Raw genomic sequence first — 72,089 nt, forward strand, 5'->3', positions numbered from 1 at the left:
GTCTATTTAAGGGCCAATTTAGTATGCAAATAAATGTAAAAACAAAACGTCTGTCGGTACTACACAATGAATAGGCCTATTTAATATATTATGTTAGCCAAGGGAAATGTTCAGAGTTTTTATATATATATATATTCCATTTAACCTTATCCCTCAACCAATATTGAAGAATGCACAGTTCTAAAATCATGAAATTAATGGCAATTGTGTAATGTATTTTATATCAACACTTCTAGTTAATCCTCCTCAACAGTTTGCTTCACTTTTTTCATTGTAAGCGGATGAGTAAAAACACAAAGATGTGGCTTTGTTGGTTATTTTTATTGATGCCTATCAAACTGATTACGTAGACCATCCTGTATCCATTTTAATTCCCTCTCTCTCTCCCACACACACACACATACACACACACACATATGCACAATAGCATAATGCATTCCAACTGCACGTCCATACACACACATTTACTTTCAAAGCAGATATACAAAGAACATTGTGGTCTGACATGCAGAGCACTCACCCATAACCATATGGTTAACCTGTGTGCATTGTGAACAAACACTGCACAAACTTCCAGATGCAACACTATAATTCATTCACTCATAGTCAATGAGATGTCAACATATATTCACTGATATATTTAAAATCCTGTTGAGGGGTTGGAAAGACATTGCACGCATACATACATAACCACAGAAATTAGTTAATGAAACCTGGCAAGATTTAACATGGTAAAAAAAATCAATATTGTGTTGGCAATGCTGTTCCTAAGTCATTTTTTCTTGTTGTTATTCCTAGAATTGTCACCACCTTTCGACCTGCTAGCGACGGCCCTAACTATATGCATATTATAAATATGATATGATGGTACATCTGTCACATGATAGATATAATGAACAGTTTAGTTCCAACTGATGCCCATATAATAAATAAATAATTATGCAAGTAAAAAATGGAACATATTAGTGAACTGACACAGACAGACACACAAAACTCTGCAGGATCACATTTACAGGATTCATGACAATTGTTGAGCAGAAAAGCCATTTATACAGAGAGAGAGTGTCATAGAGGTCCCTCTTTCAGATATATTATGCTGGATCAGTTGCATAACCGCTGCACGGAAGCCCGATGACAAAGCAGTGCTGTACAAAGAGATCAATTTCATATTTTATACTGTATCATAATCATAATTAGAGACAAATTGATGTGAATGTACATATCTCGTGAGATGGTGCGAGCAAGGTCCGTGGCCTAGACAATGGCTTATTTTGTTTCGGATACCATTCGTTATTCAATTTTCTCTTTAGGTATGTAAGGTACAGCATATCTCCCACATCAGATAATGTCCAGAGGAAGTCTTTCGTTTGCTGTCATTACGGTAATACTGTGCAAAGGGATTCAAATTCAGGTCCTTTCTGCAATTCTGCTTTCTTCTTAAAGGTGAAGTGTGTATTTTTAGAGGGAAATTTAAAATACTTCTATCCCGGCTTAATATGTATGGGAATTTTGCATGATAAAACAAATTTGAGTCAAACATTGATGTGAATTTGGGGTGGGCCTATCTGTTTGAATGACAGATGAGGGGGAGGGTTCAGGAAATCTGTTCGAAAATATTTCTTGCGAAAAAAGAGCTGGCGACAGAACCAATAATTAATAGTTTTAAATCCAAAATGTGTTTAGGATATGAGTCAAAAGCATGTTTCCTTTTTCCTTCACAAAGTGACCTTTGCCATACACTCTTAAAAATAAATAGTTCCATGAAGAACCTTTAACAGCCATGGAAACTTAAAAGGTACTTTACATTGGGGGAAAAAATCAGATTATTAAAATGTGCTTCACACTAATTGTTATTTTAAAGTGCCCCTATTATGCCCTTTTAAAGGTTGGAGGTCTCTTATAACAGTTTTACATGCATTCAAGGTCAAAAAACACTAGTAAATATTTCATAATATACATTGCACATCACCTTATTTCTCAAAGAGTCTGAAAACAGTTTGTTAGCCTCTTTAAACACCTCCTACTCTTCTCTAATTGGTCAGACGGCCCAGTCTGTTGTGATTGGTCTACCGTTTACAGTGCGTGTCAGAACCTAAACGCCCATTACCATATCTCCGGAGGCTTCTTCAGCGTTTGATACACAGTGATACGAACAGTAGCAATGGCGTCAGTTTTTCCGTATAAATTCCACCGTGAGTCCTCATCCTTTTGAAATGCGGCAAAGTGGATTAGCAGCGCTGAAAACAGCATCTTCTCAACATGTTGACAACACAAAACAAACTCTTCCAGTCTCAGCTACAACTACAATGTTTGAGGGTCGGTCAAGGTAGATGTTGTTTGTGAGCAGCCAATGAAAACAATAGGCTGACATTAAGCAAATTTGTTACATTGTTATGTTGATTTGTAACAGTGAGACTGGAATTGCAGACTCATTTCAGGAATTCAGAATCGATTCTTTCTTTTAGGATACAATAACTTTATTTGTCGTGCACTTTTATCCTTAAAGGGATGGTTGATTATGATTTCACTTTTTTAACTTTAGTTAGTGTAATGTTTCAGTTAGAGCATAAACAACATCTGCAAAGTTACAACGCTCAAAGTTCGTTGCAAAGATAGATATTTTCTTTTAAAGAATTCGCTGTTAAAGGACTACAACAAACGGCTGGTGGGGACTACAACGAGCTTCTTCCTGGGTTAGTGATATCACCAACCCTAAAATTTACATAAACCCTGCCCCCAAGAACACGCAACAAAGGGGGTGAGGCCATGTTGGGCTGCTTTAGAGAAGAGGAAGAGTTGTTGTAGTAGAGTGTTGTTGCCGTGCCGTCATTTTACGCCGGACTGCTTTAGAAACGAGGGTCAATTTAACGCTGGATTTGCTCAAAAGATTAACATGACGACACATGCTAGTCGATGAGTTGAATCCACTCCACAGCAGCTACATTAATTTATCCAATATCCATTCAGAAATGTCCAGTTGCATTCTAAAAGTTGTAACTTCTTCCTGAGTCTCAGTGTCCGACTCCGGTTTGAACAATGTAAGGCTGAACACCGTTACTGACAATCCTCATTTTGGCTGCGTGAAATTCTCCTGTTTTGTTGTTGTTGAGCATCTGAAGTGCGAGCTGTTAAAGCTCCGCCCTCTTTTGGAAAGTGGGCTGGGAGCAGCAGCTCATTTGCATTTAAAGAGACACACACCCAAACAGGGGCAAATTTGACAAGCTATAATAAATGATCTGTGGGGTATTTTGAGCTGAAACTTCACAGACACATTCTGGGGAAACCAGAGACTTATATTACATCTTGTGAAAAGGGGCATTATAGGTCCCCGAATTTGCAGACCTTTTACATTTACAACCAGCTATATTTCACAACTCATAAAAGGTGATATTCGAAAAAGCATAATAGGGGCACTTCATTGAAAGTTTTTTTTTATGGTATCACTGTCTTTTGGAATCTTTATTTTTAAGAGTGCAGATAATTATTGTATTCTCCCAAAATATGTATTTTTAATACCCCAAACATTCCATTCTTTCATAAACACAGATATGTACACCTAATGGCCACTCTTTTTCAATCCCTAGAATAATATACAAACGAATTATTTTTGATAAATCAAAATTCATTAGTAAAATAGTCAACGACATTCACTTGGTTGGCTTCAACCAAAAGTCTTGCAGCAACAGAGAATTGGAATGAACGTCCTTTTCGCATTTTGGAGAGTTTCCCGTTCCCTTTAAAAGGGAAACTTTATAGTTGAACTCTTGTTGGAGACAACAGTCACGGGAATCCTCCATTAGTCAGACGCTCTCTCGTATGTTTGAGCTGCCAAAAGGGTGAATCGAGGCCAGATTTAGATGTGTAAATGCACGCAGAATTGTTTTACAATCACATTTAGTCATTAGGGGTGAAGCTTGCTGTGAGGGTTGATGTTATTTAGCATGCAGCATTTCTGTGGAGAGTGAAAATGAAGTTGTCTATAGATAATGACAAAGGGCTGGTGAGCAACGGTACTATTTACGGTCATAGAATCATCATGAGTCTGTCCGCTCAAGGAGGTAATCATGTTTTAAAAGATTCAGCGTGTGCAGCTTTGTTAAACTGAATCTTTTGTAGCTTATTGATTTTTATTGCATATGACTGAGCAGACTCTTGGTGCTGATAGCTTTTGGATCTGGATCTCTAAATATTCTTTTTAAAAAAACATGATTTGGAGGATAAAAATTCAGACTAATTGGACTAAGATCTCTGTTGCTCTAATTACTCGATTGCTGAAACAGATAGCAGGACTGTAAGGAACAGATGGTGTGCTACCCACAACCGGAACCTTTTATGAATGTCATTATAAACTCTAAAGACTCAAGCTTGCACATTACATCCAAATCACATGAGAGAAAATACAGCATAAATCAAAGCATTGTCCAGGATGACAAATTAATCCAATTTCAGAGGTGTTCCTCGGATCCCAGAACTGTATGTTGAGTTATTGTTCAGTGGAGATGATTCTTGCTTCATTGCATCCCATGTTCTTGCACTGTTCGTGTATCAGTATTTGGTTTCATTAGGCTTTCAAAAAGCTCCTTTAAAAACACATTTTACCATCATGCTGTTCTGAGGTGAGAAGGGGAAAAGAAAAAGTAGTTTTGTCTCATATCATGGCTCATCATATCTTGATGGATAGCTGATTATTCACAATATTTCTCGTTCAGGGCTGTGATTGTGTTCCACTGGAGGAAAGCAGGCGGGTTCTTTCTTTTCCCGACCCCCTGCGCTGGAGTAAAACCCCGGCCTCGCCGCGCTCCACCCATTCACAGCGATCGCCTCCGCCCTCTGAGCGCCGGGAGTTTTGTCTGGTTGGTGTTCTTGGAGGGCGACCGTTCTTCTCATCTGGCATAGGGCAAAAAAATGCTACGGAGGAGTGGAAACAGGCTGGAATAATTCATGATATGCTTCCGTTCTTACCTGAAAGAGTTTGCGCCATGGGCTGATCATGAGCACCGAGCAACTGGGCTTGAATCGTTTCAACAACTCTTCTAAATCTGCGACTTGGACCTAAAAATGCAAATTCACACACATATACTCATATAACGTCACCGGTGTGTAGTAGACCTCTGAAATCTCCTCTATGGGTTTGAGTGTTGTTTAGTCTAATGTAAATGTTGTAAATTGATGTTATTATCTAAAACTGAGTGATTTAAACACTATTTGATCTCATGTTTTGTTTCTGTACTACAAATTAAATGTTCTGATACACTTTAATGGAAGTAAGAAAATAAATCATGACAATGAATCATTTATGAAAAAGCAGTTCTTACCTGATATGAGGCTAAAAGTTACACTGTAAATTCCAAAATCCTTCTGTCCATCCCTCTCTCTCTCCCGCTCCCGCTCTCTTTCCCCCTCAGAGAAGGAGATGTCTACCTGGAATTTGACAGGCTTCTGGAAGACAGACGGACCTCCAGAAGTCTTATACTCTGCTCGGAAACTTGTCTGAGAGATCACGCTGTGACTGAGGGAGGGAATCTGAAGACAAAAGCAAGAGAGAAAGAAAAAACTGTTCCTTACAGCCAGGTGCAATTTCTGTGTGTATATCATCACTGTTCTCATTTGAAGATTGTCATGTTCACCTATTATGCGTGATTTTGGGATTGTTTTTTAAAACAAGTTGCATTTTTGGGGGGCTTAATTACAAAATACACTTGCATTTTTGGTCTGCTGTTGCTTTGTCTACATAGCACAACAAAGTGTGACAAACTGAAAAATATTTGTTATTTTTGTAAAAGAAAATAATATTTTATAGATGGTATTTTTTATTTTTTTGGGTACTGTTCAATGCTTTTGTTTGTCACAATAATGTAACCAAACAATTGATGGTCCCCATTGACTTCCATTGTATAAAAAAAATACTATTGAAGTCAACGGGGTCCATCAACTGTTTGGTTACCAACATTCTTCAAAATATCTTCTTTTGTGTTCAGCAGAAGAAAGAAAATCATGCTGTTTTCAAGACTGATAATAAGAAATGTTTCTTGAGCAGCAAATCAGCATATTAGAATGATTTCTAAAGGATCGTGTGACTGAAAATTGGAGTGATGATGCTGAAAATTCAACTTTGATCACAGGCATAAATTATAAAAGAGTTATTTTAAATTGTAATATTTCACAGCTTTATTGTTTGTACTTTATTTTTTATCAAATAAATGCATCCTTGGTTAGCATAAGAGACGTCTTTCAAAAAATTACAGACCCTCAAACTTTTGAATGCTAGTGTGTATGTGATTGATTTAGATTAATCTGATTAATCATCATATCATGTAATACATTTTATTAAATGTTTAATCCGTCGACAAAAAAGCACAAATCAGGTGGTAGACTCACAGAGAGGAAGGCATGAACGATATCAGCTTTAATGGAACTAAGAGGTTTGTCTCTGATGACCACAAAAATCTGCTCTTCTTTTTCCAAACTGATGAAATTCCCAAACCAGGACCTTTTAGCCAGCCTGTTGGAACACAAACACAGACAGACAGACACTTGGAAAAGCTAAAAGACTCATTGCATTGATGCAGCACACTGAAGAATTATAAACTATAGATCACTATTGTCAATATATTTCTCTCAATAACACAAGTTGCCTTGATATCTATTCAAAATGTGAGTGCTGACATCTGGAACATTTCATTTTTAGGACCTGCAGGATGTCACTAAAACGTTCCCTGTCAAATGTTAGATTGTTAGAAATTGATTTTTTGCAATATTTCTTATTTAGAATGTATGGGAATTGAATTTTATAAAGAAAAAACAGCCAAAACCTAAATTATTGCTGTTTTTTGGAGCAAAAATAACTTTTCCTAACATTATAAGTGGACCTCTGGGAATAAATTAATGTAACATAAAATTGTACAATATACAGTAAACCCTTTAAAATGGAATGCAGTGCTTTCCAGATGATTCTTTGACAGACCTCTTGGCATCATACATGGCAAATGTTTCTTACTCTGGGCTGGATTCTGGTGTCAAACTGGACATGTCCTCTGAGGTTGGCACTATTGGGAAGGGCAAGAGTAAGAATGAAACACAACCTGAATACAACCTGACACTGACTAAATCTCATTATTTGACAGTTTTATATTTCAGGAGTTTTCAAACTGAGATCCAGGCACCCCCAGAGGGCCGCAAGCAGTGTTATTTTATTATCATTGATATACTATTTTAGTTTTTGTTAATATTTTGAATTAGATTATTAGAAATGAATTGAATTTGATTATTTGAATTATATTATTATATTTTCTGTTTAATTTTTTTTATTTGTGTTTTTGTCATTTTTATTAGTATTATTATTAATTTTATTTATTAGTTTTAGTTATTTCAGTACTTCAACTTAAACTAAAAAAAAAAAGAGAAATGTTGCCCTGGCAACTAGCTGACATAAAATAAATGAATGTTTGCAGTCAAATCGATTAAACACGGTTAATCTATTTAATTGCATATAAAATATATGTGTGTTTGTATGTGTGTGTGTGTATATATATATATACACACACACACACACCGATCAGGCATAATATTATGACCACCTTCCTAATATTGTGTTAGTCCCCCTTTTGCTGCCAAAACAGCCCTGACCCGTCGAGGCATGGACTCCACTAGACCTCTGAAGGTGTGCTGTGGTATCTGGCACTAAGATGTTAGCAGCAGATCCTTTAAGTCCTGTAAGTTAAGAGGTGGGGCATCCATGGATCAGACTTGTTTGTTCAGCACATCCCACAGATGCTCGATTGGATTGAGATCTGGGGAATTTGGAGGCCAAGTCAACACTTCAAACTCGTTGTCCTGCTCCTCAAACTATTCCTGAACCATTTTTGCTTTGTGACAGGACGCATTATTCTGCTGAAAGAGGCCACAGCCACCAGGGAATACCGTTTCCATCAAAGGGTGTACATGGTCTGCAACAATGCTTAGGTAGGTGGTACGTGTCAAAGTAACATCCACATGGATGGCAGGACCCAAGGTTTCCCAGCAGAATATTGCCCAAAGAATCACACTGCCTCTGCCGGCTTGCCTTCTTCCCATAGTGCATCCTGGTGCCATGTGTTCCCCAGGTAAGCGACGCACAGGCACCCGGCCATCCACATGATGTGAAAGAAAACGTGATTCATCAGACCAGGCCACCTTCTTCCATTGCTCCGTGGTACAGTTCTGATGCTCACATGCCCACTGTTGGCGCTTTCAGCGGTGGACAGGGGTCAGCATGGGCACCCTGATTGGTCTGCGGCTATGCAGCCCCATACGCAACAAACTGATGCACTGTGTATTCTGACACCTTTCTATCAGAACCAGCATTAACTTCTTGAGCAATTTGACCACCCATGACCCTGTCGCCGGTTCACCACTGCTCCTTCCTTGGACACTTCTGATAGATACTGACCACTGCAGACCGGGAACACCCCACAAGAGCTGCAGTTTTGGAAATGCTCTGACCCAGTCGTCTAGCCATCACAATTTGGCTCGTGTCAAACTCGCTCAAATCTTTACGCTTGCCCATTTTTCCTGCTTCTAACACATTAACTTTGAGGACAAAATGTTCATTTGCTGCCTAATATATCCACCCACTAACAGGTGCCGTGATGAAGAGATAATCAGTGTCAGTGGTCATATGTTATGCCTAATCGGTGTATATATATATACACACACATATATATTATATATTTATAAACTTCTATGTGAGATACGATTAATCGATCTGACAGCACTCGTTTTTTAAAATTGTATTTTATTGAAGTTAATGTTTATTTTATTTAAAGAAATGAAAATGATATTAGTTAATGATATTAAAACTGGCTGCAAGGGGGTCTGCAGAAAAGTTCAATACAAGTTCAAAGAAAATTAATTTCATTTGGGTAAGTAAGTAAGTAGGTAAATAAATAAAACTATTATTTGACTTTTACTGATTCATTCTGGTTTCTAAGCTCAGAAATAATGAGATTAATCACGATTAATCAAATATTTTATTCTTCATATACTTTTATGTTTTTCTTTAAAGGGTTAGTTCACCCAAAAATGAAAATTCTGTCATTAATTAATTACTCACCCTCATGTCGTTCCACATCCGTAAGGCCTTCGTTCATCTTCGGAACACAAATGAAATCTGAGAGGTTTCTGTCCATCCATATATCCAATGCAACTACCACTTTCAAACCCCAGAAAGGTAGGAAAGACATCATTAAAATAATCCATGTGGTTTAACCTCAATTTTATGAAATCAATTTTATTATTACAAAATAATAATATCCAAAGCGTGTTCACGCAACAGTGTCAGCTCTCGCGTGAACACAAACGCAGTCACATGGAGTACTTCAATGATGTCTTTCCTACCTTTCTCGACCTTGAAAGTGGTAGTTCCATTGGATCTCTAAGGAAGGACTGAAAGCTCTCAGATTTCATTAAAAACATCTTCATTTGTGTTCCGAGGATGAACGAAGGTCTTACGGATGTGGAACGACACGAGGGTGAGTAATAAATGACAAAATTTTTAGGTGAACTAACCTTTTAAGTGTATACATCTAAAAGTACTCTAAAAATAGGTGGAAAAAAGATACAGTGTCAACTTAATAGAAGGTAAATATATTTCAGATAGTATTTATATTTATCACCAGAAATGGATCTTTAGGGGTCCATGGCACCAAAAAGTTTGAAAACCCCAACTCTACTTGATTAAATACTAAAAAAGAAGCGATAGCAGCACCCACCCTGCAGCTTGCGGCGGTGGAACCGCGGCGACCCCAACAGGTTGTTCTTCAATGAGTTGAGGCGTGTCCTCCAGTGGGCGGAGCTACTGGCCGCCATGCCACCGCCTCCCCCTGGACTAGAGGGTGGGGTCAAGGAGAGTGAGCCCACGCCCACATTTCCTCCCTCGGCTCGGGAGGAAGAAGAGGAAGAGGAGGAGGAGGGTGGGGTAGCGGTGGGGGGGTGGGGGTGATGCACAGGGGTACCCAGGGGGGTTGGCAGGGGAGAGCCCTGAGGGGTGACCTGAGACATGGGATACAAGCTTTTAGTCACCGACTTCAGCACTGCAGATGGAGAAGGAAAGAAGAGGAAACGGGGAATGGGTGACAAGAGGGGAGAAGGGGAGGGAGAGCGGGAAGTGGAGGCGGGCAGGGGGAGGGACTTCATGGACTGGAGGTGGGGGCGTTCAGGTGCATTTTTAGATGGAAGCGTCTGCGTTTTGGGTTCATGCGATCGATTGGGACGAGCGGCGGTGCTGCCGCTTCCCGCTTTGGTGGCGGCAACTACCTCTGGCTCGCTGAAGGTAAAGACAGGGCTCTGATGGGATGAGTAGTAGAAGAAGCGGGGTGGAGGAGTGAAGGTCGTGGCAGATGGAGAGAGAAATAGAGTGAAAATGAGCAATGGCAGGTGATACGGTTTAGTGCACAGTGATGGTGTATAGGGACGTGTGTGTGTGTGTGTGTGTGTGTGTGTGTGTCTAAGGCTGACTGATGTGCATGTTCAGATTAACTCAGTCCAGAAAATGTGAATGATAAAATGGCTAAATATTCAACTTGTGTCATAAAGATATAAGTAACCCTTTTGGAAAAATCTAACTCAATGCATAGTTCATCCAAACATGTAAAAAACTGAATGTGTAAATTTAAACTTTAAAATAAGGTCCCATTAGTTGAATAATGCATCAAAAATACAACTGTTCATTGTTAATGTTAGCTCGGGTCCATTAAATAATATTAACAGATACAACATTGGATTGTAATGCATTAGTAAATGATTAAATTAGCATTAACTAAGATTAATATATGCTTTAGTTGTTTTATGTTAACTAATGAACCCTCAGGCTTTTATTTTGGCGGAAAACTTTCAGGAAGCCTTTTACATTTGTGTGACAACAGGTTTACAAAAGCATCTCATTACAAATCTAGTGAAATGCTGCAATTATCTATCCACAAAAATGTTGGAGATTATGCGATTGTGAAAAATCATAACTGCCACGTTGCATTCCCAAATGCACATTAAACATGCAGAGATGGAGTTTGCTGCATTTATTGTGAATCGAGTTCCTCTGAGATGCTAAAAAACACTGTATTTTAGCTGCTTGCATGTAAGAATATAGTGCTGTGCTTTGATCTTAAACACACAGCGCTACAAACTATATACTTTTTTAATTCAAATACACACTGCAGTATGTCACCTCACTGTCGGAGAGAAGAGAGAGTAGCTATGTTTACATGGACACCTTTTTTTTAAAAATTGGAATTAATTCATTTCGATTGATGAAACTCTAAATAAAGTGATTGGGTTGATATGTCACAAGCTTAAAGGGGTCATATAATGCCACTTTTACAAGATGTAAAATAAGTCTCTGATGTCCCCAGAGTGTGTATGTGAAGTTTTAGCTCAAAATACCCCACAGATCATTTTTTATAGCATGTTAAATTTGTACTTTTTGAGGGTGAGCAAAAAAGCTCAGTTTTGTGTGTGTCCCTTTAAATGCAAATGAGCTGCTGCTCTCAAAAAGAGGGTGGAGTTTCAAGAGCTCATGTTAGCAGTGTTAGCAGCTCCGATTACCTCACGCAGACTCACTTAAAATGTCAGAAACTGTTCAGCCTTTTATGTTCAAACCGGAGTCGGACAATGATGGAGAGACTCAAGAAGAAATGACATGTAGAATGCAACAGGAAGTTTCTGAACTACGGAGCACCGGACATGACATGCAGGAAAAAAATAGTAAGCTAAATCGTGCGCACGATTTATTAATTTGTTTTCTCGATTTACTAAAACGTGCGCACGATTTACTATTTCGTTCCCTCCATTAACTAAAACGTGTGCACGATTTAGTAAATCGAGGGAACGAATTAGTAAGTCGTGCACACGATTAAATTTTTTTTCTTGCATGTCATGTGCGGGGTTCCGTACTGAACAGTTAGTTGATTAATTTATGTAGCTGATGTGGGATATCTTAAAGTCATTGATTAGCATATTCTGTCATGATAATCTATAAATTGCTCATGTGGGAACTGTTGTAAGATCCTACAGAGCCAGAGAATATATACTGCATTATAACTTGTCATGTTGTCATCTTGCTTTTACGACATGCTATTCCATTTGTGTTGCTGTATTGCAATAACATGGCCTCACCCCTTGTGGCGTGTTCTTGGGGGTGGGGTTTATGTAAATTTTAGGGTTAGTGATGTCACCAACCCAGGAAGAAGCTTGTTGTAGTCCTTAAACAGAGAATTCTTTAAAAGAAAATATGTCCCTTTGCAACGAACTTTGAGCGTCGTAACTTTGCAGATGTTGTTTATGCTCTTACTGCAACATTACACACTAACTAAAGTTAAAAAAGTGAAATTATAATCAACCACCCCTTTAAAATTTTTTGACATACACACACTGCACGAATATACAGAGTTTCCCGCTGTTTTCACATACAATTGTCCTACATTGCTTCTTTTCTTTGTTTTAAAGAGCAGACTTAATATTTATCTATTTCGGGTACTAATTAGGAGACGACGAGCACATGAAGCTTTGTGACATGCTGCTTATATTTATCAAGCTGTAAAAACACTCCTTCCCGCGGCTAAAACAAGCCGTCTGTGGATGAGAGTCCGAAACAAGGACTAGTGGGACGTTGTCCTGCTCCAATTCACAGACGATGAGTGGAATGAAAATTTAGAATGACACGACAGTCATTTATGAGACTTTATTCAACAACAACAACAGCTTATTCCTCACGTCATATGTAAATTACGCCATTTATACGTCATTGCACATGCACAGTACTATCCAGTTTCGGTTTTCAATCAAAAGTGTTTACATGTCCTCTCGATCGGATTATAAAAGGTTTAAACCACCCTTACAATCTGAATGAAATTTTAATCGGATTTGGCCAATTCATTCGGATTGACGTGACTTTTTTTTATTCCGACTGTGCTACTAGTCCGATTACAATCAGATTATTAGTGTCCATGTAAACGCAGATAGTGTCTACAGAAAATTAGTATTGAAAACGTTGCAAATATTTAAGCATCAATATGTATCGGAAAAACAATATTGCTGCTGCTGAGTAAATCCTTTTGTTTTCATACTGGTTTTAAACGATATAAAGGTGAGTAAATTATGATAGAATTGTCATTTTTGGTGAACTATCCTTTTAATAGAAAAAGGTTAGCAAGCAGACACTTACCCTGGGACTACTCAGAGGACTAGAAGAAAGGCCAGTTGATGCTCCACTAACAGATCGAGATCTATGGTCAAGAGTCATTAGAGCTAAATCAATATTTATCCATATATGCATTTAAACGTGTATATGACTGTATGTGTACCTTTGGCTGTGCGAGGAGGTGTCCAACGCTCTGCGCGGGGGTGTGGGAGAGCCCTGCTCCGTCACACTCAGCACCTCCAGACTCTTCCTTTCTGGCCGGCAGCGGCCGTGACGGGTTAACATGGGTGAGTCTACACGCTTCCGTGGAGGGTCTATATAGAAAGACAAAACGTTTGCAGTTTGCCTGTAGCACAAACAGCAGAGTATGGCGCTAGCAACGCCAAGGCCGTGGGTTCGATTACCAGGAAAACTGATAAAATGTATACCATGAATGCAATGCACTGTAATTTTCGGAAAAGTCGCACCGGATCCAATTGCATTGTTGAAAGCAAAAAAAACAAAACATAAGTCACATTTTATCATTACATTCAGAATAATGTCAAATACTGGTAAACCAAAACAAAATGTTTACAAACATTATAAACACTATAAACATTTTTCATTCCCCTCACTAAATAAAATCAACATAAATTGAGCTGTTTAACTTTTTATGTTTAGCTGACTGCATTTTAGTTTGATGATGAATAGGCTGCAATGTAAAGTTAGCAATGCTAAAACCAATAAGTTGTGTGCACTTTGCGTTCTTGATATTAATTACATTATTTAAAGTGAGTTTAGAGTTGCTTAGATATTTGAATCAACAATGGAGTTTAAAAAATACGACCGATGGGCCGACAACGAGGTTCAGGCTTTATTAAGCTTATATGCGGAGGACGAAATCCAGCGGGAACTGTAAAGTCAGGCGCAGTCCTACATCACCAGACTTATCTTCATGGTACTTTAGAACGCGATGGAAATGCAGACAGCAACAGGTCTGTGGGGAAAAAGTTCCTAGGACAAATTGTTCCAGGTAATTTCAGTGGAAACGTGGCTATGGTTTGACATGAATACCTGTAACTTAAAATTATGCTAATTTGTAGACCATAGAGACAGTGACTAACAGATGCTGACCATTAGTTAAACTGTCAAAAACATAGGATTCTATAAACCATACCTACTTTATTTAACCTTTCATTTAACTGTGTTAATGAACAATCCAGGGGAAAAGACACAAACCGACGTCATTTCTGGGAGGAAGATCCTCATCCTCATAGCTGGGATAGCGCTCTTTACGGTCTAATAGGAGATAATAGATCATCTTCTCTTGGTTATCTCTAAGGAAAGGAGCAAGATAAATAATAAAAATGTTAACAATCAGTAGTTTTCTGGAGAAAATGTGCATGGTGTTTGCACTCACTCTTCACACTGCAAGTCTTGGGCCAGTTTAACCCGGTCCCTGAAACACCCTAGAGAATACATGCTGTCCAGCACATCCGGGTCCAGCTCTGTCAGAGACATGATTCGACCCATACACACACGCCTCGGGGGCGGCTGCTCCGGACACGGCTCATTGCGTCCAGCTCTTGATCACACACAAACAAACACACATACGAATGTGAGCTGCTTGCACAAATCATCTGCGATTTTGCCAGTTGTGAAAGAGACAAGATGAAATCATTTAAAAAGAAATAGAGATCTATTCAAAAAATACAGCCATAAACACATACATAATATGCTTTAACTACATCTTGACTACAGTGAGAGTGAGAATATAAATAATCAATAATATAAATAATCAATACTTACTGATACCAGGCATGTTTCTGGATGGCCTCTAGCTGCAGGGGAAGGACAACAGATGGTGTAATTAGTAAAATCTGTTGACAGGCAGATGGTGCTATAACTCGAGTAGTTTTGTAGTGAAGATCACCTAAACCGAGACCAAGTCAAGTCCAAGACCAGTGTGTGTTGAGACCAAGACAAGACCAAGACTTTAAGGAGTTGAGAGAAAGACAAGACCAAGACAAGTGTGTGTTAAGACCAAGACAAGACCAAAACCAGTGTGTGTTGAGACCAAGACAAGACAAAGACTTGAGGGGTTGAGACCAAGACAAGCCCAAGACCAGTGCGTGTTGAGACTTTGAGGGGTTGAGACCAAGACCAGTGCGTGTTGAGACCAAGACAAGACCAAGACATTGAGGGGTCGAGACTAAGACAAAGACCAGTGTGTGTTGAGACATAGACAAGACCAAGACTTTGATGGGTTGAGACCAAGACAAGGCCAAGACCAGTGTATGTTGAGACCAAGACAAAAACCAAGACTTTAAGGGGTTGAGACAAAGACAAGAACAAGACTTTGAGGGGTTGAGACCAAGACAAGACCAGTACTTTGAAGGGTTGAGACAAAGACAAGACCTAGACTTTTAGAGGTTGAGACCAAGACAAGATCAAGACCAGTGTGTGTTGAGACCAAGACAAGGCCAAGACCAGTGTGTGTTGAGACCAAGACAAAACCAAGACTTTAAGGGGTTGAGACAAAGACAAGAACAAGACTTTGAGGGGTTGAGACAAAGACAAGACCATGACTTTGAGGGGTTGAGAATAAAGACAAGATCAAGACTTTGAGGGGTTGAGACCAAGACAAAGACCAGTGTGTGTTGAGACAGAGACAAGACCAAGACTTTGAAGGGTTGACACCAAGACAAGAACAAGACCAATATGTGTTGAGACCAAGACTTTGAGGGGTTGAGACAAAGACAAGACCAAGACTTTGAGGGGTTGAGACCAAGACAAGATCAAGACTTTGAGGGGTTGAGACCAAGACAAAGACCAGTGTGTGTTGAGACAGAGACAAGACCAAGACTTTGATGGGTTGAGACCAAGACAAGGCCAAGACCAGTCTGTGTTGAGACCAAGACAAAACCAAAACTTTAAGGGGTTGAGACAAAGACAAGACCAAGACTTTGAGGGGTTGACACCAAGATAAGAACAAGACCAATATGTGTTGAGACCAAGACTTTGAGGGGTTGAGACAAAGACAAGACCAAGACTTTGAGGGGTTGAGACCAAGACAAGATCAAGACTTTGAGGGGTTGAGACAAAGACAAGACCAAGACTTTGAGGGGTTGAGACCAAGACAAGATCAAGACTTTGAGGGGTTGAGACCAAGACAAAGACCAGTGTGTGTTGAGACAGAGACAAGACCAAGACTTTGATGGGTTGAGACCAAGACAAGGCCAAGACCAGTCTGTGTTGAGACCAAGACAAGACCAAGACGGTGAGGGGTTGACACCAAGACAAGAACAAGACCAATATGTGTTGAGACCAAGACTTTGAGGGGTTGAGACAAAGACAAGACCAAGACTTTGAGGGGTTGAGACCAAGACAAGATCAAGACTTTGAGGGGTTGAGACCAAGACAAAGACCAGTGTGTGTTGAGACAGAGACAAGACCAAGACTTTGATGGGTTGAGACCAAGACAAGGCCAAGACCAGTCTGTGTTGAGACCAAGACAAAACCAAGACTTTAAGGGGTTGAGACAAAGACAAGAACAAGACTTTGAGGGGTTGAGACCAAGACAAGACCAAGACTTTGAGAGGTTGAGACCAAGAAAAGACCAAGACCAGTGTATGTTGAGACCAAGACCAAGACTTTGAGGGGTTGACACCAAGACAAGATCAAGACTTTGAGAGGTTGAGACCAAGATAAGACTAAGACCAGTGTGTATTGAGACCAAGACAAGACTAAGAAATTAATTAATCAAATTAGAAATAAGTTATTGATAGCATTTGTAAGTTATTTAAAGCAGGAAGTTTAACATCCAATCACATTAATGATGTTAACAAAAAAATCAGACAATGCACCGGCAATTTAGTGATATCCTCTCAGTTGTAGGCCTAGTCTTAACCGGTCTTGAGATAAATTCCTGAGTCTCCTTAGTCTGAGACGATGACAAAAAAATGGTTTTGAGTCCAAAACCAGTCTCAAATACTACAACACTACATTGAAGTAAATGTACAAGTGTAACTACAAGTATGCTTATTCAGAGTTCACAGTACACCCTCACCGTGAATCTTTTTTCAGGGTTGACCTCGATCATGCCCCGCAGCAGAGCCTGGCAGTCGGGTGGGATGAAATGGGGCATGTGGAACACTCCACTCTTCACCTTCTCCAGCAGCTGCCGCAGGTTATCGTGGTCGAAGGGCAGTGCGCCCTGTGGACAGCAGACAGGAAGATCCACATACATAGAGACAGATGGTAGTGACATGCAAGGAGTGTTTCAGTTATTTGCTTAACAGCCTTTGAGCTAAAGATGAGTAATAGGTGATAAGTGAGGAAAAGTAAAATGCTCTCCGAGAAGCTCTCCTTAAAGCCGAAGCAATTTCCTCACCACTAGCAGAGCGAAGAGAATGACTCCACAGCTCCATACATCAGCCCGTCGACCGTCATATTTCTCACCCTACAGTAGAAGCCAAAGACAGCAGTGAGGTCAAAGGTACACCTTCAAAAAGAATGATGCATTAAAACATCTGTTACTTTTTGGATCTATGGACCTACCCTGATAACCTCTGGACATGCATAATGAGGAGATCTGCAAATAGTTTGGGAAAACAGAGTATGGAAGGGTGTGAGAAGGTATAGATTGTTTAAAATGTTTTCATTTACAAAAACACCACCAACAACAACAAACTCTGCGGCATTTATTTCAATGGAATTAAAATTAATAATTGAGCAATAAGGAATAGGAAGATGTGCCGAATGCTGGCTTGACAAAATGCTGCCTCTTCTTCCGAGATCAAATTCCTAAAATGAATGCAGCCTAGAGCCAGGGCTACCAAGTCTGCTGTTTTCCTGCAGAATTAGGCTACTTTCAAACTGTTGTAAAGGTTTGATGTATTGCATAAATTGTATAGACTGAATTGCTTGTCCTGGATTATATTATATTCAACCAATGTTAAAACTGTGCTAGAAGTTTTGTTAAGGAGGGCCACTGGTAGGGAGACTTTTTGAGCTGTGTTTATGATTGCTAAGACATCAATTTGCATAACAGTGACTGTAAAATATGTATTTTAGGAATGGGAATGGCATATTTCGAGTTTTGATATTTAGGTTATTGTCATTGGGCTTTTGTGCTAGTTTTGTTACGTTGATCTGGCAACCCTGCCTAGAAAATAGTTTTTTAAGCTATGCCCGCCAAATTCTGCACAGACTTTCAGGCTGTTCTGACTCAGTGTGCTAAAATATGCCAGCAATGTGATAAATCATGTTAGAAACATGCCAGAAATGTGTTAAATCATGCTAGAAACATGCTAAAACGTTCTAGCGACATTTTAAAACATGTTAACAATATGTTAAAACATGTTAGCAAAATGCTCAATCATGCTAGCAACATGCTACAAAAATGCTAACAACATGTTTTGAACAAATTATTTTATTTCTAAAAACCATACTAGAAACATGTTAAACATGTCAGCAGCATGCTAAATTACAAATTACTAAAACCTAAAACAGTCTAATAATGTGCTAAAACATATTAACAATAACTAGTAGCATGTCAAAACATGCTAACACCATGCTAAAGTGTATTATATGCCTTGCATATGCTAAATCATGCTATCAATGCCTAGCTAGCTAACTGGCTGTTTTTCTTACAGAGCTTTATCAAGCCAACTTTGAAGTTTTCCTGAGGAAATCTACTTCTCTAGTTCCTAGGTTATATAAAATTAATTTATAGCCTATTATTGAAAAAAATCATTTATCAAGTTCTGTCCTTCTGCAAAAAAATGCAACTAAGCTAAGCAAACAAGTGTTTTTACAGTGTAGGCCTGATCAATAATACTTAGATTTTTAAAGGTGCATTCAGTAGTTATTTGGCTATCGTTAGATTGTTCTTTTTGTACATTAAGTACCGCTACCACATTGTGTTTGACGCTGTACTGCCATCTATCAGCATGGATCAATTACACTAATATACAAGTGAGTTTTACAGTGGTTTCAATGCACCTTTTTCAACACTAAAGATGTATAAATGTCATCGCATTAGATAACAAAACATTACACCAAGTAGCATTTTCTAACATTTGCTTCATACATTATATCTGTCTTTTGTGTTATCTTTAAGAATCTAACCCATCTAACCCATTTTTGTGAAATATTATTATTAAAGTGTGCTTGTGGTCTTTTTTTAAAAAACAAAAAGCCATTTGTTTTGATATTTTGCCATCAATACATTGACATTTTTAAGTGTGCCTTTAGTGTTCAAATTCTGTATATTGTGTAGGAACACAGCATATATTATTACAATGTGCAATAAAGCAAGCAAACAGCATTATAAACCACAAGCACATACAAAATACTCACCCACAGCTTGTCTCCAGCAGACTGTCTCCCACCTGTAGTGAGGCCATGCCAAAGTCTGCAATCCTGATATTGTTCTTCTCATCCAGCAGAAGGTTTTCTGGTTTCAGGTCTCTATGACTACAAGAGCGCAGAGGACAACCGGCTCTGAACCCGTTACTCACCAAAAACCCTCCACAGAAAACATACTTTGTCAAAACATGACAAAACTTCACTCATCCTTGTCTTTATAGTGGCATGCGCCTATATCTGCTCAATTTCGAGACTAGAGCTACAACCACCACATATGAAAATAAGTGACAAACTCCTCACTTAATGCTCATGTTGAAAACAAATTTTATTTTTATATTTTCTCTTTACTTTAAAGTGCCCCTATTATGCTATTTTAAAGGATCCTAATGTTGTTTTGGAGGTCTCCTGCATTAGATTTACATGCATCAAAGGTCAAAAAACACTTTCATTTTCTCACAATATACATTGCACATCACCTCATTTCTCAAAGAGTCTGAAAACGGTTCGTTCGGAGATTCAGTCTCTCTCTAAACCCCTTCTTTGATCTACTCTGCTCTGATTGGTCAGATGGCCCAGTCTGTTGTGATTGGTCTACTGCTTACAGCGTGTTTCGCAAATGAAAAGCCTATTACCATATCTGAATTTCAGCTCCAGATCTTCCTCAGCACTTGATGTGATACGAACAGTAACAATGGTGTCGTTTATTTCCGTATCAATTCCAGTGCGAGTCCTCATCCTTTTGAAGTACATGCAAAGTGGATTTGCAGCGCTGAAAACAGCATCTTCTCAACAAGTTGACAACACAAACCAAACTCTCCCAGTCTCAACTACAACTACAGTGTTTGAGGGCAGGTCAAAGTAGACCAGCCAATGAAGATCAGAGGCTGGAATGATGCAAATTTGTTACATTGTTATGTAGGTTTGTATTGCTGATGAACTGTTTCAGCCGTTCAGAATTGATTCTTTGTTTTAGGAGACAATAACTTTATTTGTCTTGCACTTTGATCTTTAAAACTTCACAAACAGCTATTTTACACACCGCATGAAAGGTAATAGTCGAAAAAGTGAAATGTGGCACTTTAATTTTAGTTTTATTAATTTTTATTTAGTTTGTTGTAGACAATAACCCTGATATTGTGATCAAAAATATATATGTATTTTATTAAATATTGAATGAGCAGCATAATCTATGACAAAGTAAATGAAAAAGAAGGTTTTGGTTCAAAAAAGCTTGGGGCAAAAGGCCATATGAAAATACTTTTTGTCACCATATTCAAATACAATTGAAAACCTATTCAAAATAACCACCAGCAAATGGTGTATTTTCCTGTATTACTTTTAGTACAGTATGATCTTTGAGCTACAGTGTGAGCAAATCTCATTTGTGATGCAGCCAATGTGGGAACAGTTTGAACATACCTTCAACAAAACTGAAAAATATGTTCATGATTTTCATGAGCTAAATCAGCTAACAAAATATTAGGAGAAAAAAAATGAAATGGCCTTTTGCGCCAGGGCCTGTTGTATGTTCTTGTTCTTATTTATATTATTTTATTTAAAATTTTGTATATGTGAGTATGAGTTTATGTCTTACCATATGGAGTGACTATGACAGAAGTCCAAAGCAGATATGATTTGTCTGAAGAACTTTCGTGCCTCTTTAGGCGTCAGTCTGCCCTTCTTCACCAAATAGTCAAACAGCTCTCCACCAGAAACATGCTCCAATACCAAATACCTGCATGAATGTGCAGTGAAAGAGTGGAATAAATGTTTTAAAAAGGGACAAAGGACAAGCAGAAGTGAAGAGTGAAGCCTATAAGAATTTACGTGGAAGGGTTCTTACTCACAGGTATTTGTTATTCTCATAAACATCATGGAGTTTCAACACGTGTGGATGTTCAATCAGTTTTAAAATAGCAATTTCTCTCTCCACCTGGTTGAATGAAAAAAGACAAGATTATATTTGCCACTCTTTCTTTATAATATAGCAAATTCCGAAGCAAGAACATACCAAAAATTTTATGGTGTTCCCATGTTTTAATACATGTACCATGGTAATATCATGTTATTTGGCCTTAGAATGACATGTAAATACCATAGTACATGAATATGGCAGAGTTATTATAATTAACTAAAACTAAAACCATAAACGTTACTTGAAATACAATAAACATGAACTGAAATAAAAAATATAAAAAAATATTTCATCACATTTCAAATTTTTATTTAGTTTAGCTTGATGTACTAAAATAACTAAAACTAAAATAAAAATATAGACATCTTTAAAAGGAAAAAAAAGCTAATAAAATGGAAAACTAAATTACTAAAACTTTAACTAAACTAAAAATAAAAATGAAAAACTATTTCAAATTACTAATAAAAACTATAATAGTATCTCAATGATATTAAAATAACACTGGAACATGGTAATCATGCAGTATCTGATACCATCACTGTACCATGGTAACACATAATACTTATAGGATAATAATACTACGTCACGTGTGACCTTTCCAACGTGATTACGTTATGCGTGCCGCATTGCAGAGCAGTGCAAGATGAGCATTTGTGGTTAAAAAGTATATAAATTTTTATTTTTTTTAGAAAATGACTGATCGTTTCGCTAGATAAGACCCTTATTCCTCGTCTGGGATTGTGTAGAGCTCTTTGAAGCTGCACTGAAACTGCAATTTAGACCTTCAACCCATTGTTAACTGTTGAAGTCCACTATATGGAGAAAAATCCTGGAATGTTTTCCTCAAAAACCTTAATTTCTTTTCGACTGAAGAAGGAAAGACATAAACATCTTGGGTGACATGGGGGTGAGTAAATTATCAGGAAATTTTAATTCCGAAGTGAACTAATCCTTTAAAATAATATTATCATTTAATTTGAATATGAATTTCATTTTTATTAGCGACACATGTGACACAAAACTACAGCAATAAAAAGTACATTATTATTGTTTCCTTACCTTCATCAACACAGATTCTGAGAGTTTTTCTCTGTTGACTATTTTGATGGCTACTTTTTGACCAGTGATGCAATGAATCCCAAGCTTCACCAGACCTATTGACATTCACAAGACAATTCATTCATCTGCTTTGAAAACGGTAGAAACTACAGACAATTTAACATTCATAAACGACGTCTCCTTACCTGTCTGGCCCTTCCCGAGAGTCTTTTCTAGTCGATACGGCCCCACATACTGAGCTGCCAGGGTCACTGACAGTTCCTTAGACATAGTGGCGGCCTGGCTCCTGTTAAACTTGCTACTGCATGCAATTTTATCACAGCCTACTGTTTCTAAGCTGAGTTTTTCTACAATAGTCTTGCAGGGGTCTGCAACAACCTGGAAATATATCCATGCTGAGCTTGGGATTCCCTAAAATCTGTCTCGGCAACAGTCACACGGGCCTGTTAATTATTCTGAAATCTCTCCGAATTGTATTGTGAGTCATGTAGACGAGTGGAAAGATACAGATGGCAATGCAAAGATACAGTTAGGTCCATAGAAGCAGCCTAATTCATAGCTTTGCCAATCAAAGTCACCCTTCTCAGACTTTTAATTCACAGTGCATGCCATTACAGAGAGCCAGGTGCAGTATTGATAAGATCCTGTCAGTAGCTCCTTATGACCAGTGCTTCTAGATGTATCTATCACCTCATAACAAACACCGTTTAGAAACTCCTCTTTACTAGTGTATGTAAAATATATAAGTGGACACAAGCCTTCAGTACACTTATGCTAGGCCTAAATCATAGGTAAAGCAACCAGAATCTTACCATTTACTGTTAAACAAACAGGTAAATCTAATCCCGTTTCATATGTAGCAACACTGCCCAAAACTCAAGTCCGATCGTGTATGTCACTGCAAGGAGATCCAGGTTTGGCTGCTTCCTTTCGCATCACTGTGGCGGATCTACTAGATCTGTTTCATCTCTGCTGCTGATGTTGAGCTCCATCCTGCCGCACGGACCGCAGCATCCTCATCCTTCTCTTCTCCGCCGTGTCCTCTCCCGCCGGTCCCGCGCACGCTCGCATCCGCTGTGCACTTTTGGGGAAGGGATTTGATGTTTTTGATGCTGATTTAATACGTTGCGCACTGATCGCTGATATCTTGTCTGTCTTGACGGTTTATTTGCGTTGAAAAGCGTTATTTTCTCCGTTCTGGTTCCTCGCATCAGCATCCGGGTCCCACACCCTCCTCCTCCTCATCATCATCAACCCTCCCTCCTAACACACTCCCCCACTGCACCTCTTGCTACAGATCTGTCCCTTACCACGGCGGTACAGTCATGGTTCAGTGGTAATACACTCTTAAAGTAAAAGGTTCTTTTTAAAAATGGTTCCTTTAAGAACTGTAAACGGAAAGAAGAACCAAAAATGCCATCGCTGCGAAAATCCTCTTATGGAACCTTTATTTTTAAGAGTGTAGGCTACATTGATACACTTTATATGTTGGCGCACTGAATGCCTGCTCTTTAACTACCTTTTTTTTTTTAGCAGACGCTTTTATCCAAAGCGACTTACATGAGAACAATAGAAGCAATCAAATCAACAAAAGGGCAACATTATGTAAGTGCTGTGACAAGTCCCAGTTAGTAGCACAGTTTTTTTTTTAATACATAGAACTCCAAAGTGGTATCATATCCCAGCTAACAGGGAATGTTTTCGGGACTTTGGCTAACGTTCTGGCAAGGTTCTCTCGATGTTATAAAAAAACATTCTTTAAGTGACGTTAATAGAATGTTAGTTCAGTTATCTGGTCTTTAATAATGTTCTCAAAACGTTAGCACAAAAACGTTTATACATCGTTTTTTCCCCCCTGAAATGTTTTAGTTGAACGTTTGACTAATGTTTTACTTGTCTCAGAACGTTCAGAAAACTTTTAAAGGGTTAGTTCACCCAAAAATGAAAATTCTGTAATTTATTACTCACGCTCATGCCGTTCCACACCCGTAAGACCTTCAGTAATCTTTGGAACGCAAATTGAGATATTTTTGATTAAATCCGATGGCTCCGTGAGGCCTGCATAGAGAGCAATGACATTTCCTCTCTCAAGATCCATAAAGGTGCTAAAAACATATTTAAATCAGTTCATGTGAGTACAGTGGTTCAATATTAATATTATAAAGCCACAAGAATATTTTTGGTGCACCAAAAAAAAAAAAAAACCAAAATAATGAATTATTTAGTGATGGCCGATTTCAAAACACTGCTTCAGGAAGCTTCGGAGCATAATGAATCAGCGTGTCGAATCAGCTGTTCGGAGCGCCAAAGTCACGTGATTTCAGCAGTTTGCCGGTTTGACAAGCGATCCGAATTATGATTCGATACGCTGATTCATAACGCTCCGAATCTTCCTGAAGCAGTGTTTTGAAATCGGCCATCACTAAATAAGTCGTTATTTTGTTTTTTTTTTACGCACCAAAAATATTCTCGTCGCTTTATAATATTAATATTGAACCACTGTACTCACATGAACTGATTTAAATATGTTTTTAGTACCTTTATGGATCTTGAGAGAGGAAATGTCATTGCTCCCTATGCAGGCCTCACGGAGCCATTGGATTTAAACAATAATATCTTAATTTGTGTTCCGAAGATCAACGAAGGTCTTATGGGTGCAAAACGGCATGAGGGTGAGTAATTAATAACAGAATTTTCATTTTTGGGTGAACTAACCCTTTAAAGTAATGTTCCCATGTTGTAGTCATGGGAGGTGTTGTCTTCACATCTACAGCCATCATATTATCATCATATTAATGGATGAGCTATTACTGTAGCATGAAGCAGGGTGTGGCTGAAAGCCGTTGGAGCGGAACGAGGCCGCTGGAGCGATTGCTAATGAGAGACGAGCGTCACACACGGCTCGAAAGCAACAGAACTTTTATTATGCCGCTTCCGCTTCTTCCGGTCAAGCGTATGTGGGGTAGAGCATCAATGTTTTCTGTTGATGAATGTATCCAAACAGTTGCTCACCTGTCTAAAAAAAACACATAATATATTAAAGCGTCTTTGTTGTTTCCATGGAAATTGAGGGTATGATTTCATTGATAGGCGACGTACGGAAACGGTCCATGTCCTTGTTAAAATCGCTTATTTCTCTGGATTTAAGCATTGGAAAGTCACCAAAATATTGTTCTAGTGGTGTCTGGGTATTTTAATTAAAAAAATCGTACATATTGTGCCTTTAAAACGTAAAAAAAAAAATAAAAAAATAAAAATGTTTTCATAGCTTAATGGAAACGTTACAAAAACGTTCTTTGAACATATTTTTGTGGGATGCATATGTCCAAAAATATGCTATAGGTCATGGAAATATTTTTTTTTTATGTGAAAATACTTTTTTTTTTTTTTTTTTTTTTTAAATGTTTTGAAATTTACCTTTTCATATAGTGTATATATTTTCTGGTCAATATTCAAAAAAAAAAAAAAAATAAAATAAAATAATCAGGCATTATCAAAGCTTTAAAGGGTTAGTTCACTCAGAAATGATAATTCTGTCATTAATTACTTACCCTCATGTCGTTCCACACTCGTAAGACCTTCGTTCATCTTCGAAACACAAATTAAGATATTTTTGATGAAGTCTGAGAGGTTTCTGTCCTTCCATAGAGATCCAATGCAACTATACCACTCCAAGGTCCAGAAAGGTAGGAAAAACATCATTAAAGTACTCCATGTGACTCCAGTGGCTTGGTAGTTGCGTTGGATCTCTATGGAGGAACAGAAATCTCTCAGACTTCATCAAAAAATCTTAATTTGTGTTCCGAAAATGAACGAAGGTCTTACGAGTGTGGAACGACATGAGGGTGAGTAATTAATGACAGAATTTTCATTTTGGGGTGAACTAACCCTTTAATATACTTCACCTGCTAAGAGTTAAACAAGGTCACATAGGCTCTGTTGAGTTTATTATTATTATTTTTATTATTATACATCATTGTGCTCATATTTTCTGTCACAACCATGATGCGTCAACCCAATCATACAAATTGCTTTTTTTGTGTGTGAATTTTTTTTCTAATTTTACATAGGTCCTAGCTAGCAATACCATAAAAACTACATGGTAACAGCATGATTAATATGTGATGAAAATATGAAAATGGTTTTGTCAACACCTTTAGAATTTCTTCAATAGATGGTGATGACAGTCAGTTGCTGTGTCTACAGGGCACACAAAAATCAAATGAGCAGCACTGCCAGTGTGCTTGGCAGGAGTTATCAAGTATGCAGACCACTGCAGTTAAAGGTAAATCAATCACTGCATACAGTTAATTATTATGAAGACATTTAGTGTCAGTTATTTAGTGGTCACAGTTCTGTAGGCTATTGACTCTGAATGGTCATGGTCATTGATGTGTTAAAATCTCTCGGACTCAATGTGTGTGTGTGTGTGTGTGTGTGTGTGTGTGTGGTAATAGCAAAAAAAAGTAAACAATTATAGTAATTTATTCAAAATCAGATGAAATGCATTGTGCTCTTTCACAGTGTACATTTTGAAAAAATTAAAAAAAAATAACAAAACTGGGTTCTTCTTTCTTTCACAGTTACAAATAACATGGACAACATGAGGGACACCAACTTCTCAGGATCAAAATAAACAATTCCACTGCTTTCCAGGGCTTGCACCCCTTTCACTGTCCTTAAAATGGTTCAGTCCAGTACAATGTGAGGGAATGCAAGGACACTGGAGGACCCAGAAAGGAAGGACCTAAGATAAAAATAGCAGAAGAAAATCAGAATAGACAAATCAATGCATTCGTCCAGACAGAAGATAAATGTACACACTATCATTTCACAATAATATTGTAATGAAATACTCTAGATAAATTGATAAAGATAAATAACTGCAGATAAATTTCAAAGAGTATAAAAGTTAAACTAAAACATAATAAAATTACAAAATAAAAATACTTACATGTAAAATCATGTCCCCCTCACGAGGCCGCTGTGGCCCCCTTCACACAGGCCTCAAAGGCTTCCAGCAGCTCCTTACAGCCCTCTGCTCCTATCCCTTGAACACTGAACATATATAGTGCGTTTAGTGCTAACAATAAGTCGTGCATGCCTATGAGAATATGACTCTGTTGTGCAATGTGTCTGTGCATCGATTTTTTTGTTTTTTGAAGGATGATATTATGTCAGGCTCAAAGGGGACAAATTCTTTGAAGTCAAAAGGCCTTACATAGTTTCAGTGACTGATCTGGTCATGCACTGCTGCTTCATCACATGAAAGAGTCTTCAGAGTTCTGCTTTTTTAAAGATATGCGTAGTTGATTTCAAGTGCCCCTATTGTGCTTTTTTGAATGTTAGCTTTCACGCAGTGTGTAATATAGCTGTTTGTGAATGTAAAAGTCTGCAAAGTTTTAAGTGCACAATAAATAAAGTTATTGTCTCATAAAAGAAAGAATCGATTATGAACTGCTGAAATGAGTCAACAGCAATTCCAGTCTCACTTCCTGTTACAAAACCTACAATGTAACAAGTATTTAAGTATTTTGAGAGCATAGGTACACTCGATTACATCATTTGTGGTGCTTAATGGGAGTGGGTGGGGCTAATGAGATCTTTTGCTTGTTTTGACTCTAATTGGTGGAATTTTCTGTAGCATGATGGGTAAAACACGATTAAACACGATTATTTTAAAAAACACGATTATTTAAAAAAATAAGTTGAAATAATGCAGGCTAACGGCTTCAACCAATGCTATTGAAGTAAAAGTTTATAAGTTATCAATAAAAATCAATTTCTCTAGGGAGAAAATGAATGGAGTTTTTACTGCCAGAACCCGACTGTTGCACTCTATTGGTCAATCTGTTTGAGTGGCAGGTTGTCCCGCCCTCAACACATCATAAGTAAAGAGATGTCACTGCAAGAGGGTGGTAAAGTTATTTAAGGATTAAAGATTACAAGACACATGAATTAAAAAAAAAAAAGTGATGTGCACAGATGAACCATTTATAATAAATACAAGCATTGTCCATTTTGATTTCATGGTGACTTTAAAAACACATTTTTAGTGAAATGTAAAATCTAAAATTCATATCATGATGTCAATCCAAAAGGTTAATGGACATGTTATGCATCAACCCTAGATTTATATGTGCTAAAATCCAATAAAAATAAAAAATAATTAGAAATAATTCTTACTAGACAGGTTCTGCATGTGACGGCACCCTTTACCCTCATAAATAACGCAGACATTGCAATACAGGAGATGTAACATGAGCTGTGAGCACACCTCCACTCCCTCGCTGTTCCATGTGTGAGTCTATTTAAAACCACATCAGATATACATTACTTAAAGTTCATGCTAAATTTGGCACCAAACGGAGACAGCATATTGCTCTGAATGTTTTTGCATACAAATATGAGACATTTATATTTAGACATGCATGTGTTTATGCATAGATCTGATGCACTGTCATGCTGCAAAGACTGTTGAAAGGTGCTGTTTGGTCTTTTTTTTTTTTTTCTCAGAATTTTTAACTTCATCGGAATTGTAAGAAACTTGGTAAAAGTTTTGGCGCTTGCTATGTGAACACACACACAAAATCATGGACAAGATTTGAAAAGGTTAAATGGTCCTGAAAAAAATAGTCACACCAAATGGCACCCTAAACACTCATGGTCTTTCTACAAGTCTGCACTTTCTTGACGTAATGCCGCTTTGACTGTCAGGGAGAAGTCTGCTGCAGAGCTTGCACCGGTGCAGGCTTGGCAAAAGTGCGCATTGAGGGTGCATATCGACCCTTCTGAAACCTAAAATGACAAATGGGACACCCTACGGTCTCATGGACTTAATGGACAATTTTGTCATCAGAAGAGTATGCAAGTACTGTATGCGTGTTTTTGCAGTAACTCGTTTATCCACAAGGTGGCAACCGTGCCCTGGGGGCGTCAATTCACAAGGTAGTCAAAGAAAAACTGCATAAACAGAACAGACCGGAACGCATGCAAGCTACAGCGACAATAGAGGCCTACACAGATGAGAGATTGTGCAAGGAAGTTAGAAAGTGCCCTCATTTGTACAACTCTAGCATGAAAGAATACAAAGATGTTTACATGGGTTATAACTCGTGGTGGAGAGATTGCTCAAAACTGCGCATGCGTCGAACTCCTGTGTATGCGTACGAGTCAAATGAAGTATGCTTTGCGTTCGACTGTGTACACTTAAAAAAACTAAGTAAATGACCGCATTGGAAACTAATGGGAAGCAAATTTCACCTAGTGGAAATGTTTGGTACTGTGCCCAAACAAAATCTACTGAAAGCTCATTTTTTGAGATATCAGCCTCAAATTTGGAACACAACTTGTTTAAATTTATGGCTTAGATTTTGTCACAGTTTTAGAGTAAAACATGTTTTGGAAAATATATATTTCATATAAAATTTAAAAATTTTATGCATTTTTCATAATAATAAATTTTTCAACAATAATCGACAATAACCTGCCAAGTGTCTTCCTTAAAAAGAGACCAAACTTAAGTCTGTGCTCCAAAGCATTGAAAGATTTACGACAGTTTAAGTTGGAAATTTCATTTTCAGATTAATGCTCAAAAAGTGATTAACAGGTTATGGTTCATAACTTTTCTATAAATATAATTTAGTACCATAAAATCCCCTAAATTTACAAAATATTAAATAAAAAAAAAACATTATCGAACTAGTACATTCATTTCATTGAAATAAAAAATACGTAGGTCATTCATTGCAAAGAGCACCAGAGGGTTAGATATTATCTCAAATACTGGATTTGCACTAAATGATTATTTAATGAATTTGATACATAATGCGATACTCTGTTTCTTACAAATGCTATATTTTTATGTGTAAGTGACCAAAACAGAAATGATGCACTGCAAATGATAACCTCAGTTTACAATGAGTGCTCTTGACTAAATCAGTTAAGAAGAGATAGTCATAAAGTAGATTGTGTATGGAACAACTTGTGCAACTCACCGTAAAGTTCACAATATTGTGCCATTATGTGAGTGCATTGACCTCTGACCTTTTGACCTAGAAATAGAGCACTTTGCTTTGTTAACAATTATAGATGGAGGTTAATCATTTGTGAGTGAACGCGTAACAATGCGGGAAAATGACATGAGCTTTATTCAGAACCTGTATTGTAATATGTATTTCCTAAACTCTGTTGACATCAAATGTACTGCGAGTACCAAGGGGAGAGAGTGTTGCAGCCGCATGCTTTAACTTAGCAACATGATGGCTAACATGGGTAATTTTCCACCTGCATCATCACTTCCAAACCCTGCTCCCCCCTGCACCATGTGCTCAATCTTCTCTCTTGTCGTTCAGTATCCAACACCAATTTTAACTAGTCTCATTCACAAACCACTACAGATAACCTATACACACAGAGGTTTTGTGCTCTACGTTGATGCATGATAAAAACTTATCTTACAAAAAAACATACTCATGCTGAGCTATAAAGAATGTAACAGTCTCATCAAAAGCATCAGATACAGATTCACAATTTAATGTTGCATTAATGTATTTGGTTTTGATATATCCTTACTGAAATATGACTCACCACTTGTCCAGCTCATCTTTGGGAACCTTGCACTGAGCAGGAACTTCTTCTGGCATTTTTCTTTGTTTGTGTGACAAAAGTCAGTGAGCTGAGGAGAACCTTTAAGGTTTTAAGTACAGGGTGAACAACCAATATATATAGGATTACTTCCCAGTCTGTGGGTGGGAAGGAGGAGGAAGAGAGGGAGGAGAAACAGGCTGCAAAAAGTGTCAGAGAGGGCAGAGATATAGTAAAGGTGACCTGGAGAAAATTAACCTCAACGGAATGAGCCTCAGAGCATTTTTGAAATCATGTTTGCTGGGTTAATAGAGAGCAAGTCTGTCTGCAGAATGTCAAAACAACAACAACATGTACCTCTTTTAATGGTAGAAATTTATATATATATATATATATATATAATGCTTAAATGTAACAGCTAAAGCAAGATCCAAGGGGGCTAATATATTTTTTTCATATCATATATTTTCCATATCAGCTTGTTAGTCTTACATTTTGTGTATTATTAACAAGAGGGTGAGTATATGATGTCCGAATTTTCATTTTTGGATGAACTATTCTATTAAATGGCCAGTTTAATGCACCATGCACCCAGGTACATTCTCAAACTAATATGATTTACATATTTGATATTATTAAATATATTAAAGGGATAGCTCACCCAAAAATGAAAATTATCCCCGCTGGAAGCTAGTTATTTGAATTTATAGAGTTTTAAATAAGGATATTTGTTTATTTATTAACCCCCTGTAGTCATATGGATTCATTTTTTTATGGATGGATGCATTTTTTGTCTTCAAAATTTGACCAGCTATTCACAACCATTCTAAACCTTGGAGGACTAAGGATATTTTTAAATAATATCTCCGATTGTGTTCGTCTGAAAGAAGATAGTCATATACACCTTGCTTGAGGGGTGAGTAAATCATAGGATAATTTCCATTTTTGGGTGAACTATCCCTTTAAGAAGACATTTAATAGTGACATGAAAATATAGCAGGAAAGACCCAAATGGAACAGCACCCTCAGTGCGCTATCCCTCAATGAAACACTAGATGGCGCAGCGCTCACTATTGGCAGGGACAAGAACAATCTACAAACTGAAATAAGGAAAATGAGCGACAAGACCTCAGATATAACCAACAAATGCTTCGACTTTTGAGAGGAAATACACTAATAATAATAATAATAAATTATAAATTAATTTATTATGTTCAGAAAGAGTTTAATATGGATAAATTGTCATTTCATGACGTTATTTTTGTAGTTCTGGCGACACGTTTATCTGACGTACTTTCCTAAATGCTGACGTTACAAACACCGCCTTAAAAAAATAAAATAAAATAATAAAATACAGTAATAAAATAAAATAAAAACCTGACCACATAAATCTAATCTAATGGATTTTACCATACTAATGGATTAGTGCCTCTGTGAACAAAATACATTAAAAGGTTATCTGACTGGACATCGGCATACAATATAATATAATATAATATAATATAATAATAATATAATAACATAGGCCGGCCTACATAACCACTGTTTAACGCCGTGAACATACCCTGAATGTGGGTTTGAAGCCTTTTTAAAATACAAATCAACAGTATTTACCATGGATTTACTGTAAAAAAAAAAAAAAAAACCCGTAACAATTGTTTTGTAGCTGAAATGTAGGATAATCATATCGAATTTTATCATATTATTGTATGTAGACATGTATAAAATGTATTAGTTATTAAGCTATAGCTAACTATGTACAGATTTTGAGTACTGTATTTATACTCAATGTCTTTTAGGCTGTTTTTCATAACAAATACATAAAACCTATATTTATATACCACATGTTTTTGCTAAATACAACATTTTCAGTCCATTCACAGTCTCCCTCTAGTGGCCAGTCCGTGAACTGTGCCTCTGCGTTCACTCTAGCGGCGGGCGTGAGAATGTCTCCCGCCTACAGGCTTCTCGCTACACGCTCTGCATCTGTATTTGTCAGGCTCAAATCCAAGGGAGACGAACGAGGCGCCATCTTTCGTGCGTTTCTCCCTCCAACGATGAGAAAATGATCTCGAAACCGGTGGTCTATGACACATCCAATCTGTAAATAAAGGCGTATATGAAAAGAACTCGTATCTGAGCAAACAATCGATTCATAATATACAACAAATATATATATTTGCTATCCATAATCCACTGAAGGGGACAGCAGCAGCAAGGTGTTGTCTAGAATCGCCCATTTCGTGATTCCGGAGCCGATAGCGAAAAGGGGTCCTGAAACCGGGTTGTTTTTCACGAAGCGGACACGGATATGGCAAAGGCGGCGGGGCTGCTTGACCAAACGGCTTGTTTTGTGCTTTGGTGACATTATTGTGCTATTAAAGCCAAAGGTCGGTGGAATAGTTGCCGAAATTCCCTCGGATCGCGCGCCCGTCACGTGGTAGGTTCCTCCTTTTTCTTTGTTAGTGGACGATCTCGAGCAGCAGCACTTATGTTACATAAACCTAATCCTGCAAACATATCTGAGCTTCCAATGTAACTCCTTTTTACCACGAACTGTTGTATTTGCAAGAATATCATGTACTGTTTTATTTATGGGGGTTTGAAAGCTTGTATGGTCGCTTCTTGTTCCTTTGAAACAGATACTATCTAGTACTTTGTCATGCAATAAACTCATACGTGTTCTTTTGTAAGATTTATTTTCCATTTTAATCATAAGGGACGCATATATCGTCCCCTTTTTTGATGCTACAACACGCGGCCTCGTATTTCTGTACTAAACTTATCAGTTTAAAGCCGGTTCTCGTGCAAATTGGTGGTTAAAATGACTTGCATAACGTAAGCAAGGCCGATTGAGAGCATATCTTTAATGCTCCTGCTTACTGTACGGTGCCTGAGAGATATCAGGAATGCATTAAAATCAACCTTAGCCCTTATACAACGAAATTTATGAGATGTACGTCCAGAGTCTGAGCTGAATGCACGGAAGTGGTATGAATGTTCATGTGGTCTGTTCAGCGGAAAATTAGACTTGTGCGTTTTGGTTGTAAGCTAAACAGGTAACGTTAATCGTGTGTGAGGTTTTATAAACGAATCTAACATTAATTTAATACACATTCTTGGCGATCTGAAGTGTTTATCGTTCTTGTATTTCCTGTATTATTTTTTGGAGGACCTCGCTTGTTATCGCAATCATGCGAAAATCCCTCGTTTATTTGATTTTATTTGAAATTACTAGCGCGAACACAGAAACGTGGGTTCTTTACGTACGCTCGCGTCGCCCCTTCTTTGTTAAACCTTTATCGGATTTGTCATGTTTACTACATTGACATATTAACCTAGTTAGGATCTTCAAACTCGATAACTCGGAAAATACACACGGCGTTCTGTTTTTTTTTTAATGTTTATAAATTAAATTTGCTCTCGGTAATTTGTTTGCTAATTAAAAATGATTTAAGTTCACTTTTGAGAAATATTAAAACATCAGTGTTCTAGAAAAGGCTGTTTTATTCTACATAGCGCGGGGTCGCCCCCTCATGGGCACCACCATGTTGACATCACATGACCAGCCCATTTCATGCGATCATGTCATGCAACTGACTGAGTTACTAATAATAATATTAGCATATTATAATATATTTAGTTTATAAAGCGTTTGTGCTCACAAAGCATAACTGAGGCAGAGACACATGAAAATAAAGCGTTTTTGTGTAAAGCTGCAGCAGTTAGCCTAAATATAATTTATCGCCATTGGTAGTATTGAGTCAAATAAAAGCTAGCTTAACTTAAAAAAAAAAAAAAACCTTATTGAGTGTACTTCTCACGTGAGACTTCTCACATATCATCAGTAAAATGAAATACCATCCTTCAGCCAGCATGTCAGTATACTTCCTTAGATAATGTAAAGGTTATTAAAGTAATTATGATGCAACACTGACATGCTTTATTATTAGTAATATGCTCTAATGCTAATGTTGTGTTATGGTATTTGTAAGGCGGTAATTCATGAGCAGAATCTTCTACATGTCCTCATGAAGAGATAGTCTCTTATCTGTTGAGGCCTAAAGGCATATCCCTAATTCCGTTGACACAGATGGTCTGCTGAGGAGGAGGGGACAATGAGGAGGCTTGCTCTTACATAAGCTTGAATAGAGTAGGTCTTTCTACTAACGACAATGATAATGGTCCCCTCTCAGTTGAGTTTATTAAGGTGAAGAGCATCAGAGCAAATAAATTCATGTTCAAGAAATGCTGATAAAACAGATCCCTGTTTGTATTCATTCACTCTGTTATCTCTGGTTATCTTCTGGCCTGTATTTATTTTTATTTATCTGGTGTATTGAGACTAAAATTTTGTTCAAAGTCAGTGTGGCACCACAATTGACCCAATTACTTTTTTAATGACCTTTCCTGGTCTTATTGTGAACAGTTCAACAGTGCATGTTGTTCCAAGGAGTTTCCCTCCAAAAGAAAAAATTTCCCTATCTCAAAAACTCATCTTGTTGGAACTATTGCACAGAGGCTTCGGTTGTGTTTCAGGTGTTTTCCTCATGAATGCCTCCAAAATTTTAGGCTTAAAATGAGCCCTGTTGTAAGAAAAACTTTAAGATAAGAAAACCCCTCATTTGGGGCAAAATATATACTCATATAGTCATATACTTTTTCAAACATAAATAGGCAGATTACAGAACTGCAGTGGGTTGCAAACTATTTTCTGGCAAATTTTAAAGTATTAGACATTGATTGGACTAAATAGCTCTCCAGCAGGTTATTATTAAATGTTAATGAATAGATAGGTTAGGAATGGGGGGGAAAATCTCTTTGGAGGCCTGCTATCTTGAATTTTGGAGAAGGAATGTCGTCCAGAGCTTGCATTTGGGTTTCAGGTATTTTACTCATGATTTCAGGCACGAAATGAGGCCTTGAAGCTCTGGGCATTGTTGTTATAAAACCTTTTAGATAAGAAAACTTGTAGTAATAATGACCTCACACAATTCATGTGGATAAATGGATATTCAAGCCCCACTCATTGAATCTCCTTTTCAGTCATAAATAAGCAGATTACAGAAGGGTTGCAAACTGCTTGTCTGAAATATGTCTAATTCTAGTATTAGGAGGAATTAAGTGGACTTGTTTAAATAGCTTGTGTCTCCAGCAGGTTATTATTAAAGATCAATGAATGGTTACGTTAGAGGTGAAAAAACAAAACAAAAACTTGGTAACCCTTTACTTAAAACCTTAATGTATAATTCATTATAAAGCTATCCATGATGCATGTTATAATGTATTACATCTTTTCATAAATAATTGTAACCAAAGTTAAAATGCATTATAATATTGGCAGATTCCTTGTTACATCTGAAATTGGTTGTATGTCATGTTATTATACTTTCTAAAGGTGTGTTCAATGAATAGATAAGTATTATAATGTATTAACTGTTGCAGTCATTCATGAGACCATACAATGCATTATACGTTGCTTTACAAGGCATAATTAATGCATTGAGAAGCATTTAATAATACATTATGTATAAAAGCTTTTAAGTAAAATGTTGCCAAAAACAGTTTCAAAATATTCTGCATATTAGCAGTCTCCTAAATCTCTTGTTTTCCCTTTGTAGCCAGGCTGTGTTGGTGGGCTGGAGTGAAGGTTTGGAGGTGCAGGCTGCATGGCTGCGATGGCGCCCGCTCTGACTGACGCCCCAGCCGAAGCCCGCCACATCCGCTTCAAACTTCCCTCATCCACGCTGTCCCCCGGCAGCACAGAGAATAACAGCAACGCCAGCAACATCCTCATCTCCGACTCGGTCTCGGACTCTGCCGGAGCCCACAGCAACGGCAAGTGTCACGTCAACACCGACGACGGACAGAACTTCACCCATTACCACAACGTCAAGGGTCAGGAGCAGGATCCCCTGTCGAAAGCCCCGTCTCTGGGCAAACTGGCACCTTACTTGTGCTCTGATGTCACACCATTGCCCTCGTCCATCAAAGTCAAGGAGTCGCTGAAGCTGCAAGGTGTCCTCAAGCAGTCGGTGCTAAAGAGCCACGGCCTGCTGAGCGCCTCCATATTCCCTAGCGCTGCTGCCGGCAGCGACTTCCTGCTGCGCAAGCGCCACGCCCTTGAGCTGACTGGAGGTCAACTGAAAAGCCTTGTCAACGGTGGCGGAGCTGGGAGTACCATGGTGCCTGTGAACGGACTCTCCAAGAAAGTGGCCGTGCCTAGTGCGGCCGTGGCTGAGAAAGGCAGTGTGGCCACGGTGAATGGAGACAGCAACCAGCCTTCCACCAATGGGGAAGCGTTGTTATCCGTGTCCTCAAAGTCTGTCGGTACCTTTGCAACCAGTGGACAGAACGGTGATCTGAAGCCACAACAGAATTTGACACCAAGCATTCAAGGTGTGTCATCACATAGGGAGCTCACTGCTTTGTCTGAAAGTACAGAGGTTAAAGCAGAACCGGAGAGTCCCGTTGGTGGAATGGTTGTGGAAACAAACAGTAACAATATTATTGGCTCTGAAAACTGTCCCTCGTCCCTTATCTCTTCCCCGGTCCATGACGACTCAACCCAGCCAACACCCAACCTGGAGGCTCTGCTCAGGGATCGGGTTCAACAGAGCCAACACAGGCAAACGGACATCGAAAGCCGCCTGCTGCGTCTTCGCAAACGGCTGCAGGTGGTGCAGGCCAAACAGGTGGAACGGCATTTCAAACAGCAGCTGTCTGGTTTTCTGGACCGCACTCTGACTCCGACATCTAGCCGTAGGGCGGAGCCAGGGGCATGGAGAGGGTCTCGTGACACGCACACACATAATTTGAATCGGCTTTTGAAGGGTGGCAGGGTGGCCTCGGAACTGGAGCGACTGCATCTCAGCGGCAGCACACATTTGCGCGCGACGGAGGCTCAGTTTGACTCGGACGCCACAGAGAGCAGTTCAGGAGGAGAGAGTGACGTCGAGGAGGAGGAGCTTGCCAGGGTGGATGTGGACCAGTGTCATATTAAACTGTAAGTCAAACGTTTGTTTTCAGAAAGAGCTTACTTTTAAAGTCAACATGAAATGGATTTTTTAAATGCTTATTATTGATCATTTGTACATCTGCCTCCACTTTTGAGTCTCACCCCCATATCCCAAAATCCAGTCAACATCTGATGCATTGAATCAAGTCCATTCCCTACATTTTTTCTTTTTAAATAATGTGCTGCATTCAGATGTGTCACAAAAACTAAAGTTCTTAGTAAAAGGCTCTGTTCTAAAATCTAGTGAGCCGCCTTGTTGCATACTGCGTACATATGCAGTTTTGATACTGATTTGGGTAAAATGCTCAATTTTTGTTTAGATTTGAACTATTAAATAAAAGGGTTAGTTCACCTAAAAATGAAATTTCTGTCATTAATTACTCACCCTCATGTCATTCCAAACGCAGGAGTCAGCCAATAATCAGCTGGCATTTGGATGTAGAACCAGGAAGCCTGCACTGTCTATACATTCTCGTTTTCTTGTTTTCTCGCTTCATAACATTAAAGGATTAGTTCACTTTCAAATGAAAATTACTCCAAGCTTTACTCACCCTCAAGCCATCCTAGGTGTTTATGACTTTCTGATGAACATAATCGGAGAAATATTAATAAATATTCTGATGCATATGAGCTTTATAATGGCATTGAACAGGGTTTACGAGTATGAGCTGAAGAAAGTGCCTCCATCCACATCCATCCATCATAAACATACTCCACACGGCTCCGGGGGGTTAATAAAGGCCTTCTGAAGCGAAGCGATGCGTTTGTGTAAAAAAAATAAAAATAAAAAAAATAATCCGTATTTAAGTTATGAAGTAAAAAAATATCCATATTTAACAAGTTATGAAGTAAAATATCTAGCTTCCGCCAGACCGCCTTCTGTATTCAAGTTACGAAGAAAGTGCAAACTGGCGTCGCGTCAGTTACACTTTTTCTGGAAGCTGAATAGGGAAGGTGTAGGATGTATCGTAAGCTTTTTGAACTGCAAGAGTTTTATACTTTCTTCGTACGTTGAATACGGAAGGCGGTCTGGCGGAAGCTAGATATTTTACTTCACAACTTGTTAAATATGGATATTTATTTTACACAAACGCATCGCTTCACTTCAGAAGGCCTTTATTAACTCCCCGGAGCTGTGTGGAGTACATGTTTATGATGGATGGATGTGGATGGATGCACTTTCTTCAGCTCATACTCGTGACCCCTGTTCACTGCCATTATAAAGCTTGGATGCGTCAAGATATTTATTAAAATATCTCAGATTGTGTTCATCAGAAAGTCATATACACTTAGGATGGCTTGAGGGTGAGTAAAGCTTGGGCTAATTTTCATATGAAAGTGAACTAATCCTTTAAGGTTAAACCACTGTAGTCATGTTGGCTATGTTAACGATGTCTTTACTACTTTTCTGGACCTTAAATGTGATAATTATGTTGCTTTCAAATATGGGGGATAGAAAAAAAACTCTCGGATTTCATCAAAAATATCTTAATTTGTGTTCCGAAGATGAACGAAGGTCTTACAGGTTTGGAACGACATGAGGATGAGTAATTAATGACAGAAATTTAATTTTGGGGTGAACTAACCCTTTAATAAATTGGATTTGTAACATTCTTTGGCATTCCTGGATTTTTCACTGATCCACATACCTATGCTTTCTGGAATTTCCTTTGGAAGAAGGCTGTTAGTTGTCCCAAATGACGTGCTGTGCACTGTGTACTTTAGTGTCTAGTGTATGATTATTACGCTACATAGCCCCTTTGCTACATAAGGACAGCTGCGATGGTTGAGCGCATGAAGTGTCCAACATTCCACATGTTATTTTTTCGGTTAATTAAGCATCTGGCTATTTGAAGTGCACTATTTCTTTTTGGAAAATTCAGTCTGAACACACTAGTAGTCACATTATTTATACTACAAAATGGCATAGAACAGCGTGTAAGTAAGTGAATTGTGACGCACCTTTTGAATTAGTCTCGTCAAACCATTGCGACTGCATTGCTATCATGAATCAGGCACGTTACATGTGGGCTGTTCACAGGAGTCCCAAGGGAGCGTGGGGGCATGTTTGTGACTGTAGGCCTGTGTGTTCATGCCCTGAACCTTGTAGAGAGTCACTGTTAATTTCCACTCCGACCTTGTTTGTACAGTGAGATCATAGATCTTGTTGTCATAAGTCTAGTCATTTCGGCTGTCCTCCTCTGCTGTGGACCTAACTTGAAAACTTAAGCAAGGTTAAATTTCCTGCTTGGCCCCTGAGGGAGCGTCTGATTCATTGTAGGTGAAAATAGAGAAGGTGAAACGGAGAACCCTGATGTTTTGGTTAATATTAAAATCAAAGTAAACCACAGGTGATGAATAAAAAAACTGTTTTTCTTGCTGTTTCACTTTCATGTGTAATTTTTGTTCCTACTTCCTGTTTTCTTATGCGTGTACAGAGCACAGAATAACAGTTACGGCATTGTGAGCTCTGCCTAACAGAAGCACACACGTTTAATACACGTTTCAGACCAGTTGTGCTGTAAACTGGGCAGTATATATTCAGATATTCTGGTGCTCAAATCCTGTTGCTTTGCAGATCAGCCCAATGAGCATTTAGATTCATCTTGATCATATTTGATCTGATTTAATATTTAGGGAGATAACATAGGATGCGGATAGAAAGCGATGTTGTTGATTTATTAATGGAAGCTGTTTTAAAAGGAGCCGTTTAGCAGCTTGCTGAGTTGGCTTTGCACCTTTGACCTAAATAATCAGGCATCCGTGAATGCAGATTTTGGATGTCAGATTTGAGCTCACTGAAACATGCCCCACTTTCACTTAACAGCACTATCACATATGCCTGAATCTGTTCCTGGTGTGTGTGTTTTAATGGTTGTCGATTTTCAGTCCCGTTTCATCATTTTCAAGCAACGTTCTCCGGCTAATCTTTCTGGGCACATGCTTTATGACATCACACTGTGACGGTTGAGAAATTAGAGCATGAGGAGCTGCTGCTTGTTGACCTCTGACTGCAGTTAAATCAAGATGAATTTAAACTTTGTGCATCCAAGGACATTGATCCCAAACACCCACACTTATTACTGGAAGCTTTTAATGGATCACAGCTGTTATGCAAATGGAAGATTTACTTTTACTGAAATGAAAGACCACTTTAATCCATTGAGAGCTGGGTTGACTGCTGTTTAGTGCTCTACAGAGGTGGATTTTTAATGTTCCGTTTACTGAAAAAATTGCTAAAAGATTGAAAACAAAAGTTGTCTATTTTTCTTTGACGAGCATGTTTATAGATTGTGGAATGTTTATTGGCCAATGATGATGATGATAACAGTGTGGGTGAATCTCTCAAAGACATGCCCAGCTCGTGTTTCACTTCAAAATCAAAAAGAAAGAAATAACATTTTTGGCATATTTTGTATAAAGTTTGGGGTCATTATGATTTAAAGTGATAGTTCACCCAAAAATAAAAAATCTGTCATCATTCATGTTCACACTTGGCAGGTTGGGTTCGATTAAAATGAACTCTGGTAGGATTGCTCTGTTAGTTATTTGAGTAAGTGTGAATGCTACCATCCGAACCCTGGTGCGCAACAAACAAGCGGACCGAGTCCCCTGAAAAGATGGGTCTCATTTCGTTTTCAAAGGAGGTCTGATGCGGTTCGATTGAAATATGAATGCAACACGGACAAAAGACTGCTCAAGCGTATGTGTTTTTTTTTCTCGTCATAGTCGTGGTTTTGCCCATCACAGTTTGGTACTACGGATGTGCATTTTTCAAAAATATTGTATTTGAAATATTTGGGCTCATCAAAAAAAACCTGAATATTCGATTATTTGTTTATTTAAATGACGTTTAACATGAAAGAGGTTATTTTTAAATCCTCATTCTGAACAAGCTTACAATTAGGCAATATACACAACATGCTTATGTTATTTACATTGAGTGTTTGTTTTTGTTTTTTTAGCAGAAAACATTAAACAATATGTGTAAACAAAAATATAAAGAACAAAAGCATTAAAAGGGTTAGTTCACCCAAAAATGAAATTTCTGTCATTAAGTACTCGCCCTCATGTCGCCCCAAACCAGTAAGACCTTTGTTTTGTCTTCACAAATTAAGATATTTTTGATGAAATCCGAGGTCCACACATAGGCAGCAATGACATTGCACCTTTTGAGGTCCAGAAAGGTACTAAAGACATCGTTAAAACTGGCAACGTGACTGCAGTGGTTCAACCTTAATATTATGAAGCGACAAGAATACTTTTTGTGTGCAAAAACAAAACAAAAATAACGACTTTATTCAACAAATTCGTCTGTCCCCTGTTATACTGCTACGCTATTTTCGTTGCAGAGCTTCAGTGTTGTTTATGTCTGAACGCTAATACTGAGCCCTCGGATTTCATGAAAAATATCTTAATTTGTGTTCTGAAGACAAATGAAGGTCTTACGGGTGTGGAACAACATAATTAATGACAGAAATTTAATTTTTAGGTGAACTAACTAACCCTTTAAGCTCAAGCAGAGTGAACAGGAAAAAACGCTAATAAAGCAGACTGCTGCAATTATCGTACAGAAGGGTTACATATACACTCAAGAGTCTGCATATTGTCATTGCGTTTATATTGTTTAACATGTTCATATTGAGAAAAACAATAATATATCCACATGCTCGGGTGAAAGTAGGTAAGGCCGGCTGCAGAGAAAACACATTGCAGGGACACAAAGATAACGGTTTCTTACAGCACTTTGTGTTTTCTGTTCTTAAACCTTTCTCCCTCGACGAAACGTAAAAGAGGCATATGTCTTGAGATCATTATGCTGTCTAAGTTATCTTTAATCGGCTCACTCGGGGTTCAGCTGCGCTTACCTGCAGTTGTGAATGCAGTGATGGACAGCTGTCTTTCCTCATTTCGATTGGTGTTTGGATTTCATGTGATTTCTCATTTTTGTGGTGATATTATGATAACTCATTGATTCATTTGATCAAAAGTAATTCCATTTTGTAAGATCATTTTGTTCTAAGTAATTCCAATGTTCGCGAGGCAAACGACAACGTTCTGTGATCAAATACCATCAACTTGTTAACATGCTCTACTGCGCCACCCAGAGCATTTAGTTATAACTGTGAGTTTTGTTCTTGGGAGTTATCATTGATTCAATGCATTTATGGGCAGCAAAGCAACGTAGAAAAATTTGAATAGTATTTTTATTTTTCGAATAATAATTAGAGATCGAATATTCGACTATTTGTACACACCCCTACAGACATAAGAACTGCATCTCCTCTTAGAAGGTCTTCGTTTGTGTGCGTGACGGAGGGGTTCCTGCCGCTGTTTTGACTCCTTTACATGTTTTATAAGCTCTTCACAAGTTGTCAGCTCCATCATATAAACGAATATACAGCAAGCGCATTTAGCTCAGCACACAGCATTGTTTTGGATGTTCGTCAAGTTCCGTTGCAAAATATACGTCATAAAAGCCGTTATAAAAACGTGTTAAAAATGACTGCAGCGAACCAAGACTAAATGTATCACGTGTGAACACACCCTTACTCACCCTCGTTTTTTCTTCTTCTGTTGAACACAAAAAAGCATTTTGGATTTTTTTTTTTTTTTTTTTTTTTCTTTCCCAGTCAATGGTCACCAAAACTGTTTCGTTACCATCACTCCTATGTAAAAGAAAAAACATCATACAGGTTTGGAACAACGTTTTCCAACAGAAATACTGTAATGCATGATTTCATTTATGGTGAAAAGAAATTGAGGGGTTGTGAAATATAACCCTACATGTTCATGTCATTAGATTCACACATAAATGTGAGAAAAAGATGAGTTAATCAGGAAGTGCCTTTTTTGATCTGATAAAGACAAGTATCAGTTTATTTGTTTGTATTTGGGACGTACGATTCATGCATAAACTGTGTGGCTGACATTTTTATTAGTATTGTTTACATTTATGAAAATAGTTCAGTCTTTCATAATATCCACAAATATGTTGTTGGCCTTTGACAGAAGCTGATATATTTTTTGGTATGATGTTTGGAAATGTAAACCATCATAAACACTTGCCATGTTGTCAGGACTTTTATGATTTTCCTTTTTTCTGTTATTCTGTCGTCTCTGTCACGTCTGTATCTCTCTCATTGTAGAGTCCTTCTTCACCATTGTCTCTTATGTTCTCCTCCCATTCCTGCTGTCTGAGCCGAGCCCACTTGTGTTACGTAACCTTTTCCTCTCTCACTTTCTCAGACGCTCTCTTTTTCCACTTGCATTCCTCCACCCCTTTTCACCATTTTCCCCCCCATAATTTCTCTGCATTTCTCTGCCAAGCCTAACCACCTCACATTCTTTTCTTTTTATCCCCTCTTTCTTTCTCTCCATCCATCTGTTCCATTCTTGCTCTCGTCCTTGTGCATGTTTTTCACGTCATGACTCAAGAATTACAGCTGTGTTTTCGACCCTGATGCTTAAATACTTTCCGATTTTTATATTTCCCCCTCATTCTACAAACCTACCCCTACTGCACGATTTGGGAGGAAAAAATTGAATTGCGATCTAATTTTTTAGATGATTTTTTTTTTTTTCCCCTGAAAAAAAAAAAAAGTTTATTGTGATTTTAAAATGCAATTAAAAATATTCCTAGTTTGCTGTGCTTTTTAGTAGGGTAACATTGCTCTATTTGTGATGATCAAAAATGCCTATATAATTGTTATTTTTGTTGTTATTTTAATTGTTGTAATTTTAAGTATTTAGACAAATAGTTATATAATAATAATAATAATAAATAATAATAATAATAATAATAATAATAATAATATTTTACATTACAACTGTAAAATTACAATACTAATTTTATTGCTGTCTTAATTCCTTCATTTTCAAATGTTAAACATCTAACTTTTTTTTGACAGAAAACCACAAGGAGGTCTTGCAAATCTAGTTTAAGCCATTACAAAGACATTTTTATATATAGAAATTGTGTTGAGTGCCTGTTATTGTGCATGCTTTCAAATGGAGTATATTTTAGGTGTACGCGTACTAGAATCACAATTTTTTGTTTAAAATAGAGATCGCGATTCTCTCATAGATTCTGAATAGACAACTAAACAAAGTCTATTTAAAAATATTTAATTCATTTGAATTATTTAAAAAAAAATCTTTTTGAATGAATGACTCAACGACTCACTCATGAAGACTTGAATCAGCGTTTTTGAATCAATCTCTTGAATGAATGATTCAATGACAAATACATTTTTTTTTAACTAACTTGTTGCCACCTACTGGTGTAACAGTGTAATTGATACAATCTTTATTTCAAGCATCAAGTTTCAAATTCAAAAGGTGACTTGTTCTATTTTGATTGCTACTGCAGGCATCAGTGTTTATATCCGAACTATAAACTTTTATCCCAGCAACTCTGATGAAATGAATTATTGTAAGACAGAAATGATAGTGTGTGTTTGAAAAGACTGTGAAACTGTTTCATACTTACGATAGCTGCTCCCTATGGGTCAGCAGCAGTGTGACCTAGATTTTAGCTGAATTATTGACATTTAGGAATACGATCATGTGGGTATTTGAATCGAGATTGTGAACTTTTAACGATTAATTGTGCAGCTCAATAATGTACGCTAGCATTCATGTGAAAAAAATGAAGTATTCTTTGGGCTTTAGATTTCTTAATAAAATCACATTCCAGAATGCATTGCGCAGAGCTCAGTAAAAATAAAGACAAAGCGAAAAATATACTTGATTATCAATGGAAAAGTATTAGTTATAGTTAATATAGTTCTGTGTGATTTAAAAATGGACTGTTTGAACCAGTTTTTGTGTGTTAGCTTTGCAAGATGTGATTTTAAAACTCACTTTGGAATCGAGTCTCCCATGCATTGTCTTTTATTCAGGTTTTATTTCAGTTAGCATACTGCCTTAAAAGGCAACTGCCTATGCAGGCAGTAGACAGCAAAAAAAGCTCACTAGACTCACTAGTCACAAAGTTGTATCAGAAATTCATCCTCCCTGTTATAACTGCTTTCATTCTCGCTTTAACCTAAAATACAGTGCAACCTTGGATCTGTATGAGTGAAGAATATTAGGCAGCCCTCCATATAAAACAGTTTGATAAGCCAGCGTGTCAGTCGGCTTGTATTTATCTGTGTTTAATTCATCCAGTGCCTCTGTCTCACAGTCTGAAACCTAAGAACAAAGGCAGCAGAACGTTAAATGACTCTGTCTTTGTACTCCCTCCATCAGCCCAATGTGATTTATGAAACACAATTACAAGATGATTCACTTCACAGCAGGCACAGTGAGGGAGGACGACTCCTTTGTTGTTGTCGTCCTCCACGTCATCCAAACGCACACGTGCACGTATGGAAGAGTAGACGGAGGAATGACAACAATCAAGCAATTGTTATATAGTGAATAGTCATGGCTGGGAAGATGTATGACCAATAAAATTTGATGCGTCTTGGCATGACATCTTATGCCGGGTTCAGACTACACTATGTTTTTGTCTGTTACAATAGTCACTGTGTCAGATTATGCGATTATAATGCTGCATTCACATGGGGCGTCGGCGTCGACACTTGACGGAGTCTGAAGCTTGGCGCTGATGCGACCGGCCACCTACATTGCCGCTTAAAGTTGAAAAATTTTCAACTTCTGCTGCGAGCAACGGCAGTGACGCAACGCAGCGGAACCCACAATTCAGTTCGGCAATGCGTGACGTCACCCACTCAAAGTAAATGAGAAGCATTAACGCAGACGCCCCGTGTGAATGCACTGTAACTCCTAAATTCTTGTATTGTGGACATAAAACGTCAGACTACACGTTGCTTCCCGACCAATCATCACTCGCCGTCTTTAATGAAATGCGTGATTTCATCGAGAAGGCGGAACTAGTGACTGACTTCCGGAAACAAGAGTGAAAAAAATGTTAAAAAATGAAATCTGACAACAACTGTCTCATAAATTTTTTTTCCAAACGCTCGAATCATGACAAAAAAACTGTATTTTTTAGGCTGGATGAAGCTAATGCGCATGCGCAGACCTAAATGCGCATCTCTTGTGCCTCGCTTTAGAGGCGCGCATCTGACTGTTTCTATAGAAAGCGATGCTTCTAACGGCCGCTGCAGTGACACGATGACTTTACCAGTCGGCGATTGGCTCTTATTTTGAAGGCGGGACTTATTCCGCCATATTGCGTGTTACACTTTCTTCTATTCAAAACAATACGAGTGACACATCTTGTGTTATTCTATGTTATTCTCTTTGGCGGTGTGTTAGCTTAATGCTAATTCCGGAACTCATGCTAACGTTCCCCAGCATTTATCTTTTTTTCATTCTGTCACGGTAGTTCCTCGAGGAAACATAATCATCAAGGCTGGAGTGTTGTTGCTGTAGCTCCATGAACCTTTCTTCCATTGTGTAATTCCACCTAGCAGCACCAATACCATCGGCTCTCTTTCGTTTCACCATGTTTGAAAGCTGTGTATTCTAAAGAGATTCTGTACTCCTATTGGTCAGCTTCACAGATGTGACGGAAACCCCTTGTGGAGGACCTGTAAAAAATGAAACATGCTAGTCTTTCTGTCGGAACGCCGTGAAGTGTCGCAGACGCAGCGTCGGTTGTCGTCCACTATGACACACTATACGAGATAAAACAATCGATTCTTGTGTCCCGACGCCCATTGTTGTTTACGAATCCTATGTCAAACATTGTGTTAAAATCAGGCTGATATCGTGTAGTCTGAACCCGGCATAAGTTGAAATAAAATAACGCAAACTTGCAGTGTTGCACTAAAGTGTAGTAGATTGCATATTTTTACATTTGGATGGATATTATGTTGAATTAAATTGAATTGTTTTTAAAAAAAGATCCCACAGAGTGTGACATAAAATAACAACCGTTGCAGTGGCTAAAGGCTAAATAGACCGTCACACTACAATTTTCATTCCATTGACTTCCATTCATATGCATGCGCAAATGCAACATTTTGTATTTCACTGCGTTCCAAAGTTCGGCACGCATTGTAGTTTTGCAGCATTGCAAAAAAAAGAGTGTGACGTCATATCACGACCGTTGCGGTGTCCCAAGAAATTTTGCATGCTGAAAGTTTAGAGTGGCGCCCCTTAAATGGATTGCAGCAAATTAGCATGAATAATTTGGTCACTTTATTTGGAGCAAGACTCAATGTCGCCCTCTGTAGGCCTGGATTTTGAAATTATTCTACATGGAAGGGATAATGTTAATGAAACATTAACACAAAATAAATGTTATGTGATCATCTGACTGTACATTATACATTTCTTACATGTTTAGTTGTTAGTTTATTAAATAAATAGATGTTAAATGTTAATTTGAGTTTAAATTGATGTATTTTGTGAGAAGAGACAACAGCATATTACAAAAGACTTGGGTGTGCAACTCAATCAATTATACAGTCATTATACGATCATTGTACAAAAACATTTGACCTCAGGTCAGAAAAGAGTATTCCAGTGAGCAGTGTAATATTTTTGATTATCCCATGTGTGACGGTGGTTCAGAGGGCTTAACATGTAAATTTCCACTCCATTTATCTTTCTTAACACGAGTTGCCGGGTTCCACGTAAGCAAATATGACCGTATGAGGATGTGCTCTGTGTATACTGAGGCATGACACCGTGGGAATGTGCTGAGAGGGACTTTTACCATGAGTTGGTGGTGTGCTTTTGTCTAAGAGTGTAGTGTCATGAAACCCTGATAAACCAGCATGAACATGTCTGTAGTCACAATACTACCCCATCACACAAAAATACATCTTGCTCGAGAATGTTCTCTTTCAAATGTTGACTAAAATCTCACACTACACAGGTTTTTGCCCAATAAAAAGCTTGTCCTCCCACTAAGGTATCAAACATTCCAACTAGCAATGGCATATCATGGATTGTAATGATCTTATGTATACAGGTAGACACACACACACACACAAGTGGTAGAAATTTGAAAAAACAGTAGGAATTTTTGACTTATTTGGATTATGGATTATTGGTTACACCCACATGACTCACAATGCAGTGTTGCATCGTCATAAAGTTGATCTTTTTTTAAGCCTTGCCAGTTTAAACTCTAGCGCAAATATAAATGATAACAGAATTAAATTTGGTACTTACACGCCGATCTGACAGACGTTTTTTCACACAGTGTGAGTAATGAATTGTTCTTTTTCCCTATTTGTTGTGCTTAACTTTGTGAGTATCTCACCATTTATGTCAAAATGCCTGTTTTGGTGAGTATTCACGCGAACACAGTCATAAACAAATAGGGTAAAATCGGATGTGTACCAGTATATTGGATTTGTGCGTTAGGTCTCAATGACAGCAGCCTGTCTGTCTTTAAATATAATCAAACAACAAAAGAAAAATAGAAAATCACTCACTGCAGCTTTAGTAAGAATCATTGTGTATTTAATTCATACTCTGAAGACTATTTAACATTTGATTATTCAATTTTTTGTAGTATTTATTACTGCATTATTAGTAATATTAGATAGACCACTCTTTATTTCACTTTTTGTTATATTTTATTTATTTGTCCTATTGCTTGTAATTAGATTCTTTTTTTTTTTTTTAATTTATTACTGACTTGTCTTCACTCTTTAGTAAGCTTTAACCTTTTACTTATATTAGTAAGGCTAGTTTTGTGTAGAATGTATAATTGTGATATTTCAGTGTCATCTGAAATTTTGGCATCATAACCTTATTTCCAGTAAAAATAACCATATCATGATATATATGGTTATTGTGAGATAAAAATACTCCTATTGTGATATATTTTGGTCTTGTTGCCTTCCCCTAGTCTTGCATTATTTCCCTTTCCTGTCATCTCTTAGTTGCAAAGGAAGTGGTTGAAATTCAAGCTGGCAAATGTGGTTTTGCAGGGCTGTGACATAAAGACTTTGGCTGTACTTAAAAAAAGGGGATGAACTATATTGTGGCATCTGTAAGTGACATGCCTAGATGGGTTTCTGTGCTGAATGTGTTTAACAGTGCCCTCTATGTGTTATGCATCATTATTACAGTCAAAATGATTGATTTTGTCTGTAATCTGGACCATCAGGGCTGGAAAAGTTACAGAGAACAATTTAAAGGGTTTCCTGTTTGTTTTATCTGTGTCGTCACAGCCAGTTTCTACTCACTGAAGTAAACAGACCGTAGGAACTAACCTTCTAATGACTCCCCTAGTTAGCTAAATGACTAAATGTCTAACTTAAGACATGTTTAACCGGATTGTTCACTTTTCTCTCTCAGATGGAGAAGAGCAGAAGGCCGGTTTGCCAGGGAAAGAGCCACCATTATCAGTCACTGGACATGGCTGCAGGCTCAGATATCAGACCTGGAGTACCGCATTCGACAGCAGGTCGACATCTACCGCCAACTCCGCGCCAGCAAGGTTAGCAGACGCTTGATATCTGCAGTCTGTGAGAGAGAAAGTGTTTGTGTTATAAGAAAAACAAAACAGCATCCAGTGTCAGGAATGTTGGGAATTAGTTTAATGGGAATAACTGTTAATTAATCTGTATATAAAGGTTTTTTTCCCCCACATGCTCTCTCTGCAGGGTCCTGTGGAGCTGGGAGACTTTGCCCCTTCCTGCCAGAGAACCATGATGGAGACTGAGAATGTCCTGAACTCACTAACATCCCAGAATTTCACAGAATCCCAGTCTCATTTGACAAACACATCTGAAAACAACGTCTCTTTCAGGTTCTTACAAAATGCTAATATGTCTCATTATATTGGAGTAAATATTTTAATTTAATATAAGTTGTTGTTACCGTATGCTAACACATTATTATAACTAGACCCAGTTTATATTAACTGTCTTTAACTACTATGTGCTAACATTTAAATGAATGCACTTCACTAATATAGCACTAATATATATATATATATATACTTTTTGTAATGTCAATTTGATGATTTTCTCATTTAACACAATAATGACTTTAAATGATCTTTTGGGGGTAATTTCTCAGCCAAATTTGATTAATCACCACATTGTGTAATTAATTAGATTAAAAATTTTAATCGCTTGACAGCCCTAATATATACACATACACACTTTATACTTTAAATATAAGTACATCTAGACATCTAATATAAATAGGACCTAAAGACTTTATATTAACATTATATTAGCATTATTAACCAGCCATTATTGAAAAATAAACCTAGACTGGTTGAATGCAGTGGTGTCTTGTATCATAATGTCATATTAACCATTAGCTTGTTTTCACATTTTCTTATTTCAGTCGTGTGGCAGAAATGTCAGACACATGCCCTTCGAGTCTAGACAGCAGCTCTACGTCCGCACGAACACGCCCGCTGGTGACCTGCAGAAGACGACGTCTAATCCACCCAAACACTTTCCACAATCTCAATGGCAAGGTGTGTGAAGTTTGTTGGTACGAATGTATTAATATTCCAGGAGCATCTTTTTTGCTGATTTTGAAGTGTGTCTGAAGTGAGTTTCCTTCATTTATCAGGTTCAGAGAGCGACGTTTTCACCTCCACAAGTATGTGAGGTCAACGGCTCATGTGTCATGTGTGGGATTGCTCGCCCCCTCTCCAAACCAGACTTACCTTATGATCGCCCTCTGCTGGAAAAAATCGCACATCAAGACCGCAGCATCCACCCTGTTCTGTCCTTGCAATCGGGTGAGATGTAGATTCACACACACACACACATATATATATATATAAAGTAAAATGTATAAAATTATTACAAATTACTGTATACAATTATTACAAAAACAGCTGATTGTTTTAAAGAAGAAAGAAGTAACCAAACCACAAACTTAGGCCCTGTTTACTTTTGGTATTAAGATGCGTTTTGATCGCTCGGATCACAAGTAGACGAGGGAGACACATACCTGTTTACACCTGGTATTTAGTCTCTTTTGTCCACTTTCAACCACTTCTGTCCTGATTTCTTCGAGGGGAGGGTCTATGGGCAGGTAAATGTATGGGATTTTTCAGATATTTCAATATAATGGGCTTGCTCAGTTTCCATATGAAAGCGCCCAGAGATGACGGAAAAACATACAGAGAGCATCAGCTTTGGTTTCTGCTCTGACAGTCGTAAAACCGGCTGAACGCGGTGAGTGCGTGTTAGAAATCAGGAATGGTGAGAGAACATTGTGCTTGGTACATTTTTTCTTCTTCAAACCAAACTTTTGTCTTCAGCTGACAGAGTTTAAATCCTGTCTGGCTAGCGCACTTCCCATTATGTTTACACATTAGGTCAGTCAGCGGAGAGAAGGTGTCTTTAGTGGCACTCATTAGTAGCATTATTCGACTACATGAGTGTTTACACTACAAAAGCAATCCGGTCGAATGTGTTTTCGACTACCTCTGGAAGTGGTCGAAAGTGGACAAACTTAAAACGTTTTAGACCCCGTTTACACCTGTATTTAGCATCGTCCACTTGTGATCCGATCGACCAAAATGCATCTTAATACCAGGTGTAAATGGCCTAAGAGGTTTTTAAGCACTTTAATATGTTATTGTCTGAAATTCACAATCCACAGACTATCGATTTTATCAATTACTTGGTGCAGTCCTAGATGTGATAAAATGTCATTAATTCTAACAATTCTGTCTTGAATCTTTTTTTCCTCTGGTTGGTCTCTCAGACGTGGCTCTTAGCTTACAGTTGCAGAAGGTGTTGAGGTCTCATTGGCAGACTCGTCCCTTTGACAGAATCAAGCCGCTCAAGAAGATCTCTCTCAAACACAAGCTTTCCATCACACCATCCTCGTCATCATCCTTCCTCTCTAAACACAAATTCAGACTGTCAAATTCGCATGCGGCCGCAGTCCGTAAGTACACAAACATGTTGATACTCACGACTGCGAGAAAGTGACCAAAGTCATTAACTTTTAATTCGTTCTCTCTGTTAGGATTGGCCCGTCACAAGAGCAGGCTGGAGAAGCTGCACAGGCAGCAGGTGGACAGCATCTCATGTGTCCCAAAGCCGGACACACTCACACCCTGCAGGGCGGATCGTGTGCTGGACCGGAGTCACAGCAGGAAGAGAGTCAGAGAGCACTCACTGGACAGAGCGGACTGTGAGTGTACTGCTTCCTACACAAAAATGAGCCTAAATATAGTCGCTTTTCCACCGTCTGGCTTAACCGTTCCATTCCGTGCCGATCCGGGCCAGCCAGTACGAATATGGTTTCATTTCCCACTGAGGGGAAAAAGAGTTTAACAGAGTTTACATCTCATACCGTCTGTAAACAAGAGTTTACAGACGGTATGAGATGTAAATAGCCACCGCATTATGGAGGATGATCGGATATTTCTTTTAATTTTATTATTAACTTGTGTTTATTTCGCTCAAATAGCACTCTTGGCCAGCTTGGAGTGGTGACGTCATTACACGCATTCTACCAGCACGGTTAGCTGAGAATTCTGGGCCAAGAACAGTTTGTAATTGTACCGTGCCGAACCAAGCTCAAGTGGAAATATAACTGGAACCGTTTCTTACCGTTCTTAGAACCGTTCGGCCTGATGGTGGAAAAGCAGCTCATGTCTTAAAGTGGTCCTATTATGCCCCTTTTTTTAAAGTCTTTTTAATATCAGGGTCTACTAGAATAGTTTTTATGCTTGAATGTTCAAAAAACACACTATATTCACATAGTTGACATTGTTGCAGCTCCTCTCTTCCTGGACTGTCAGTAACACTCTCTTTAGTTTCTGTCTCTATGAAGCTCCTCTTTCCAGAAAGCACAATGTGCTCTGATTGGTCGGCTGGAACTGTGTGTTGTGATTGGTCAACCTCTTCCAGCATGTTTGGGAAAACTTACCACGAGTTTTAACACACTACTAACTAACTCAACCAGGCCCCGCCCTTGTTTTTGAGTTTGCTTTGGACAGGAATTATTTAAATGAGGAATATTGTGACGTGTTTGTTCCCGGAAGAAAACTCAAGACTATGATCGAGGCGTTTCAGGCAGTTTAGAAACAGTGCTGAGCGTTATAAACAATCACATGTATCTGTTGAGCGCATGAATGACCAGTCTAAAGCACTTAGATTAGTCCCCAGCAAATAAATCCAGTGAAAACCGAATTTTAAGGATAAATTGAGAAAAAAAAAAAGTATTCTCTTAATCCGCTTTAATAATCATTATTAGGATATTAAGGGCAATAATTGACTAATTATTTTTGTCATCATATTGCAGCCCTACCCTGTAATTAGTTCTGTTTTTTACCATTATGTACTTTAGGTATGCTATTTAAAATTATATTAATGTCATATCATTATGCAATTGTAAATTCTTGTCTGAGGAAGTATATTGTGAATACATTTATACCACCTGTGGGCAGCATTAAACAGTCATGTCATGGCAGCTTTCGTGCCACCTTTGCAGTGTAAAGATGGCTTTTGTTGATAACACATATTTAATAAGGTAATAATTAAAATTGATCAATTCCAGTGGAGAAAATTTCCATAAATTAATTTCTGACTCTAGGTATACCAAGCTTCTCAGTGAGACCACTTCGCAAACTCAGTGTCCTAAGTTTTGAAATTAAATGTTGAGCACATATCAGTGTCTTATTTCTGTGTATATATTTCCTCTTGTCATATAGCACCAAAGGTCATGATGGATGCAGGCAGTCCATGTCCATCTCTGTCCAGCCTTCACTCCTCCAACACCAGTCCCTTGACCAGACAGCTCTCCCTCCCCATTGAGAGCAGCACTCCTCTGGGAAACAGTGTGGTATGTTCATTATTTCCAGCCGATAGCACTCTGGAACGTGGCACAGTTGAACCTTGAGTGACTTCAGAATTCAAAACCCAGCTTGTGGTCCTTTCCAATCCCGTCCCCCTTTCTTGCCATTATACTATTGATAATAAAAGCCAAAAAATGCCAAATATAAATCTTAGAGCAGGGTACTTAAAAGTCCTAAATTCAGTTTTATCAAAAAGTCTTAATTATCAAATAAGAGGGCTTCAGTTTGAGGACAGAAAAATGTGATGGCGATGGTTTAAATGTGAACCTTCAAAATGTGCCACTTTTGCATGTTCTGATGTTTGGTTGTAAGAGTGCATATTTTATCTCACTAATCTTATTGAATGAGCAGCTATAAGTAGTAAAGCATAGACATTTTAAAATAAGACTCCCAGTGTATTTCAGGCTTGTTTATAATAAAAAAATCCTGCATTATGCTTAAAATGTTTTTCTGGATATTATTGATATTTTGGTTACACTGTATCTGGCATAAGATTCAACAAACTCTTGTGGCTTCTTTCTGACTAAGAACATTCACACATTCAAAATAGATTTTACTAGTTTGAGCTCAATAATATTTCTATTGCCTTTTGTTAAACAGATTATCATCATATCAGTAAAATACAGGTCGACCTCTAATTGGTATTTAATGTATTAGCACATATATACAGTATGTATTGAATAAAACATGCCTTGAGTATTTTAACTACTAATTGTATGAGATTGTATGGGTTTGTTCTGAGTGGACATAGAATAATAATTTTATTTGTGCAGGCCTTAAAAATGGTCTTAAAGTTTTAGTTCACCCAAAAATGAAAATAATGTCATTTATTACTCACCCTCATGTTGTTCTGCAGCTGTAAGACCTTCGTTCATCTTCAGAACATAAATTAAGATATTGTTGATGAAATCCGATGGCTCAGTGAGGCCTCTATTGAGAGTAAAGCCATTCAAACTCTCAAGGTCCATAAAGGGACTGAAAACATGTTTGAAACAGTTCATGTGAGTTCAGTGGTTCTATCTTAATATCATAAAGCAATAAGAATACTTTTTGTGCACCAAAAAAACAAAATAATGACTTTTCAACAATATCTATATGGGCCGATTTCAAAACACTTTTTAATGAAGCTTCTGAGCTTTATGAATCTTTTGTTTTCGTATTAGTGATTCATATCTCCTATCAAACGGCTAAACTGCTGAAATCATGCGATTTTGGCGCTCCGATTCACTGATTCGATTCGTCAAGCTCTGAAGCAGTGTTTTGAAATCGGCTCATATAGATAATGTTGAAAAGTCTTTATTTTGTTTTTGGGCGCGCAAAAAATATCCTTGTCGCTTTATAATATTAAGATAGAATCACTGAACTCACATGAGCTGTTTCAAATATTTTTTTAGTACCTTTATGGACCTTGAGAGTTTGAATGGCTTTGCCTCACTGAGCCATCGGATTTTATCAACAATATCTTAATTTGTGTTCTGAAGATGAATGAAGGTCTTACGGCTGTAGAACGACATGAGGGTGAGTAATAAATGACATTATTTTCATTTTTGGGTGAACTAACCCTTTAAAAAGTCTCAAATTTGAATTCTGGAGATATATTGTTAGTGAGCAGTATTGTTGTCTATTGTCTACATAGGCAGCTTCCTTCTAAAGCCATACATCTATACATACATCTCTAGTAAATCGTTGTTGTTCCGTCTCATCCATTTCCTTTTCAACTGTGAAACAACAGGCCAGGCAATTGTTGCCAATTAGTGGATTGAGGGTACAGACGAGCTCATGTGATCACTTTTCATTTATTACATGTATTTTTGTTCTTTTCTACAGCCCATACGGAGGAGAAGAGGCGAGAGTCCGTTTGATATCAACAACATCGTCATTCCCATGTCAGTGGCCGCCACCACCAGAGTGGAGAAACTTCAGTACAAAGAAATTCTCACACCCAGGTGTGTCTCTAAGTCATTCACAATGCTGCTGTTAATTCATTTAAGCTGAATAATCTACAATATAATATCTATTTTATATTTAATGTAATATCTATTATATAATGTATTAAAAAAAAAAATCTCTACTCTGTTCAGATGGAGGGAAGTGGACACTTTAGCCCAACCGCTGGCAGAGGAAGATGATAACATTCCGGTAAAACATCCATCTTTTTTCTCTTCAAGCATTTCAGATATATTCCAAATCAAGCTATTGTCAGTCCTTATTAGTGATGTCACCTAATGATTCCTCCTTGTAGGTGGAGGACCTTTCAGATGCCATGTTCTCTAAACTTCATCAGCCGTGTGAAGAGCAGGAACGCTCTCGCTGGCGATGGACGGCTCTCACACCCGCCAAGAGGAGAGGCAGCAGGTACTTGTCCTACCTGATCTTGCATTTTTCCTGATATTGAGTTTGTAGTTAACCATGTCATCCCTCAGGTCCTATAAATCCCTGGATGGGCGAACGACACCATCAATAGTCGGAACGAACCCTTCGACGCCCCAGCCCTCTTCCCCAGACGGAAGTCACTTCCACCTCCTGCAGGATTATGGGCCTGTGCCGTCACCCCTGAGCCCGCCCAGCCCCGACACGCCCTGCTCGCGCGACGCACACACACCGTACACCAGAGACACAAACAGACTGCTGTACAGCGAAGATACGTGCGGCTCCACTTCAGACTGCACCTTTGAGGAGAAGGTAACATACACACGTCCTCAGGCTGTTCAACTGCTCAGCAGTCCAGAAATTAAATCATATTCATTTTCTCTATAGAAAAATGCATTTAAATTGAGAAATGCTCTTTTATTTTACATTCTGCTTTCTAAAGAACAGCCTGAAGTTAATCTGGATTATTCTTTTGCTAGCCCTAGTTTTTAACAGTAAAAAGTAAAAAACAAAATCCAAATCTTTCTAAAGTTTGTCTCATCGCCACTTTTGCAGCTTAAATTACGTGAAAAATTTTACCTTCATCGTTATATATCTAACATTTAAAGGTGCAGTAAGCGATTTCTGAGAAACGCTGTTGAAAGTGGATCTGTCCGAGCAGCACAACACACTTGTAGCCAATCAGCAGTAGGGGGCGTGTCCACTCATGATGGGGGAAGAGAGTGAGCAAGAGGGAGATTTGAAGAAAGACTGTAGAAAGAGTAATGGCTGAGAGACATTACAAAAGAGAAAAGCTCAAAGGAATATCACTGGAAAAAGAAGGGTAAAGAGCGTTAGGATCCGTGTTGATATTAGAAAATCTTTCCAGTGCTGGAGAGACCTAAGTGGGAAGGCCTGAAAATAGACAGAGGTTGCATTGTTTCTTCTCTATACATGAGTAAAGCTGTATTTGGACGGGACTAGTTTTACAGAGGTACATTAGAGAAATTTACGTTTCACAGACATGATTTGAGATTTTAATCCCGTCTGAAACTGCCATGTCTGTGTTTTTCTCATACAACCTCTGTAAAAATTCAGGAGCAAATTACCTACTGTTTTTCTGCAAACTCTTGGTCCTCTGAGAAATCTAATCCCGTCTGAATGCGAATGTCTGTGATTGCCAATATTGTATTATACTAACGCTTCACCTCATGAGCTTTTTGACCTACATGAGCTACCGTATGCACACCAATCTTCTGTATACTTTCATTTAATTTCAATATGGATAGTATCTGAAGAGTAAATGAGAAAACTAACAAATAGAGCCAAATTGCGGAAATTGTAAAGGCAGCCCATTTTAATTTCAGTGTCAAATAAGACAGAGTAAGATAGATTTCGCTGCTCACATATGCGATCAATTTAAAGGATTTGTTTACTTCAGAATTAAAATTTCCTGATAATTTACTCACCCCCATGTCATCTAAGATGTTTATGTCTTTCTTCAGATGAAAAGAAATTATGATTTTTGAGGAAAACATTCCAGGATTTTTCTCCATATAGTGGACTTCAACAGTTAACAATGGGTTGAAGGTCCAAATTGCAGTTCAGTGCAGTTTCAAAGGGCTCTACACGATCCCAGACGAGGAATAAGGGTCTTATCTAGCAAAACGATCTGTCATTTTCTAAAAAAAAAAAGAAAGAAAAAAATTATATACTTTTTAACCACAAATGCTCATCTTACACTAGCTCTGCGATGCGCCACGCATTACATAATCACGTTGGAAAGGCGGAAATACCAAGCAAGAGTTTACAAAGCGAATGTGCACAGACTAAGTCAAACGGCCTTTACAAAAAAAGGTAAAACAACGATGTCGAACGATTTTGAAGTTGGAGGAGAAAATGAGATGGAGTTTTTCGCCCTAATTCGGTTCTTCCGCCTTCGTCATTCGGGACTTTTCCAACGTGATTAAGTAATGCATGGCGCATCGCAGAGCAGTGCAAGCCGAGCATTTGTGCAGACGAACCCTGCCTATTGAGAAAATGCATGGGAAAAACTCTTGCAGAACCAAGGGTGCTGAAAAACTGGGTGACCCTTGAGAAGCGCTGAAAATAGATTTGTCCATCGATTCGATTTTTTACTGCATATGCTGTTCTTAACACTCTGCATGTTTTCCTGGCAGACGGTCCAGCCATGGGAACTCCGGAGTTTTCCTTTGCCTGAGGACCCAGTAATGGAGCCTGAGATTGACAAGGATCAACTGAGCTTTCCTACAGGCCTCAGAGCCGACGCCCACTGCAGGGCGGAGTCAGAGAGTGACGCTTCCTCGCCGTGATGACGGACTGATTAAAGCCCATCCACTAATGGGAACAACCTTAAAACCACACCTCCTATGGCATTAATTGAGAAGAAACTCATACTAATCAAAACAAAAAAAACAAAACAAAAAAAAAAGATTCTGTCGGGACTTCTGTTGTTTGATATTCAAACATCAGCCAATTATTTTCACAGTTTTTAGTGAACATTACCGAACATAGAAAGCTAAACCTGTCTTCTAAAACGAAAAATGTAAACGAGATGTATGAAAGTTGTTTCCATAAATGTTTTCATAGTCAGCTAAATATATCATTGGGACTTAGTGTGGTATTCTAACCTGTCAGGTGAACACTATGTAGTGCACTGTGTAGCAGACTTAAAGAGGGCTTGACCAAAGGGTGCCTCTCTGCTGACTTGTTATATATGTATGCTCGTGTTGTGAAGTGACGAACCAAAACCTGTCGAAAATACTTGCCGCATTATTCTCAGTTGATGGTCATGCATCAAGCAGAGATATTCTCCTCAGTTAAAAAGCACTTCACAGGGCGTCAATATCTTGTTCTCTTCCTCAAACCTCCCCTTTTCTCTTTCTTTTTAATAATTTCCCACCAGCATTTGGAGTATGCTAATGTTCATGACATCATGTATCACAATGTAATGGGAAAATTGCAAGCTCTGCAAAACAAAGCCTTTAGTGCACATTAGTTTAGGTCCTTAAATGTTCCAGGATCTTTCGACATCATCTGTTGAGATTGTACTTTGTACAGATGTTTCACACAGACCTGCCCTTCTCAGGTTATGCAGTTTTACGGAGTCTTGTGTTAGCAAGGTGTCTGTTTTTCCTTCACTTAGTCGATGTTTATGTGACCCCATATTAGTGTTCTTACTCAGCACTGTCGCCCCTTCGAGAATCTACTTGCTATGCAACTCAACATTATTGTTGTGGCCCTGTCTCCTTCTTTTTCACACAATCACAATGTCTTTTTTTATTTCTTTGATGTGTCTTTCTCTTCATAGCTATTTGAGACTGGTTTCATTGTAATTTGGACTGTTTAAGAAGTTAAATCATTTGCAGAAAAAAAGTAAAACAAAAACACCTTTTTTGTAAATAGTACCATTAAATCAAATCAAACTCCATTCCGATTGTATGTCTCATTGTTTGTGATGCAACGCTGTCAACATGATTTACCCTGAAGCCATCTCTAAGTCTCTTTTCGAAAGCTGTGTCCTCCGGAGGTGGACATTTGAAGGCTGCATACATCATCAAGGCGGTCGCATGTAAGAAAAGTAACCGTTAGATTGCAAAGTAAGAAAGAAATTACATTAATTTACACCTCACAAGGAATAACAGTCAATTTATTACGGTTACCTTTCTTAAATAAGACATCCTTGATGACGTATGCAGCCTTCAAAATCGACTTCCGGAGGACGCGGCCTTCGAAATTAGACCAAAAACGCGTCAAACGTTTGGTTTTGAATGGGAGAAAGTGCAACACGCAATATGGCGGAATAAGTCCCGCCTTCTAAATAAGAGCCAATCGCCGATTGGTAAAGTCATCGCGTCACTGCAGAAACAGACTGAATGCACATTAGCTTGATCCAGCCTGAAAAATAATTTTTTTTTTGTTATGATTTGAGCGTTTAGAAACAAAATTTATGAGACTACTGTTGTTGTCAGATTTCATTGGTGATTTCAAATATGAAATTTAATCGGCAGCTTGGCAAACAGCTTTGGATTTCAAAGAAATAGGAGCTGCACTTGCATGCCAGAGAGGCGTTTCAAAGATGGCTGCTGAGTGAAATGACAGCGCGGCACGACAAAAGCCAGTAGAAGCCATTATAATCAGTATATGTATTCATTATAATCTACAATGTATGTGTACTCAAAGCACTTGCGCTACTTCTGATAACAGGACAAATGGATTTGTAATGGTCACTTTGATGCCGTTACGACGTGACGCAACAATATTTGCGCCTGTTGTAGACACGGTGTGAGAGAAATGGCATATTCAGTTATGAGGAAATAAGGCAGGAGTTGATTCGATCATTAAGTGGTTACATAGCAGTATGGAGGCAGACTTGAACGTTTGCAAATAATTATGGAGGACTACTTCCGTCCTGAAACTGAAACCCTTTTGAGAAGACTTTCTGACTGGGACATGGTCAAGTTCATTGCGGTGTATTCCAGTGGTAACGTTTCTTTTTTTAAACATTTGTTATTTGAGTAATGTTTATAATAATGTTATTAATGTGAAAAATTGTTTAAAACTGAAAATTGTTCATTGACAAGATTTTAAGCTTTCAAGGCAACAGTCAGAGGAGAAGAAGCATGTTTTCTTTCAGGATACGCGACTTGAGTCACGCGTCCTTCACAAAGACGCATCTGCCTGATTCTGATCTTCTCTGATAAATCCAGCTTTGCCCAACACCTGGTCCTCTAATGATTAGACAGAGACCTGGAGAGGCCTACAACCCACAGTCTCTCACACCCACTGTGAAATTTGGTGGAGGACTGGTGATGATCTGGTCGTTCTTCAGTAAGGCTAGAATCGAGCAGATACAGTGCACAGCATAAATGAGTACACCCCCTCTGAACAAATACAAAAGATGTATTTTCTTTATGATCACTAATACAATTCATGAAAAGATGGCAAAACTAAAATGTATTAAACATATACATAATAAAAACTGAGAAATATGTCATTAAAAGCCGTAAATTAGCCAATTTTGTTTAAATTAAGGATTGCAGAAATGGGTACACCCTAGATTTAATTCAACAAATGTATAATATTCTAGTACTCAGTATGCCCTCCATAATTTTGAATATACTGCTCTGACCCTTCTTGGCACGGAGTGTACAAGTTCATGACAAATTGTCACATCTGTCTTGTTTAACTCCTGGATGACGAGCTCCTTAAATGCCCTGATCTTTAATGGGGAGTGTTGCTCAACTCGTCTCTACAGAATCCCCCACAGGCGCTCAAGAGTGTTAAGATTGAGTGCAATACATGTCCACAGGAGGTTTTTCACCTTGGGAGAATGCATATCCTCATTGTCATGTTGAAAAAATGCCCAACAATGCAGGGAATGAGGAAAGGGTAACATCTTCTGTTTCAAGTTTGTGTATTAAATTACACAGTGGTGTGGGAATTCATGACAGCATTGATAAAGCACAACTCCCTCATAAACTCATACATCCCTATATAAGAGCTTTACTACCACTGAACTTTACTGTGGGAACCAGGCACTTCTCACTGTACTCCTCCTCTAGCAACACCATAACATTTTGGATGCTGTTAGATCCAAAATGATTGATTTGGTCTCATGAGACCAGAGTATTGATTCACAGAATCTATATTTTGTAAATATGGGCTTAGTAAATGGCTAACTGACTTTATTGTGCTTTGGCTACAGTAGGTAGTTCCAGTGAGAACAACAACCATGCATGTCATTTCTGCAGGCTGCATCTTACTCTGTAAGATATACAGTCACTCTTTTCATAGCTTTTGCTGGCTCTGAGACACTCGCCTGGTATTTCTCCTGCTCTTTGTCTAGCAAAAAAATCCCTCATCACTAAATGAAAGCTTAAAATGAAGGCCTGGTTATTTCAGGTGCCTTGTCACAAGTCCATTGTTTTTGAATTTCTGTGGTACTTTTGCTATATTTTCACACTTAAAACAATGATTTGGTAATCCTCTTGTACCACTGTCCTCTTTTGTGCTAAGAAATAAGTCTCCTGACAGTTCTCTCCAAAATGGTTCCATTGTTGTCAGCATTAAGTCTGAGAATGATTCAGTGGGCTATAAAACACTTTTAATTGTCAAGAAATGACTTCTCTTTAAATGTTTTGGTTCAACATACCTGTTGATCAAACATTGCCTTAAACTTACACCAGAATTGTTTTTTTTTCGTTTTATTTAGTAACTTTTAGGAGGGTGTACTCATTTTTGCTACACATTTTATCACCTTGACAAGAAAATCTTATTTTCCTGAATAATTTTGACATGCTTCTTTGGTAACTGATTAAGCAGACTTGCTGGAACATTATCTCTCTAAAGAACCATAACATGTCTTCTAAGTAATTGAGTAATTGCTGACTTTCAAAAGTTTCAGAGGGGGTGTACTCATTTATGCTGTGCACTGTGCGTCTTTGTGAAGGATACAAAACTCGAGCCACATAGCCTACAAGATTATCCTGAAAGAAAAATTGCTTCCTTCTGCTCTGACAATGTTCCCCAACAAGGTGTGGTTGGAGGACCACCAGATCAAGGTCTGTCATGGCCACCACAATCTCCAGACCTGAACCCCACTGAAACCCTATGGAATGTAAGCAAGAGGGTCACCAGCCATTATATAAAGCCAAGCTGCTTGATTTTTTTTTTTTTTTTTTTTTTCACCAGGAGTGGCATAAAGTCGCCCAACAGCAATGTGACTGGCTGACAGCATGCCAAGACCCATGAAAGCTGTGACTGGAAATCAGGGTTATTCCACCAAATATTGATTTCTGAACTCATCCTAAGTTAAAACATTAGTATTGTGTTGTTTAAAAATGAATATAAACTTGATTTTGTTGCATTATTTGAGGTCTAAAAACATTACATCTCTTTTTTGTTATTTTGACCAGTTGTCATTTTCTGCAAATAAATGCTCTAAATTACAATATTTTTATTTGAAAATTAGAAGAAATGTTGACAGTAGTTTGTAGAATCAATGAAAAACGTTCATTTTTTACTCAGATACGTATAAATAAATCCAGAGAAACTGCACATCTTGCAGTGGTCTCTTAATTTTTTCCAGAGTTGTATATAAACCACTTTGCAGCTGCCTGGGTGTCCCCTGGGCTTGACTATTTTTTGGCCTACTTTTTTGGAATAATGTTCTCTGACCACAAGTATGTACTAAAGTACAAGTATTTGGAGTATAATAAAAAAGTAGACATTTGCTTAATATCCTTTATTTCCAAATTCACATGTACATCAACAAGAATAATTGTAAACCAGTTATTAATAAAACACACAAACAATATTGACAACCACAATTCCCAAGCTAAAATTTACAACTGCAAAAATGGTGTATGGAGTCAATGACAACAGGATGGCAAAACCGCACCCAGAACCATGTCACAGGTGTGCTGCTATAGAGTGAGACATTTAAACCAAAGGACCGACTTTCTTTCCCACTTCTGTCAGCTAAACACTCACTTCCCCCCTCAACACAACATCACAACCGGAACAAAACACCTTATCCCACATCCAGCTCTCCCGACCTTTCCAAAAACACCCTAGTCAGAAAACGTTCAGAAATCGCTAATCCATGTAAAAACTCAGCATGCAGATTAAAGTGTTGCAGGCATGGTCTCTGAACTTTTCTGTTTGTTTGTTTTTTTTGTTTTTTTTTAAAGTTTCTTCAAGTCCTCATAAACACACAGTCATAAACATACAATAAACATACATTAAATATCTAATGGTAGTTACACAGCTCCTTCTCCAACACAAAGAAACAGGGGTCGCCATCCGAGTAGTGCTCTTTTCCACTACTATCTACATAGATTCCTAATAAGCACGTCAGCGATTACGGGATATACGTAAGTAGGTGTGTAAGAGGCAACGCAGTATCTCAGGCTGCTTACATGAAATGCATGCAAGGAGCAAAGATAGTGTGGAGTGGTTCAAAGCTCATTAAACATTCTGCGACAGTGCAGGGGTGAGAATTGAAGCCATATGATTGGTTAAGGTCATTACATCATCATTCAGTAGAATAGAATACCTTGACATTTTACAGCTCTAAAGTGGAAGCGGATGATGTGTTCACGAGGAAACGCGACAGATCAATGTTTAACGGCATGCTTGTGCTCTGGTGAGGGTTATTTGTGAAGAATACAAATCCTGATGTTATGTGTCGAGGGCAAATTTACAATACCGTGTGTGACACCAGTTTGGCAATTCATCTAAAAAATGATAACTCCGCTAGAGCTAAATGTCATAGCAAGAAAAGAGAGGAACTGTTGGCATTATGGAAAAAATGACAGGTGCATAGGTTGTTTTTTTCAAATAATGTCCAGATTTCTCACATGCAACCTGTTATTAATTAAACAACACTTTGTAACAACAGTTAATCAGTTAAAGGTTAATTACTCACCCTCATGTCGTTTCACACCCGTAAGACCTTCATCTTTGGAACACAAATGAAGATATTTTTGATGAAATCCAAGAGTTTTTTTTAAAAAAAAATCTCCCATAGAAAGCAATGAAATTACCACATTCAAGGTCCAGAAAAGTAGTAAAAACATAGTTAAAATAGTCAACGTGCCTACAGTGTTTCAACCTTAATGTTATGAAGCGATGAGAATACTTTTTGAGCGCAAAAACAAAACAAAAATAACGTCTTTATTCAACAATTTCATCTCTTCCCTGTCACTCTCCTACGCAGTTTATGTTGAAGACACATTGGAAATGTGGTAATTTTGTTGCTTTCTATGGGAGATAAAAAACCTCTTGGATTTCATCAAAAATATCTTCATATGTGTTCTGAAGATGAACAAAGGTCTTATGTGTTTGGAACGACATGTTTGGAACGAATTTCATTTTTGGGTGAACTAACCCAAATTGCATTCTGAATCGAACAGATTTTTTACAGCAATTTATAATCTAGGTTCATTTATTATAGTTTATTGTTAGTAAATAAATGAAATGTTAAAATGTATTCGTATATGTAGAAATGAACATTTACCTATATTAATAAATGCTGTAAAAGTATTGTTCATTTTTATTTCATTATGACTACTGCATTATTTAATGCCAAAAATCTTGAAACTCATTGTAAAGCGTTACCAATAAACGTGTCCAAAACTGCTGTAAACACGTAGCTACAATTTGAAGATAATTTGCTTTATGCTTATGGTAAAAATATAAATGCAAGTTAAAAAAAAAAAAAAGAGTAGGAGAGGCATTAACATAATTCAAATCAATCATTTAAGACTGCCAGTAGGCACACAAAAAAATGTTTTCATATCATAAACATCCCATATCTGCAGAATAATACTGAAGCACTGTGAAGCTCATGGTTCACTGCAGGGCATCTTAGACGTGAAGTGTAATCTCTGATCAACAGCACAACAGAGATTGAAAAGAAAGCTTTCAGCTTCTACACAAAGCTGTTCTGCACCTGTTTTTCTTCATGTAAGCCTTGCAAATCATTTCAGAAATGGACTGTGGGGCTTTAAGTTTCTTTCTTCCTCAAAGTCAAGATGCAATGCTCTAATTTTCATTTTAAGCACTGCTAAGCGACTTAATCATAATCTCTATCTAATTTTATCCTGATTTAAAAATGAGAACAATCCTCTCTGAAAGTAAAAATGGGTTCTGTCTGAACTGTCCTAAATCCGGTACTAACCAAAAACCAGGCATGCCTAAAGAAAATATAAAATGGTCAACAAAAGCCATACAAATACATGAACATCATTTTGTGCTACTAAATATAGTCAAGGGAGGGTGGCAGGAAGAAATTCCCAATTCTTAAATTCCCTTGCTTAAAGCAAAGGAAGAGTGAACAGGCAAATTCATACATAATTCACAGTTAAAACAGCTTCATTGGCCTGTAACAAACCTGAAGTATTACAAAATCGAACAGTAATTGCCAAAAGTTACTTGGCATTGTTTTCTGGGCCATAAAATGACTTTCAGAGAGAGGTTAGAATACCATCAGGTATGTGAAAGTGTGTGTTCTGTTTTTCTGGAGGGGAGGGGGTGGGGTTTGGGGGCGTGGCTAGGTGGTGGTATGGTCCAATCACAAGCCCTGCTTGGCCAGCGATGCAGACACCTGGTCGGCGAGGGTGGAAAGCTGCGGCGGGTCTGCCATGTTGATGCTGCCAGAAGAGGAGACGGTGCTCAGGCCGTGTGGCGATTCCTCTAGAGACACGATTTCTGCGCCATGGTCGGTTCGCGCTTTGGCCTGCTCACGGAACATCAGTTTGTGCGACTCAATCTGGGGAAAGGAAATATATACAAGCTAATGAGCGCAAATGAAATGCCTGAGGTGAACTGGATATTGGTGCTCTCTAGTGGCCATAAAGCTACATGTCAGGACTTGGATGTTATAAAATCTGAAATATTTGATGTGTACACTCAAAATGCTAAATAATAACATGCTCAAAAATCAATGTATAAATAATCAATTTATCAAACAATAAAAATGTGTAAGATGGTGTTAAAAGGGATAAAGCAGCAGAAAAAAAACATAAGAAATTAAGTCGATAAACGATTTTTGATACAAGTTTCTATATAAATATAAATACCATTTAAACTAAACATATTTTTCAATATTTCTTTTAAAAAGGTGATCATTTTTTGGTCAGTTGCTCATTTGTATTATTGATTTCCCATCACTGTGTGCCAGGAGATGGCACCCAAGATGCATTTCACAAGATACTTGTGCAAGCTTAAAATTATTAGTCATAGGCAGTTTATTTGAAATATTTTATCTTTGTTGATTACTGATTCATCTACCAATCTGCACATTAATTCACCAAGCGAGTTCTTATTTGCAAATGGGTTTATCAAGTGACTATCTTGCTTCCGTAGCTTATCTTCTTTCATATTGGTGTAAAGAAAACATCCAAAATACATATTTTATACACATATTTTTTCATTGTTACACTTTATCTATTTATGTCTGTAGATTTCAATTACAATACACCCTAAAATGAAAAGTCATAAATTACTCACACTGGTGTTGTGTGCACTTCTTTCTTTAATAATGGCAGTGAACAGCGACCAGCATCAAGCTTTTTTAAAAAGATGGAAAAATATCACAGAATGATCCCATGTGACACGTGTCATTTATATCAAGTGTTCTGGGGGTATTCCGAAATGTAATGTATTATTTTAAGCAAATCCTGTCCTTGGCCGTTGATCTTCTGTGCACGGCTTTACAACGCATTAGTGAGACTCTATTAGCCCCTCCGACTTGCCCAGAAAAATTTGGGGATTTCTAGGCGTTGTATTTCATGTTGTGTATTCATTAATCTTGATTTCTCACAACTTCTGAGCTTTTTCGGGGGCGAGATGGAGTGAACTGCGATGCTAATAGAGTCTCATGAAAAAGGGAGTTTTCACAGTGATATTGTTCCCCAAAGAAACTTTCAGGGAACAGTTCTTAAAAGAATAATTTTTTTTCTTAGTGTGAAGAACATATATAAAGAACCTTATGTGCATTGAAAAGTTTACATGGATGTTAAATGTTTTTCATGGAACCATCGATTCCAATAAAGAACTTTTATTTTTAAGAGTGAAGGTTCATTAAATAATACATTAAATTTTGGTTTGTTATTTACCAAACCCGATCGTATTCCCCCAGAACACTTGTAATATACGGCAGTGTCACACAGGATCATTCTGTGATACTTAAGCATCTTATTAAAACGTAAATATTATTATTATTATGACACGTAAATATTATTCCACCCGTTACCTCAAATATTAGCGGGTCACCCTGTCGGTACCCAAGGACTCTGCCCCCTGGAGCCGTATGGATTACTTTTATGATGGATGGATGTGCTTTTTTGGGCTTCAAAATCTCAGTTACTATTCACTCCCATTATAAAGCTTGGAAGAGCCAGAATATTTTTTAATATAACTCGGAATGTGTTCGACTGAAAGAAGAAAGTCATATATAAATAGGATGGTTTAAGGGGGAGTAAATTATGGGATAATTTTCATTTTTGGGTGAACTAACCCTTTAATGGTAATTTGTCCCCATATTTGAGCACTCTCCGAATATCATATAATAAAAATATATGACAGTACAGTAATAGTTAATTTGATGTGGATATCTCTGTCTATTTTGGGCACGTGCCCCTTTTTGAATACTTACTGGAGTCCTCAATCTTTATCTGGGGGTTGCTGAGGAGGATGGGCTCTGGGGACATACTGGCAGATGAGAGGGTGGGGGTATCAGAGGGGTCTGGGGTGAGGAAGCCCTCATCTTGGGGCGTATCTGCCCCTCTCCCCTTCTCTCTCTAGAGACGGTCAATGGGTGGTGAAATGAACACCATGGTCAACCAAAACAGAAAGAAACACAAAATGATATGGGTTCAACAAAAAGGAAAATGATGGTAACTCAAATGTAAAATAAATATTCAAATTAAAGATGGAGTATGTCATGTTTACATCTGAATCCCAGTTTAATATGCAGAGACAAGTATAAGCAAGACATTCATTCGTCTTCAAATTCTGAAGCTCATGGAATCAAAACAAAGGACAATGAGATGAGACTTTAAAGGAGTTAAATTAATTCATGGGATTTCGTTAAACCTAGTTATCTAAAGAACCAAATGATTCAAACCCAGAGAGCACCTGAGAAAGACTTACACAGACATGGTTGTAAAATGATAAGGATATATAAACGTTCATATTTAACTTTAGGGTGTAGGTTCTACAGCAGAGGTGGAGAATTAATCAATTGATTATCATTTCTCATCCCATGTCGGCTTACCCTCCTGTTGCCTCCTCCAGCCACGTGTTTAATGTTGTCCAGAGATCCAACCTTTGACTGAGCCTTGAAATCAAGCTTCTCAGACCTGATCTCAATGTTTCCTCCACCTTGAAAAGGCAGGTGAAATTCCTCATGACCAAATTAAATGGCTAATTATTTACATGCATTCCAAACGCTAAGAAAACTGAGTCTAAAGCTTGAGCTTTGATAGTCTGTGGCATCTAAACTCCAAAAAGGATGTCTACGGTTACCTGGTTTGTGACGAATGTTGTCTTTCGATCCGCATTTTGACTGCACATTGCTCAGGTCAATCTTTTTGTGGAGGATTTGGACCTTTTTAAAACAAAAAAAACAAGGGTTTTAATATCCTTCCAGGCAATTATATAAAATTCAAATTCGTTAAAAACTGTCCAAACACACTTCCAGTTACACAAAAAGAGAAAAAGCTTGAGAAAATTGCAGACAATTGCAGTTGGTCAGTAAACCTTTCAGTCCCTTGAACACAACACTCTCTTGGTGGTTTAGTCATCTCTGAGAATTTTTAAAACCAGTTTGTATTTATAGCAATGTAATCTAATCTTAGAGTATGATGAACCACAACACATTAATTATCTAGTTGGTCATCGGTTCTAAAAAGATTAGTTTTTCAATACTCTTCATTTTAGACTATGGATTGAGGACACAACATGAGAACGGTACAATTGTGTACCATCCCTGCTTCCAAAAATAGATGCAATGACCTCATAGCTACAGCTGTTGGGGTTTTTTTCTGTATAAAAAGGCCTCAGTGTCTTCAGAGTGAGGTCAACTTTCAGCTCGAGCCAACTGCTCACCACAAAGAAAAGCTCGGCTGACCAGAGTGCTACAACAAGACCCGTCTGTGCTGAAGAGCTGATGTCCTTCAACAGCAGAGAAGAGCAACTCCTCTTGAGTGCATAAGGATCTCTGTGGATCACTCGCTGTTACTTTAATGAGTGTAATGACTGTCCTTAATGACAAGCCGGTTGGCATTTAGGGTTAGGATTTTAGTGGTGGTCTGGTCATCTGTTTTTGTAAGGAAAGAGGCTTTCCCAAAGTCAAAAATCAAAGTCTTCTAATTATATGGAGATTTGTTTATTACATGCTTAACTTTAATGAAGTAAGGGAGCTTTCTGTTTTTAACATGTCTTCCAGGAAATGTAATTGCTCTGAATGTCAATGCCACAAAACAGCATGTATGTTCTTCTGAGTCAACGTGTATTGACACTCTAGAGTATTGAGTGTCAACCCTGAGTGTATTGAGGGTCACAATTAATTGATGTTCTTGTTCTAGGAGGTTTGGGAAAGAAAGTGTGAAAAGCTAACAAAAATACACATTGAGGCTAAGCAATTAAAAAAAATCACCACATAATTAATAATCCATTTATAATCAGATTTATGGACTGAAAAGCCTTCATGCAAACACCTCAATCTGAATGAGCTTGATCTGAATTCAACTTCAATCAGATTGGAAGGGGTGGTGTAGACCTGAAATAATCAGATCAACGTAAGCATGTAAACGATTGAATCAGAAATACCTTGCGCACGTGCAGTGGCGTGATGCACACGTTTACATATGTTTCACATTATACACATCATGCGTTTATGTGTCACGAACATACATACATTTATTGCGTCTCATGTCCTACAAACTGGCCAGCGGAATGAGACTGAATATTTCTTTTAAAAGCACTTCTAACATAAATGTCAGCTTTTTTAGATATGTCATCAAGGCAAAAACGACAATTGACTCCGTGACATTATTGCAGTGACTTTTTCTGGTTCTGAACGATTTGTTTGAAATAAATGCAATACACATGTAATCAAATTTGTGAATCGGATTGCAACATATAGGGTTCATTTAAACAAAACTTTCAGACTCTAAAACTGGATTGGATTCATTCTGATTGATGAAAATTAGTGCATGTAAACTCCTGTTTATGAGTTTTAGAGGGTGAGTGGTCATACAGTCATGGCTAAGAAACCATGCATTTACCATGCATTTAAGGGATAGTTCACCCAAAACTGGGTTGT

General features: G+C 38.0%; 3 protein-coding genes and 1 long non-coding RNA gene across 23 annotated transcripts in view; 1 reads left to right on the plus strand and 3 right to left on the minus strand.

The window, feature by feature from the left end:
- Positions 1 to 302: 302 nt before the first annotated feature.
- Positions 303 to 23,917, minus strand: brsk1a (BR serine/threonine kinase 1a). Of its 5 annotated transcripts, XM_051915300.1 has the most exons (20): positions 22,682 to 23,915; positions 22,497 to 22,591; positions 21,370 to 21,455; positions 21,117 to 21,257; positions 19,514 to 19,630; positions 17,711 to 17,744; positions 17,544 to 17,612; positions 17,220 to 17,366; positions 14,960 to 14,991; positions 14,571 to 14,735; positions 14,390 to 14,487; positions 13,600 to 13,614; positions 13,335 to 13,485; positions 13,196 to 13,256; positions 9,750 to 10,323; positions 6,998 to 7,046; positions 6,379 to 6,502; positions 5,316 to 5,523; positions 4,963 to 5,052; positions 303 to 4,887 (listed from the first exon to the last, which is right to left on the minus strand). In XM_051915300.1, exons 1-20 carry the CDS (start codon positions 22,764 to 22,766, stop codon positions 4,706 to 4,708), a joined length of 2,523 nt encoding a protein of 840 aa, XP_051771260.1. In that variant the 5' UTR covers positions 22,767 to 23,915; the 3' UTR covers positions 303 to 4,705. The 5 variants fall into 5 exon arrangements, with proteins under 5 accessions (XP_051771260.1, XP_051771259.1, XP_051771261.1 ...); XM_051915299.1 differs by having other exon boundaries at positions 13,335 to 13,614; positions 22,682 to 23,917; XM_051915301.1 differs by lacking the exon at positions 13,600 to 13,614 and having other exon boundaries at positions 22,682 to 23,916.
- Positions 23,918 to 26,963: 3,046 nt separating this feature from the next.
- On the minus strand, positions 26,964 to 31,254 carry LOC127523734 (uncharacterized). Its single transcript, XR_007932922.1, has 3 exons — positions 31,086 to 31,254; positions 27,451 to 27,554; positions 26,964 to 27,243 (listed from the first exon to the last, which is right to left on the minus strand). It is a non-coding gene; the product is annotated as an uncharacterized LOC127523734 (long non-coding RNA).
- A 1,376-nt stretch (positions 31,255 to 32,630) lies between these two features.
- Positions 32,631 to 60,683, plus strand: kansl1a (KAT8 regulatory NSL complex subunit 1a). The gene is made up of 14 exons (XM_051913695.1): positions 32,631 to 33,522; positions 36,704 to 38,088; positions 50,395 to 50,536; positions 50,703 to 50,848; positions 51,397 to 51,532; positions 51,631 to 51,802; positions 52,780 to 52,965; positions 53,047 to 53,214; positions 54,740 to 54,870; positions 56,711 to 56,829; positions 56,965 to 57,022; positions 57,126 to 57,238; positions 57,307 to 57,565; positions 59,413 to 60,683. The coding sequence occupies exons 2-14, from the start codon at positions 36,752 to 36,754 to the stop codon at positions 59,563 to 59,565; spliced, it is 3,120 nt and encodes a 1,039-aa protein (XP_051769655.1). The 5' UTR covers positions 32,631 to 33,522; positions 36,704 to 36,751; the 3' UTR covers positions 59,566 to 60,683.
- Positions 60,684 to 64,484: 3,801 nt separating this feature from the next.
- The window catches only part of mapta (microtubule-associated protein tau a), a 46,937-nt gene continuing 39,332 nt past the window's right edge, over positions 64,485 to 72,089 (minus strand). For 14 of the 16 annotated variants that reach the window (XM_051913712.1, XM_051913705.1, XM_051913711.1 and 11 more), the window contains 3 exons: positions 70,289 to 70,370; positions 70,038 to 70,144; positions 64,485 to 67,529 (listed from right to left, as the gene is read on the minus strand). In XM_051913712.1, coding sequence (XP_051769672.1) covers positions 67,332 to 67,529; positions 70,038 to 70,144; positions 70,289 to 70,370 — 387 coding nt within the window. In that variant the 3' untranslated portion in view covers positions 64,485 to 67,331. Of the gene's footprint in view, positions 67,530 to 69,416; positions 69,562 to 70,037; positions 70,145 to 70,288; positions 70,371 to 72,089 lie in introns of all 16 variants that reach the window. The other 2 variants (XM_051913699.1, XM_051913709.1) reach the window with 2 other exon arrangements.

The sequence above is a fragment of the Ctenopharyngodon idella genome, chromosome 12, assembly GCF_019924925.1.
Source record: "Ctenopharyngodon idella isolate HZGC_01 chromosome 12, HZGC01, whole genome shotgun sequence".
NCBI classification, from domain to species: domain Eukaryota; kingdom Metazoa; phylum Chordata; class Actinopteri; order Cypriniformes; family Xenocyprididae; genus Ctenopharyngodon; species Ctenopharyngodon idella.

Coding starts and splice junctions, on each gene's coding strand:
- brsk1a (XM_051915299.1), bottom strand. CDS start 22,766: ATGTCTAAGGAACTGTCAGTGACCCTGGCAGCTCAGTATGTGGGGCCG. Junction 21,456..22,496: donor CAGAATCTGTGTTGATGAAG/GTAAGGAAACAA, acceptor TCATTCAACCAG/GTGGAGAGAGAAATTGCTAT. Junction 5,524..6,378: donor TCGTTCATGCCTTCCTCTCT/GTGAGTCTACCA, acceptor TTTTGTCTTCAG/ATTCCCTCCCTCAGTCACAG.
- kansl1a (XM_051913695.1), top strand. CDS start 36,752: ATGGCTGCGATGGCGCCCGCTCTGACTGACGCCCCAGCCGAAGCCCGC. Junction 38,089..50,394: donor GACCAGTGTCATATTAAACT/GTAAGTCAAACG, acceptor TTTCTCTCTCAG/ATGGAGAAGAGCAGAAGGCC. Junction 57,023..57,125: donor AGGAAGATGATAACATTCCG/GTAAAACATCCA, acceptor TCCTCCTTGTAG/GTGGAGGACCTTTCAGATGC.